We start from the raw sequence: 72,089 nt of genomic DNA, 5'->3' as shown, positions 1-72,089 counted from the left end.
TAACTGTGTGTTTGCTGTCCTTTCACTGTTCATATTTTTCATCTTCTTTTTCTTATATAAGTCCCTTTAGCATTTCATATAATAAGGGCTTGGTGATGATGAACTCCTTGAACTTGACCTTATCTGAGAAGCACTTTATCTGTCCTTCCATTCTAAATGAAAGTTTTGCTGGATAAAGCAATCTTGGCTGTAGGTCTTTGGATTTCATGACTTGGAATACTTCTTTCCAGCCCCTTCTTGCCTGTAAGGTCTCTTTTGAGAAATCCGCTGACAGTCTGATGGGTACTCCTTTGTAGGTGACTGTCCCCTTATCCCTTGATGCTTCTAGGATTCTCTCCTTCATTTTGGTCTTGGCTAATGTAATTATGATGTGCCTTGGTGTGTTCCTTCTTGGGTCCAACTTCTTTGGCACTCTCTGAGCTTCCTGGATTTCCTGGAAGTCTATTTCCTTTGCCAGACTGGGGAAGTTCTCCTTTATTATTTGTTCAAATATGTTTTCCACTCGTGGCTGTTTCTTTCCCCCTTCTGGTACCCCTATAATTCGGATGTTGGAACGTTTAAAGATGTCCTGGAGGTTCCTAAGCCTCTCCTCATTTTTTTGAATTCTCATTTCTTCATTCCTTTCTGGTGGGATGTTTTGTTCTTCCTTCTGGTCCATTCCATTGATTTGAGTCCCCGTTTCCTTTCCATCACTATTGGTTTCCTGTGCATCTCCCTTCATTTCAATTAGTTTAGCCTTCATATATTCCTCTAATTTGTGACTTTGTTCCTCTAATTTGTGACTATAATCTACCAGTTCTGTGAGCATCCTGATAAATAGTGTCCTGAATTGTGCTTCTGAGAGGCTGGCAATTTCTTGGTCGCTGAGAGTTATTGGCTCTTGGACTTTGAGTTCTTCTTGCGCCATCTTTCGGGTTGTTCGTGCCTGTTCCATAGCAGGATCAGAGCCCTAAAATGTTCACTAGAACAGGGCAACTAAGTCACTGGGTTGTGACGTTGTATGTGGGGGCGGGGTCAAAGAGGGACTATGGCGTCCTGTCTGCTGCCTGCCGCCTCGGCCCTCACCGGTGCCGCAGTTGCTGCCATCACCTGGCCCACGCATTTCGTCACACTGCACGCGAGTGTGCCACCGCCGTCAGCCCTCACCCCCTGGGGCCTGCGTGGTCTGTCTCACTGTGTGCGAATATGCGCCCACGGTCTGCCCCGCACCCCAGCTGGTTCCCGTCTGCCTGCGAGCCTGGGTCGGAGGCCCTGTCCTGCCCGACCCTGCTTGCTGCTGGCTCCGCCCCTCTTACCGTCCCCGTTGAACGGTTAGATGTAGTCGGACTTCCGTATAATTCAATTTTCTGTCCTTTGGATGGAGGCATAGGTGGAAACACTGTGCCTTCTCCCACAACCAAGTTTGAATAGATGACTTTTCTAATACTCTAGGTTCTCAGTTCCTTGGAGTTATGAATTACAGAGGTCTTTACTTTCTCTACCCTCTAGCTTCTACACCCACGGCCACATTATAGACATGTTTTAAACCAGAACCCTTCTGCACCTGACACCTTAAACTCTAATCCCCATTCTGATCTATCTTTTGAATTTTTTCACATTCACTGATGCCTTTAAATCTACATTTGGTGTTCTACGTTTCTTTCAAGTCCCTTAATTACTCTGTTTTCTCCCTGATAACTCCATTTTCACCCAACTTATCATTTTTCCCTACACTCATTTATTTTTCTACTCAGTCTGTGAGGCATGGTTAATGACCTTAATTCCTCACCAGCAGCCAAAGTCCTAGGTATTTTTCGTACTACACTGTATGTTCCTCTTAAGGTCCAGATACCACATCACATCCAAAATCTATGCTCTATTCCTCTATGGCTAGAATGTTTAGCATCACAAAGAAAACATTCTGAACAATAAAACTGATATCACTACAGATTTATAGTCTTCAGCTAAATTCTCAATACAACTCAACAAATCTCTTTGCTTGTCCACTGGAACATACTGCTTTCTCTCCCATTCTCTGCAACTGTGCTAAACATTCACCATGCTGCATGGTGTCCCTGCCCATACCATACTGTCACCGCCTCCACTTTAAATCAGCAAATACAAGTTGAAGAGATCACTCAGATAGCAGTGAAGAGGATGTTAGGGGAGCCAGACTCTAAGATGATCCAGAATTTAGATCTTACAAACCCTGTAGACCAGGAATTTGAAGGAGAGTTCTATCATAATGTTGTAGTGAAGATGTTGGCTGGGACTGTAGTTGTCTGAGGCCTTGACTGAGGCTGGAGGACCCACTTCCCACGTGGCTCCCACGCATCCTTTGTATGTGCCGCGGTTGGGGGTGGGAGGCCTCATTTCCTCCTTGGCCGTCGTGGCCAACAGTTTGGCCTCAATCCCTTGCAGGAGTGTCCAACTATTCGGCATCTCTAGGCCATGCTGGAAGAGGAAGATTTGTATTTAATGTTGGTATTTAACACACATTAAATGCAGAAACATTAATGGAAACTGACAAGAAAAAGAAAGGTTTAAGGTAAATTTACAATTGTGTGTTGGGCCACATTCACAGCCATCCTGGGCTGCACGCAGCCCGCAGGCCACAGATTGGACAGCCTTGATAGATGATGTGAATCTTCTATTATGACTTTATTAAATTAGCATTTGTTAAGTAGACCACAGGGTGCTAGATAGTGAGCCAAGTTTCAACAACAGATAATAAGAGAAATTGAAACAGAGAAGTTTATTACCCACAGGACCCCAGAGGAAGTCCATGGCATACTTCAAAAGGCCACACAGGAAGGTCAAGGCAGAGTTCAGACAGAGAAAGGCAGCACCTGCAGCAAATGCCTTTTTTAGGGTTCATGTCTGAGTGCTTTGGGGCTTCCTAGCTGGATATGGATTGGTTAATTTAAATGAAAAGAATGAAGCTTTATAAGCCCTGCACGGGTCTCACCTAAGGAGATAAGAAGTGCTGGAAGGCAAGGAAGAATACTGGGGAAGTCATATCAGAAAATTTGCTTGCGACACTGTGGGCTGTTACAATATCTAGGGCACTTGCTTGAGGGGGCCAGTGTCAGTGGAAGGACCCTGCATGCACCTTGGACAAACAAAATGGAGGCTGAGGCCCCAATACCATACAGCAGCTTAGCTAAACTCTCAACACCTCTGGTATTCATTTCCTTTTGTGATCACCTCTCTCCAAATAGACTTTATATACTATATAATCAACAAAGCATGGTACAGGTGACTTCTGAGGCTAGGTCATAGAAGAAAATGTAGCCTCTGCCATGACATGTCAGATCACTTATTCTTGTGAAGCTAAGCTACCAGGCCATGAGGTGATCCATGCCACTCTGTGGGGACAACTGACATAGAGAAACCGAGGCCCCCCACTACCAGCTGTGGGATACAGGGGCCCTGCGTGGGAGCCACCTGGGAAGTGGGTCCTCCAGCCTCAGTCAAGGCCTCAGACAACTTCAGTCCCAGCCAACATCCTAACTACAACTTTATGGTAGAACTTTCTCTTGAATTCCTGATCTACAGGACCTGTGAGAGATAATAAGTATTAGTATTTTACGTTATAAGATTTTTAAACAATTTGTTATGCAGACATAGACAACCTATACAGATTCACAGACAGAAGTCCAGAGGCAAGGAGAGTAGTTAAGAGGTTATAAAATAGTCCAGGAAGCCGTGGATGGTGTGGCTCAGTGGATTGAGCGCAGGCCTGCGAACCACACGATCACGGTTCAATTCCTAGTCGGGGCACATGCCTGGGTTGCAGGCCAGTTCCCAAAAAGGGGACTCACGAGAGGCAACCATGCAGTGACATTTCTCTCCTTCTCTCCTTCCCTTCCTCTCTAAAGATAAATAAAATCTTTAAAATAGTCCAGGCAAATGCTAATGAGGGCTCAAATTAGGGCTGTGGGGCACAGATGGATAGGAGAGTGGGATCTGAGAGATATTCAGGAATAGAAATTTGCATGACATTGAGTAGATGTGGGTGTTCTGGGAGCATATAATTATTCTCAGCTTTCTAGCTTTGTGGCTGGATGCCAAAAAATTAAAATAGCAAATGTCGGAGGAAGAGTGTGATTAGAAAGAAGGATGATGGCTTTAGAACTGAGTTTGGGTTTGGGGTGCATTGAGGTGCTCTGTGGATGAGACACCAAAGACCTCCCTCAGCACCTTCTGCAACTGCCCCCTTTTAGCCCTTAGCTTCCTGGAGTGCTCTGCTGCCCTTGACCCTGTTGATGACTCCCTATTTCCACAAATTTTCTGCTTCCTTGGCTCAAAAATACTCCAGCTCTTCTGGAACTCTCACATTTTCTCCTCAATTTTTCTCATTGCCTACTTTGCTCATCCAAACATTGGTGTTCCAGAGAATTCTACCTCCACCTGCTACTCATCTTCCTCCAAATACTCTGCAGTGGGTGCTCCAGAATCTCAGATTTAACTCCTTGGATTCAGTAGAATGAGGTTTTAAACAAGTAACCTGACATAGTTTTCCCTTTTTATGGCTATATATTCAAATTTCTAATTGACATAGTTATATCTCTGTCACATCAGTTCTAATTTTCTGTCATTGTTTGGGATATCATATATGATAATAAGGAATACATATTTGGTTTCATCCCTGTCCCTGGTTCATAGTTTCCCAAACTCTTGTAATCTCCTAAGTAATTAGAGCCGCAGGGGTAGTACATGTTAGAAAATTTAGTTTTTGTCCTCAGTTCCAAAAATAGCTGCAGAGCAATAAAGGTGAAACAGGTGTTTTCTTTGTTATTCACAAAAAGAGTCTCTTTCAATCACGTCTAAGTTTATGTTAATAGAGTAACTTTCCAGGAAAAAAGCCCCTAAGGATGGGTGCTGGTTGCCAGAAATACCAACCATGAGATTAGAGGTTTGGAACCCCCATTCTCTCCCCTTTGCTTTCATGGAGGAGAAAGGGGCTGGAGGATGCATCGAGCACTAATGGCCAATGATTTAATCCACTTTTCTGACATATGAAGCCTCCACGGGGTCTGGGAGCTTCCAGATTAGGAGACAGGTTGGAGGTGCTGGAACAGTAGTCGGCCCAGAGAGAGCATGGCGACTCTGTACCCCATCCCACACGCTCAGCCATGTGCATTCCCTCCACCTGGTTATCCCTGAGTTATATCTCTTAAAAAACAGTAGTCTAGTAAGTAAAATGTTTTCCTGAGTTTTGTGAACCTCTTAAGCAAATTAAACCCCAGGAGGGGGTCATGGGCACCTCTGATGGAGAGCTGATTGGTCAGAAATACCAGTGATAACTTGGACTAGCAAAGGACATCTGAAGGGGGTTGGGGTAATTCAGTCTTCTGAGAATGAAGCCTTAGCCTGTGGGATCTGGCCCCGTCTGAAGGTAGACAATAACAAAATGGAGTTTAAGTGTAGGACACCCAACTGCTCTATGGAAAATCAGAGATTGTTTGGTGTAGGAAAAACTCCACACATTTGGTGTATAAGTAATGCTGTGAGTGTATTTGAGGGTAGAGAATGAAAATAAGAGGGTTTTTCTCAAACACTGTTGTAATGTCATATATGAACTTTTGCAAATATTCCTGTTGCCTTTCTGGACACATAGTGAAATTAAACTTGATACCTCTTTATTCTTTAAACTAAAAAATGGTCATGTTTATTGTTTTAGCTAATGAAATGTGAAGATTAGTGACACATAACTTTTCCATAAAAGCATTAACAGTAATTGTACCTTATCAAGTTCTGTTCCCTTTAACTTAGTTCTAGGCTCCTGAATAAGTATAAGGCATAGAACTCTCTGTTGATATGCATTATACATAGATATGGGAAAAAATTAATTCAATGAATTTTTGTTGTTGTTCTCAAATCATTACCTAGCCCATCCTAACGGATACAACTGCAATAAAATTCCAGGTAATGTAAGTGTGTCTCCTCAAGTTCTGAGGCTCCTATGTCCTGTGAGTAATACCTGGAAGTTAACAATCTAAAACAGCTAAGTTAACTAAATATGCCTGATGTATATACTTTCCTAGGATTTATATACAAACCTCAGAAGTGGAAACTTCTCTTGTCACACTCAAGATAAAGGATGTCATTAGTTGGTTTTAAATGATTTCTTCACATTTCATTTTAAAATGTAGGCCAAATACAGGATGGGGCAAAAGTAGGTCTACATAAAATTTTCAGGATATCATTTGTGCAAGATTGCTTGAAAAATATAGTGAAACATTTGCTTCTTTGGTGGTGGTAAGACTAAGGTATTAGAATAGTTATAAGAAAATAATTTAAATATATTTCTTCTACTATCTCTATATATTCATCAACTATCCTCTTTTACGACAAGTTACTGTTGTCAATTGTCTATTAACCTAAGGAATTTTGAGCAATATTGACCCTGAAAAATTTGTAATGATAGTAATTCATGTTAAAATGGGTTTTCCTGAGAGTTTCCATATAATGTTAAATGTATATTCTTTTAAATAAAAGCCCTATAAGACATATCTCAATTTTTATCATTTCAGCACTTCACCTTATGATCTATTGCCATATAAGTAAATTATGTATCTGGGCAAAAATGATAAATAATGGAACATGCTGGCGAATAAAATTTTCTTCAATTACTGATTAGATCTTCAGTATGCTCATATCATTCCTCAAATAGCTACATTAGGTATCTTTTCCAGCAATATGTAAGAACTCATTAGATAGAATTTTTCATCATTCTGATAAAACATGTGTCTTAGTCATCTCAGACTACCATAGCAAAATACCACAGACTAGGTAGCTTAAAGAGCGGACATTTGTTTCTCACACTTCTGGAAGCTGGGATGCCTAAGATCGAGGTGCTGGTATGGTTGGATTATGTCGTCAATCCTCTTCCTGGCTTGTAGACAGACAGTTTTTGGCTGTGTGCTCATACCGCCTTTCTTCTGTGAGTGTGAGTAACAAAAGAGGTTTCTTGTCTTATAAGGGCACCAATACCATCCTGGAGGCCCTACTCCCATGACCTCATCCAAACCTAATTACCTCCCAAAGGGCCCACCTCCAACTGCCATCACATTGGGGTTTAGGCCTTCAACATATGAACTGAGGGGGGTCACGAACAATAACTATAAGCTCATAACAATATTACATAATACTCTTTTGAACAGTCATACTATAAGTCACCATATGCATTATTAAGTGAAGCATTGAATATGTAGAGACTGAGGCAACTAAATGCAATGTGGTATTCTGGGTGAGGCTCTGGAACAGGAAAAGGACGTTAATGAAAAACTGGAGAAATCCCAGCGAAGGCTGGAGTTTAGCTGATTGTAACATAACGACATCAGTGTATTAGTTCTGACAATCATAGCAGAGCAATGTGAGATGGTAACATTAGGGAAAACTGCAACTGGGTGAGGGGTGTACAAGACTCTCAGTACTATCCTTACAAGTTTTCTGTAAATCTATATCACCTCCAAATAAAACAATTTATTAAATAATTCATATGCAATATCTATAACAGAAATATGCAATATAGGGATAAACACAACAAAAATATTCATGAATATTATGAGCAAATATGAAACTTTATCAAACAACATTAAAGGGGGCCTAATTAAACAGAAATAAATACTAGTTTATGCATAGGAACTTTCATTGTAATACAGATAGCAGGTCTCTATAAGTTAATAAATATATCCAATGTAACTTCAATGAAAATGCTGACAGAATTTTTCATGGATCTCAAGAAACGGATTCTAAAATGTGTATGATTTAGTAAATGGACAAGAAAAACTAATTCCAATGTCAAAGAAGAACAGAATTACCATAAAAATGCAGTAATTACAGCCGTATGGCGTTTTCACAGATACTGACAAACAAAATCAGTGGAACATAAGAAAAGCTGATAAACAAATAAATATGTACACACACAGAAAGAGAGAGAGTCATGGTTAAATTTATGTGTCAACTTGACTAGACTAAGGAATGCCCAGAAAGCTGGTAAACATTATTTCTGGTTGTGTCTCTGAGGACGTTTCTGGAAGAGATTAGCATTTGAATGTGTGACTGAGTAAAAGATCAGCCTCATCAGTGCAGATTGGCATCGTCCAGTCTTTTGAGGGCCTGCAGAGAACAAAAAGACAGAGTAAGGGAAAATTTATTTTCTCTTTGCTTGAGCGGAGACATCCATCTTCTCCTGCCCGGAGTGAGATGTTGCCAGTCATGGCTCTAAGGAACTGTAGATTCATACTGGGGCTTACCCCGCTGACTGCCCCGGGTCTCGGGTCTTCAGGTTCGGACTAGACCTACGCCACTTGCTTTCCTGGGCCTCTGGGGCAGATGGCAAAGCGAGGGACTTAGTTGCACTCTGTGAGCCAATCCTCATAATAAACCTCTCTCTGTCATTTATATTATATTATATTATATTATATTATATTATATTATATTATATATATCTTATTGGTTCTGTTTCTCTGGAGAACCCTCATTAATAGAGAGAAAGAGAAAATGCAAGGTTTGCTAATAAACAAATGAATTAATAAATAAGAAAAAGGGGGCATGAAATGAAGGGAGAGGGCTGAGGCTGAGATTTTAGATAGCACAGTCAGGGAACACTGTATGAGAAGGTGACTTGGAGTAGAAGGAGCCACACGGATATCTGGAGGAAGAGCATTCAGGCAGAAAGAACAGAAAGTACAAAAAGGCACTGAGGCAAGGAAATGCCCGCTGGGTCTGAGGAACAGCGAGAAGGGCAAGGAGGTTCTAGAACATTAAGAGAGGAAATAGCTGAAGACTCAGAAAGGTAATCAGAAAGACAAGCCATGTGGGATCTTGTGGGTCGTACCTCAGATAAGGTAGAAATTCTGGAAGTCTTTAAACAGAAGAGTGTCATGATCTATCAAAATTTAGTCTGTCTGTCATTTTCAGAAAAGACTAGAAGAAAGAATAGAAGCAGAGTGTGTTCAAGATAATGGGAGGATGAGAAAGATTAAATTTTGACTGCATTGCCTATGTAGAGCTGACTTGATTGTTGACACTAGATATGAGAAAGAAGCAAGATGATTCCAAGGGTATTGGCTCAAGCCACAGGAGAATGGAGCTGCTATTACTGATGAGAGAAAAGAATACTGGAGACACAGATTTAGTGGGACTATCAGGAGCTCAGTTATGAACAGGTTAAGATGAGACTGACGACAAAACAACTCATGTGGAAAAGTCGATAGCTAGGTGGATAAATGAGTTTGTATTTCACTGGAGATTCTTGGCTAGAAATAGAAATTTGGGAGTCAACTCAGCAAATAAATGGCATTTAAGGCCCTGAAATTGATGAGGATCGCTTAGGAAGATCATAAATACTAATATGCAAATAGGTCACCTGGGGATCTTGTTAGAAGGCAGATTTTAATCAAACAAGCCTGGAGAGGGGCATTTCTAACACGGAGTGGTAAAGTTCTCCACACTGAGTAGGAAGAGCACAAGGGGAAACTATAGATTGTGAAGAAAAAAATGCATAGCCTGAGCCCTGGGCTTCTCCAACATTTAGAGGTTGGGAAATCAGAGCCTGAGGAGAAACAGCTAGAGGTAAATGAAAGACCAGGTGTGAGTGCCATCCTGGAAGGAGGAGGACGTGGACAACCTTGCAAATGCTTCTGATGGGTTGCGTAAGATGAAGACAGAGAATGGACCATTGGAATTGGCTGTGCTAAGTCATCAGTGACTTGACAAAAACAGCTGCAGTGGGATAGCAGGGGCTGCATCTGATTAGATGGGTTCAAAAAAGAGGGGGGGAAGAAAAGTTGGACAGCTGACATGATGAACTTCTCCGTGGTGAACTTTTAGTGTGAAGCTTTCAAGGAGCTTCACACTAAAGGGAATGAGAAAAAAATGGGGTATAACTAAAGGAGAAAAGGTCAAAATAAGATCTTTAAAGATGGGAGAAAAATATAAAATGCTTGTTCCCTAAGAGTCATGATCAGTGGAAAGAGACGCAGAAAGGGGAGAATGCTCGAGAAGATGCTTGAGAGGGCAAGAGAGAAGGGATTACTGTGCTTGAGTGAAAGGGTTGGTTTTAGCCAAGAGCACAGAAGTCCATCCATGGTTACAGGAGAGAATACAGAGTACAAAGGCTTCCAGACAAGTTGGTAAGAAGATGTGAGGATGACAGGAGCAACCTCCTCTGATTGCATCTTTTTTTCCCCACTGAAATAGAAAAAATGACTATTAGCCTAGAGTGAGAATGGGAGAGGCTTGAGGCTGGAGGAGGAAGTATGAACTACTCGCCTTAGAGAGTAAGAGGATGACTGGGTTAGAGAAACAATATGATTACTGGGCAGCGTTAAGTGCCCACTTGAGATTAATGGTCAGGAATTTAAAGTGAAACCAGTATACATAATTGTTATTCTCTAGCCACATTTAGCCCTGTAGGTCAAAGCACAGAATGAACACAGAGCTGAATAGCAGGACTGTGGTTTAGGCACAAGAAATCAATTTTTAAAACTTTTTGAGTCTCGTGTAAGTCAATAACCATGCTAGACACTGGCATCATGATAATGATAAAAATAGTAATTATAGAACTCTTTTTATATGCCAAACACCATGCTAAGCTCTCTACTCTTATTTAATCTTCCCCAGAAAACCTACAACAAAGGATGAATACTATTTTTATCACAATTTTTTAGATGTAAGAAAGAAACAGAGACTATGCAGAATCAATGATGCCCAAGCTCATAATCTCATAATGGAAGTAACTGGGAGTTGAACTCAGTGTTCTTCATCAGCTTAGTCTAGTAAGGACACACATTGGAAATAGGGTGACAGTCCTGAGCACATCATCCTACTTTGAAGGCCAGCACAGGCAGCCCAGGGGACACAGAAAAGACCACCTTTTATTTAAAAAATTGAACAAAAGTAGGTAGATCCCAATATTTTAATGTAAGTATATATTACCATATGTGTGACTATATTGTTTGTATTTCCCTGAAATGGCTGCTACCCCCAGTATGACAGGACTGATTCCTCCCCCAGCTTAGGGGGGAAGAATGACCACGATTCTCGTTCAGTGACTTCGTGAGCCCATGACTGTGGCCATCTTGCAGGCTTCCCACACATTCCCTCATTCTGAGGCACAACACATTCCAGGACTTTGAGCGTGTGCCTTTATCCAATATACTTCCCACAACTTTGATAGAAGAGCCCATAGTGGTCAAAATAAGTGAAAAAGCGTTTTATTACATTGAGTTTATTTCAAGTACTGCTATTGTGAAGGATTAGAAGGTCTTTTTTTTTTTTGACCCCCTCTTATTCCCCTATGATTTGAAGCCGTCCTTCTGGAAAGGAAACCCAGAAACTGCTTTGGGGATACCTCCTTTGGAAGAATGGCTAAACACTTACGGCTCAAAAAAAAATAGACAGGAGTCCATTTGTCCTGTTTCAGCTGACTATGTGCCAGACCGGGTGGGTCCGTTTACAAATGGGTTCTCATTTAGACCACTCACCAATCCTGCGAAGAAGCTTTACTGAGCTTGACTAAACTACCCCAGGATTGGGGGTAAGGGCTCTCAACTAGAGAGAGACTGAGCTGGAATTCTGACCCACTTCTCAAGGAATCAAGCCCTTGGCTGGTTAACGAGAAAGAACTCTGCCTCTCTTAACACCTTTTTTTGCAGGGGAGCTGGTTCTAGTAGACTCTCCTTTCAAATTTTTAGAAATGACCCAACTTTTTCAACATAATTAAAATATGCGTCAAACCTTCTTTATTCCTTTCTCACTCCCCTTGAATCAGAAAGTGAAACTTCATTCACAGGTGAGTTTTCTCCTAGGCACTTTGTGGCTCTAAATGGAGCCAAGGGTAATCATGATGAGCTCTTCCTGCACTTGGCAGATCACCGCTAGGAGGACACAGTGGCAAATCCCCACGCTGCCAGGAGATGCGCAAGTGCCCGATGAGGCCCACCACTCTTCAGAGATGCAGGTTACCCGCCCAGGCAGCAGGAAAATGAATACATACTCTCTGGTGAAATGGGGGGGCTCTTCTAGTCACATGATTAAGAGGTACCCTCAATCTAGGGTACCTCCAGCACTCGCACATAGGGCTCTGCTTGGACTGTTCTGTGGTGTTTTATAACACAAGTTCCTGCTACAGAGAAAACTTTTCCAGGTGGAAGGAATGTAATAGTGCTTTAGCTAAGATGCCACATCCCAGGCACCACAACGATGTGAAAATGTATGCTTCCCTTGGGAAAGGAAAAGAAGGCCAGGATTCCATAAAGAATTCAAAGTATGTCCCGAGGACCAAAAGAAGCCCCTGGAGCCCCGCCCTTTTGTCCGAGGCTGCTTTCTTGGAGCAGGTCTTTCATGGTCCACTAGTGGCACATTCCTGTGGATCTGGGATTGCTGACTGGCGTGGGAGTGCCTGCAGTCCCTTCTGGCAACAAACGAGTTCTCAAGTTCTTATACACCTCTGAGTCAAGCCTGAGGCCACTGTCCAGGTGCCAAGAACATTGAGTCTCCATAGTGTGGAAATTGCACCCATTAACATAACAAGATTAGCCAGGAGGACAGGTGAGGTAACCTGTACCTTTGTGCCAACCTGGCAACCCAGTCTGATGCTTGTGTATTAAAATGCCCTGCCTAGCAATAGCTCCAATGCCCTGTTAAACTGGCTGGAGCTGCATGCATGCTTGCTTGCTTGCTTGCTTGCTTGCTTGCTTGCTTAAATAATTTTCAGCGTCAAACGGGAAGTCTTTAGTGACTCAAATCAGAGGGAACACTGAGGCAAGATCAGAGGGAAAGGTTTTTGGTTCCTGAACCTTTCTTTAGGGGATCAAATAGCTGAAGTCATAGAGTATTAATAAAGCCCTTTGGGAAGTCACAAGAGAGCAGAATAAACAAACAGGTGAGCCAGAGTGGATTTTTCCCTTGCTGGTGTGCTTCAGTGTAATTGAAAAAATCAGAGCCACCTCTCTAGACACCAAGAATTAAAGAGTGACCCCTATTAACCCACAGCTCTGAAATTTGCACAGTGGCCAGCTTGCCATTTAATTTGAGCATCCTGCCACCCTGGGCACTTCTGTGTCTGCCTGGCTGACCTTCCTCAGAGCCTTTCAGAATGCAGAGCCCTCATGGCGATTGCTCCTGCTCGGGTTCCTGGACAGTTCCTTGGTCTGATCCTCCTCGACAAACCCAAGGGACAGAGGGAGCCTACCAGCTCATTTATTTCCACAGTAGGATAGAGAAGTACTGAAGACTCAGCATATTGTTTGGGATCTTAACTTTCAATTCTTAAGGAGAAATGGTAAATGGTGTCTTGCATCAAAAGAAGGGCAACGAGTGAGGTGAGGGACCTAGTGGTGAATAAAACCTTTGAAACACGGACAAGTAACTCCATTATGGAAAGCGGGGCATGAGCCCAAGAAGAGAACATCTGAAGAAACTGGATTTAACAGCTGTCATTCAGCTAAGTGTATTGCTGAGTAGTTCCAAGCATACTCTGCAGCCTAGTATCCTCTTGCGGAGTCTTCACTGATATCTCCTTAATGAACTGCAGCAGGTGCTCATCTTCCTCAACCTGAGATGATTTAAAAAAATAGCATCACAACCAGAGAAAGTTGGGAGAATTCTCTCTGCCCTGGCCTCTACCTGAGAACTGTTCCCTCAACTTCACCTTCTTTTGTGTATTTCTTCATTCTAGTTTAACATTTTCTGATTTTTCAGGAACAGAGAGTCTATGAAATAAGTTCTTCATAAAGGCAGGGAAAGGGAGAAGGAGGGTTGTTTAAAATATAGACCCCCCCTTTAAGCACAGCAAGGTCATGTGCAGACTGGAGCTGGGACCCCTAAGTCCTCGGGAAGTTCATCACTGTCTGCCCTTTCTCCGTGCACTGCCGCGTCTCGCGGCTCTGCTTCTCCTTCACAGTGTTCCCACCCTCTTCGCAGCAGCTGTATCCTGGGCTTCCTCGAGGCACCAGGGCACTTGCAGAGATCGTGTGCACTGGTTTGAGAAGTGCCATACCTGGGTTGCCTCCCAGCTATGTCACTTGCTAGCCAAGTAACCTTGAGGAAAGTCATCACATCCAAGTCATGGCTTCCTCAGTGCTTGGCACACATAAGCATTTCATAGGTGTTGGCTATTGCTATTATTTATTATTGTGGTTGGTGCTATTGTTGTTACTACCATAGTTACTACTTCCCACTAATTCTAATTTGCCTGCGGCTTTGGCTTCCCATGGCACAATGGCACCACACTTCCTCTGTGACCTTGAATTCTGGGTCCCCCAGAGAACCATCTTGGCGTTATTATATTCAGTGTTTCCCATCAACCTGACGTCGGTGCCTTCCACAGTTCCAGCAGCTGCCGCTGAGGATGATGGCTACATTACAGGAATGCAGTCACCTAAACCCTCAACCTCAGAAGAATGGGGAATGTTCCTCAGACACAGCTCGCAATATACCTTCCATGAGCTTTAAACAAAGCTGAGTATTTTCCACATCCCGTTTTCCTATCAGAAGTCCAATATATGGTGAATGCTGTCAGTAAACACTTTTAACTATGAGGGTCTTGTATATCTTCTTTAATGCTAGGGTGGGATCCTTTCAGAGGTGAATGCTAAATCGAAAACATCTGTCAGCCTCAAGGATGCATTTCTTCTTCCTTAAAGTCCACAGAGTTCAAATCAGTGAGCCTGTGTCTGCTGGGAAATTTCACGTGGTTGGTGTCAGACTCATCAAAAGAATTATTTTTTAATGCAAAAAATTAACAGCTTTTTATTACTATGCAGTCCTAACTTAGTTCAACATCCTGTATCTTTACACTGGTTTCTAATATGTGATCAGTGCTTGGCTGCTTCCACACTTTCTGCTCATTGATCATAAAGGATGCTCTGGTTCAGTGTTACACTCAGAACCTAGCCACATACCCCATGTGATTTAAGGGGTCTGTTCAGACACACCGTAGCTGTAGGCACCCACACTGCTCTCTGCCCCCCAGGCTACTCCTGACTTCACAGACACAGCTGATGAACATCAGAACCTGGATGCCGCCAACTTAGAGAAGCTGAGTCAGTTCCCACTAGATTCACACGTACAGAGAGGGCGGAGAGGCTGGACACCTTTCACTAGGTAGCTGGATCTAGGTGGGGCCCAAGCATTGTTTTCAATATAATAATATTCAAAAATTTTTAATTATTTTTAATTTTTAAATGTTAAATCAAGATCATTTATATACACTAAAATTCACTTTTTTTAGTGTACAGTTCTCAGGTTTTAACAAACATATATAGTCATGTAACTGCCATCATAATCAAGATACAGAACATTTTCATCGCCCCCAAAAGTTCCACCACGCGTTACAGCAAGCATCTCATTTTGAAACCCCCCCTAAGTGAATGTGACAGGCAGCTATGCTTTGGTCATCACTAACACAGCCCCAGACTTTTTGCAAATGGAAAAGTTATGACTCATCCAAGGCCACGCTGCCTGACAACCAGGACTATGGTCCACATCACTGTTTCTCTCTGTCACTGATTCTCAGCTTTATCTTTTTTAAACACACATCCCTTATTCTAAATCATCTTCTGTGTCACGGCGGTCCCTCTAAGTAAAAACAAACCTATGAAACAAACAATAAAACGAAATAACCACAGACTAAAACAAATAAATGCCAAATTAAAGCAGAATGAAATAAAGCAACCACAATACATAATCCAGAAAATTCTTAAGTTAGCCTGAATATACTCAGAAGTGACCTCAAAATTGGGAGGGTTGACTACACCTGATTCCCAGCACAAAGCCCTACTCTTTTCTTCCTTTTGCTCTTTGGCAAATACTCTGTGTGTCCTACCCAGTGCTAACATATGTCGTGCTGACTTACCTCTAAACAAGACCCTGCAGCATAACTAACCGCTGTCTCCTCTTACTTTCCCCCTGATCTAGTCAATGGAAAGGGGCGGACTTGGAGAAAGCACGTGCCATAAATATCTCAGTGTGACTGAGGTATAGACCTGGTCCAATTATGGCCTTGGTGATTAGCATATAAATAAAGTAGCTTTGCCTATTTTAAATGAACTTCTCAAAGATAGAAGACATTTTGAGAAGCAAACAACCCCACCTAAGGAGTGGACCAAGCAAGGCCAAGGAATTGTGAAATGCTGCATGTTTTTATTTTTTACTTTAAAGATTTTATTTATCTTTTAGAGAGAGAAAGGGAGGGAGAAAGAAAGGAAGAAAAATGTTGATGTGTGAGAAAAACTTCTACAGGTTGCCTCTCACACACCCCCAACCAAGGACCTGTCCTGCAACCCAGGCATGTGCCCAGACTGGGAATGGAACCAGTGACCTTCTGGTTCGCAGGCCGGTGGTCAACCACTGAGCTATACCAGCCAGTGCCTGTGTGTTTTTAAAGAGAAAAGCACTGGAATTCCATGTAGGTATGTCCGTAATGTAGCATGATGTGTGAGAAAGGTCTGCGCTGGGGCGTAGAGAGCATTTGCTGCTTGGTTCTGCAAATGCCAGAGGCCAAAGTCAAAACTCATTTAAAACCCTAGGCATGAACTCAAAAGAAAGAACAGTAAACAACAGTCATCCTTTCTAACAATATGAACCTTTCATGAAGTCTAAAGTAATTTTCCACTGAGACTTTTTTTTCCCACCTAATCCCTTGGTTCTGGGCAGGAAATGATGCCTTCTGCATGCCTCTCGGTCCCGTGGGCCCTTAAGAGTTTCACAGGTCCTTAGGCCCGAATCCTAAACAGTGTCCTTCCTTTTCTTTTTTTGATGTATTGTGCTAAGGGCATGTTGCTGAATGAAGGTTATGCTGATCTTATAATGCCCTGGTTGGAGCCCTTTCTGTAACTTTGAGCACAGAATAGTATTCACTGAAGAATTAACTTCCCAACCAGTATAGCTTGGTTGTCTCTGAGTTGCATAGCCTGGCATTTGAGTCCCAGGAGGCTGGCACCAAACCACCTGGGGTGAGTCCTGACTTCACTGTTTCCCCATCCTGTTAGTGCCCACGGTACTTAATCTCCTCTGGATCTAAGTTTCCTCATATGACTGTTGGGTGCAATAATTTGACCTGTCTCAAAGGGGCTTTGCATGAAAATGAAAGTGCTTAGCTCTATATCCAGCTCAGAGTAAAACCATTGTCTCGGGTTAAGTTGGAATATTCTAGTCGTCCTGACTTCCTTAAGAAATACTTTGTCTGAAGTATCTCTTGTAAGGGATAGATAACTGAGAGTCAGGAGTTACAAAGAATGTATGACTGATATTAAATATTTAACTTTAAAATAGCCTTGGTAATGCTTCATCAAATGACTTTAAAATATGTATAAATGGCTCTGGCTCGTGTACCTCAGTGGATTGAGCACAGGCCTGAGAACCAAAGGGTCACCAGTTTGATTCCCAGTTGGGGCACATGCCTGGGTTGTGGGCCAGGTCCCTAGTAGGGGGTGTGTGAGAGGCAACCACACATTGATGTTTCTTTCCCTCTCTTTCACCTTCCCTTCCCTCTCTCTAAAAATAAATAAATAAATAATCTAAAAATAATTATGTATATACCACATATGTGTGTATATATACATGTATATACACACACACACATATATATGAGTAATTTGCTCAGAATTGTAAAGAAACCAGTGGCTAAAGCAATATTCTTCTGAACACCCATGTGTTTTTGCCATTGTTCAATGCACGCTGCCACATCACCATTTCCCACATCCTAACAAGCCCCGGGTAGATTTTAGAGTGTCTGAATATAAACAGACCATTTTTCTTCAGCATTCTTGTTACCCTTAACTGTGCCACACAGACAAATGTGTTTTCCATGTGTGCCGACGAGGCGCATGCATGCGAGTGTATGAGTGTTTGTGCTACTTTTTATTTCCCTGCAGTTTCGCAGTGTCCTACACATTGTATCTTAGGGTTACTGAAAAGGGTGCCTGTGTGGAATGAAAAACAGAATTTCTCCACATTTAAGCTCTGCTCCGTCTTCAAGGTTGGTTTGAGAAGGTGAGAGTCAGTTGTGCTAAAAGGCTGACATTGGGGGGCAAGGATGTGTTTCCAGAAGCACATTTGAGATAACCGTGGATGGGGTCTGCGTTTCCTCCTTTACCTGAGATTTCTGCCACTGTATTTTGCAAACCAAGGACATAAACAGTTGCATGAAAAGATCCCGCACTGCCCTGCAATAGAAAGGACATGACTCTGGAGTGAAAGGGAGCTGGGTTTGAACACCCCAACTGCTACCTGCTCGCTCTTTGATCTTGAGTAAGAGACTCCGCTACTTAAAGCCTGTTTTACCATGTGTCAAATAGCTTGCAGAACTGTCATGAAAACTAAATAGCAAATGTAACAAAGGATTGGTACATAGTAGGTGTTTGAAAACCTGGAGTGTTTATTGTAATGAAATTCTAACTCAGTTTACCAGCATCCAGCACCACGGCACAGCTATCAAGGTTTTTAACTGAGTGGGGGGGGGGGGAGCAAGTTCTGTGGAATTAGGTTCTTGTCGAACACAATGGTGTGGCTAAACGTGAGCGATTCCCAAGCCAGGCCCTCCGTAAGGAGTTCAAAGAAGGGTGATCATAGCAGAGATTGCAGCAGGGACAGTGGCAAACACAAGTTGAAATTCAAATGTTCATTTATAATCCCATAGAGAATAATATCCCTTTCAGAGAGAGAGGTAGCACTTTATTAACTAGATTGAGATGCTTATAAAAAATCATTTTTGCCTCTCACAGGATTAGTTTCTTGGCTTTTTCCGTGTTCACTTGACCTGCTCTCTGTATGTGATCAGACTACAAGCTAGTTAGAGCTAGTTTGCTGAGAACTAATAAAACTTCCTGCATCAGTATGGAAAAGTTAATTAATCATAACAGCTGTTCAGGACATTCTGTACCTTATCAAATGAGAGAATTATTTTCTTATTATGATGCCAAAGGCCTAAATGTTTATAATAAGCTGGTGGCTGGTACACTTGTATGACTATATTCCCAATATAAATATCACCTGCAGTTTTTTAACCTGGCCAAGACATGAAGAAGAGAGAGGACCAAGACATGAAATGGTAATGTGTTTAGATGCACAGGCATCCAGCTGATGGATGGATATAAGATCAATATCTTTAAGGTAAACACACATGTTTAAAATTATTACTGATGAATCCTCAGTACATAATGCAAAAAACATAATTCTCTATGCTATGTTTCATCAATTTTGTCTAAAGAAAAGCACAACATTATGCTATAGAATAATCAAATTATTTGGAAGAGAAATTTCATCTTTGATTAATCAGAGAATATTCCAGCCTGATACTGGGCTTCGCCAAGAACGATAATTAATTCATTTGACACACGTGGCATCGTCTAACATTTAATACAGATTATATATAGTAAGCCAAGTAGTCATCATGACTCTACAAATGCTTATTTTGAGGAAGTTTCAGAAGTAGGAGTTCAGCAGGGTGAAGAAGATGAACTCATGTTTCCAGCTTCTAAAAGAGCCCCAATCGTGTGCTGGGCGGCAGGGTCACCACAGGAAGGGCAAAGAAACAGAGGGGGAAGTGAGACTTTTTCAGAGTGTATCAGAATCTCTCTAAAATGTGTACTCTTTAGCCAGCAATTCCATGTGTATAAAAATTTACAGTAAGAGTGGCTATAAACATATATCCAGGCACAAAAGTAATTTTACACATTTTTCAATGCAAAGACAAATTAGAAACAAATAGAATTTCGAACCATAGGGTATCAGTTAAATAAATTCTGTTACCTCCTGGGAAGGAATCGTACACATGCTAGAAAATTATGCTCCAGGAAGATATCTACTGACTTGGGGGAAATAGTTATGAAACGTATTTAAAGAAATAATGAGATGTAGCATATAGATGCTACATAATAACAATTGTGTAGCATCTACATATAAACATGGATATAATAGGAAAATGTGACTATACCATCTATGCCTCTGAGGTAGACAGTTGGTTTGACTAAACAGAATGAAGATGATGTTAATGATGAGCCATTAAAGGGACCCCATTTTTCTCTTTTAAGTCTGTGAATTCTGAAAACCATGAGCATAAATATCAGGAAGACTATATATTTTTTACAAATACCAAATAAACACCTCAGTAAATGTCACCTTCTTAGCTCCCAGAGTAAATTGGGAAATTAAAGTTTATAAAACGTTGGCATAAAAGAACCCAATGTACTTCTGACATCATCCCCTCATCAAAATTATTTTTGTACCACAGGAACAATGTTAACTATTGTGAAGTTTAACTGAAAAATAAACAAGTCATTACACCCAGGACATTTGCTAGGAATACAAATAAAAAGCAACCAGGCTAAAAGGAATGCCAAGACTGTGCCCAGCTCTTGTCAGAGAGGTCTGTCGCCTCTATGCACAAAACTCAAGTTCCCACCGCATGTCGGTGCAATAAAACATATACTGTACATCATGAGACGAATCACCACAAACACTGTGTATGGACTGTCATCCCGTGGCAGTGTGGAAGGCCACCTGTTCCTTGTGCAAACGGCACAGACCGGGCTGGGACCTGAAACTGAGAAGAGGAAGGGAACTAAATGAGGACACCCTCCCAGACAAGTGTTGAGTCAGCCAGTGCAGTCTCTGACATCGCAGCCCTTTTATTGCTCAACCTGGGAGAGCCATGTGCTCCAAATTAGACATTACAGTCACATAAGGGGGCACCACGAGGTGAATGACTATTACCCCAGGCCCTCCAAGTCACAGTGGTCTTCAGAGGAGAACTGCTAGAGAGTGGTGGGGAGATTTCCACACTCTTGTCACTGGCAAGATGAAAACTTCAAGCTTTTAAGACAGAAAGACATCAGTCCTGGGCCAGCTCAGTTATTTATTAGTTGTTTGAGTTCGTGCAAGTCTCTTATCCTTTCTGAATAAGCCCCCTGATACAGAAAATGGTGTTAATAATATCTACTTGGCAAGGGGGCTGTAAACATTAAAAGAAATATTATGTTTAAAATGCCTAGAGTAATGCCTGGCATTTTATAGATGTTTAATAATAGATGTTCAATAATAAGTCCTTTTTGCTTGCCTGCTTTTACTGCCTTCTCTAGATATAGTTCTACTCATTAGTCGCTTTAAAATAGTGGGAAAATAGAAGAGGGGAACAAAGAATTATTTTAGTGAGTTCAGACATTATAAAAATTTCCCAGTGAAATGACAGGTTCTTGCAGACCCTGGAGGTTTGCTGTTCATGTCTGGGTGCCAGTTACTGTGGTGTGCCCACTCATTTTTACAGGCATTAGGCTGCTAGCGAACTTAACTGCAAACATTTGTCTGCATGTGTGTCATGTTGATTTGGTGTATTCCTTTTTATTCTGTTCATAGAGTTAAAGGGATGAAACCTGGAGACAAAATGGGTAGGCATTTTTCTAAACATCAAGGAAAACTCAAGACCTGTCTTCAGTGGAACTGTATGAAAAAACAAGTAAAGAGATGGCTGGATTTCAGTTAATTTGCATGAAGCAAATGGGCTCAGGGAACTTGAGAGAAACTCTGTCCTATCTCTGGACATCTATGAAACAAATGTGTTCGCTTAACAGATTTTTGTTAGGAACATTCCACGTGCCAGGAGTGTGCTAGGGACATAGAGGTTTCCCAAGCCGCCGACTGACTGCACAAAGCCTCCTGAGCAAGAGCTGCAAAAACCCAGTCATTTTCTAGCTGCTTTCCTTTCACTTCCAGTTCAGGGCCACCCCTTGGAGCTAATCTGACAGTTCGTGCCAGAACAGAAGTTCCAGGATACGATACTTTGCAGCGTGTGATGATCAGGAACAAGAAGGAACAAAAAGTTTAGTTACTTTTACAAGCACGGAGACCATGAAGCGAAACAGCAAACTGGCAGCGGGTCTCAGGAAAACCACTTAAAATAAAGTGCACTCTCCTGGTTTGAGATGTGTCGTCTCCCATTGCTGCAAAATGTGTTTCCATGTTGCCTGTTCCTGATCTGAAAGCTCATGCAAGGCCCAGCCACTCCCAATGCCAATGGGAGGTTTCTAAGCAAAGTAAGATATTTCTACACAAAACTTGTCAGTGTTGTGAGGAAAACCACCGTACAGTTATCAAAAAGTCTTATAATTACACCTAATTTCCTGCAAATAGAACTTGTCAGCATAATAGCGAGGTAAATCACAGTTCTCAACACTTTCAAGGAGGAAAAATAGACCTGGCCCACTTTTCCAGACCCTGTGGTAATGGGAGTCTCGCTTGTTAGCTCTCTGGCTTTGGGAACACATCTCACCCCTCCCCGCATCTCCCCTTCTGAGGCATTATGTTGTAGGAAGAGTTTTAGCTAAAGGAAAACAACTGCTACGATATGCTCAGATGGCAAGTAATGTGCATAAAAACAGTTCTTGCCATCTCGTTGCTCTTTCAGAAATCTTTTGACTGAAAAATAGTAAAGAGAAGAAACCTTTAAACAGTTCACTCATAATCGCTATTACCAAGAATGTGTAAGCTTTATATTTACTGCTTTGGCAAGCTGTAGAGGATAATACTATTTTTTGCTTTAAAAATAAGAGGAATACTGTTTATTGGTCCATATGCTTGAATGTGCTTGTATGAGCATGAAAATAGGTGTGGAAGACTAAACAATATGGATGATTTTGGAGAGAGAGAATGGGGCTGAGATGGGGGGGGATTAATCTCTATACCACATCTTTTGACAATCAGTGGGTATCAGCTTGGTAATTTTTTTTTTAAACTGGGAAAAACGTTGTAAGGTAGCCAGGGCTGAAAACATAGCCTTGAAGCCGCTTCACCATTATACTAGCATTTGCTCATGGGGTACTTACTGTTTGCAAGGATGAGTTTACAACCTCAGACTTACTACCTACTAAAGGACCAATAATCTAATTGGGGAGATAAGACCCATTCACATATGACGATAAGCAGTTTTATGCTGAGAATAGAATCAGCTACTTTATATTTATTTTTTGAAGCAAGTGGAATGGGAGTGAAGTGATGAGTACAGCTGGTGTTCGGCATTCGTCTCCAGCTCTGCTACTCACTAGCCTTTGAACTTGGACAAGTTCCCTAACGAGTACAACACCCTTGCTCAGGTCCCTCACTTCTGGCATTCAGAAAGAAAACATCTGGCTGCAAAGCTACTAAGTTCCCATCCACTGGCTTGAGAAGTGTGTCCTTCTTCCTCTCCGCAGACTTGGGAATCTGAAGCTGCTCCTCCAGGCCTTCTTCTTTGAAGTAGAACCCTTGGCTCCACAGTCTCTGGAGACCTCCGGGAACCAGACCGTCCCCAACTGCCAATTCAGGATTCTTGGCTCAACTCAAACCCTTACATTCAATGGTCAAAACATAAGACCAGACAGCTTTTGCTCACGGTACTAAGTTCCAACCATCTGTCTCTAGTCTCTAGTGAGTGCTGTTGGGAAGCATCAGAATAAAAGTTAGCTTCTAAAAATTCTTATTCTAGGCTTCTCTTGGTCTTGGCTTAAAAGCCAGGCAATTCTGTACAGGTGGCACGCCCATGCCATCTGACTGCCAGTATTTCTTATGCGGTGGTTGAGGAAAGAGGCTGAGGAAGAGCCAGAATAGCCTAAGAATTATACATTAATTCAAAAATAATCAAGGAAGGAGGAAAAGAATACAAAGATAAGCACTTGCCACAGTCCGTGTTCCTGACAGCATCAGCAAAACACAACCATTGGCTCCCACCCAGGGAGTTCCCCATCTGAGTGCTGCATGCGTGTCCCAGGTCCAAAGAGCACACGCAGCCTGTACCTGGTCAGTCCAAGTCTCCATCCATCCTGCAGTGGGTGACAGACTGCACTCCATGGGCCTTGCATTTTAGAGTACATGCTAAGGAGAAAGAAAATGACATGTATTCCTTCTATGTAAGAGTGTTACACTTTTTTTAATGTTGTTCAAGTGCGGTTGTCTCCATTTTCACCCCACCACTCTCCCCCCCGCTCTACCCACCCCCACCTCCCATGCTCAGTCCTACTCCTGTTGGCTTTGTCCTTGGGTCCTTTATACACATTCCTTGATGACCCTTATACTTTTTTTAAAATGAAAAGATTGAAGCTTAGGCTGTGTTATTGGCTTCCATCCTGCTAGTTTTCCTTCATCCTCAGCTTTTGTTGTTACTGTGCTAGACGCTGTGCAAGGAGAAGAACTAAGGCACAGGCCTCAGGGAACTGACAAAGCTACTCTGATATGAGTGAGCGATGAAAAATAAGATATATCGAACGCAAGGGCTGAGCGCATTTTAGGGATAGAGGTGGGAGCTCCACACACTGCTTGGAAAGCTTGAACCAAGCTGTCAATCAAAATCTCAAGATCATTTAGCAGGAGGAGGGAAAGAGAGGAAGCGATCACTTAGTTGAGTAAGAGGGGAATGCCTTGCGGTTGTAGAGAATGTTAAGAGGTGGGGGGTGAGTGGGCACCCACCCATCACACTATCTCCTTGTCTGATAAAATTTTGTTATTAAACCCATCAAGTATTCATGCTTCAAATTAAGCAAACTTAAAATGCATCTGAGTCCACACAACTGGATTACATTCATTAGGCAGATACCTTTGCCAAAGAACAGTTTTTAGGGAACTAAAACTTGAGGAAAATTGATCATCTAATCAGACTACTGATGTTTTTGTAAGCTAGCCCGTACTTTGTGTTTAAAGAGTGCCCAGGGGAAAAATATATTGTTGTAGAAAGAGCAATCCCCTGAGAATCTAGAGGCTAGTACCCTAGTTCCCAGTTTGTGTCTTAGCTACTCTGAGAGCCTTGGAGAATGTCTTCCAATGTATTTGTCCCTCGGGGCCCCCACTGAGATTTTAAAAATGAACTAGGTCACCTCTAAGCTCCCTTTCTAGAATTCTGTGTTTTGCTAAATATTATTAGAGGAGGACTAATAGTTTGATAGGTTGGCTCCAATGAAACAGCCCATATATATTAAGTATCTCCTAATGAACCCTCTGGGCTTAAAAAAATTCCAGGTGGTTGGTGAAAGTGCTTTGCATCCTTGGAAGCGTGCAACGCCCTGGGAGAATGACCACAATTTTATAAACATGCTGGGACTGCTGTTACTCCATCCACATGCCAGGAAGCCCCCCAGGGAGGTAACTCAGTGCGGTGGTGGCTTTAGAATGACATAGGCTTCTCACAGCAAACTGACTTGGTTATTGTCTATGCGAACTGTGGCAAGGCACTGAACTTCTCTTGGTCTTAATATTCTTATCTGTGACGTGGCGGCAATGAAGCCCCCCTTGCAGGGTGGCAGCGAGGAGGACCCTGGCTGCCCATAGAACAGTGGAGAAGATTTGCCTGCAGGGACAGGGACTGGCTCCATGGCTTCTTAGATATGTTACTGTGTGAAAGTTACCCACGCCCCAGCTTCTTCATGTGTGGAGTGGGCGACCACACACTGACCACACACAGTTACTGTGTGTGAAGAGTTCAGCTTAGTTCATGGCACTGGTAGGAGAAATACTATATATTACCCGCAAATTCAGAATTGGCCTAATCTGCCCACAGTAGCTAGAGTTTACTTTTGTATTACAGAGGGAAGGCGTCTTATCAGAAAACAAATGGTAACATGAGAGGAACTTTCTAAACTCCCTAGAACACGAGCTATGGTTACACAGATATAACACATTTCATACAGCGAATTCATGCACCAATAACAACTGCAGTGAAAATTAAAATCACCATTGCTTTGATTTGCAAATGATTCTATTTCTAATAAGGACTTCTGCCTAATCTCTTATTTGTAAAGTGATTTCAGTATTTAAAATACAGATTAAAATATTGCATTCTCTTGACACAACCGGGACTTGGAGGAATGGAAAGGACATTGCCTTTGAGGCATAATGAGGCTCTGTAACGTTACGAGCAACAAATGCGACTCTGGTTCGATTTACCAGCAGGATGTCGGTAGTGAACACAGCATACCAAACTGACAGAGGCTGCGAAAGCAGGCCCAGCAGTGGAACAGAAACCCAGACGGGGCTCCCAATGGGGTAGTTTCTCCTCTCCTTGCACAGAATTAAAGAGAGAAAATTCAGTTGACCAGGCTGAGATCCTAGAAGGCCATCCCTTAAGATCTTTCCCACAGGAAAAGTCTGGCCAAAGGCACCCTCTTTACCAAACTTGAGGAAGAACAAATGTCTACATTCTCTGCCCTACTAAGAATATCCACAACAGAGGAGAAGCAAGTCCCCTAAGTGAAGCGGAAATGCGGGCAGGAAGAGGGGATGGATGCTGAAGAGCTGATGCCAACACAAGTCCACTCCAGAGTCAGGCAGACCTGTCTTCGCCCCCCCCCCCACTATTTGCTGTACACACTCCTCGGTTCCCCCAAGTTGTGGGATGGGGGTGATAATAAACCCAATTCTGCAGGGTTGCTTTGAAGTACACCTATGGTAATGTTTATGAAGTGCCTGGCACAGTGCCTCTCTCAAGTTCCGTAAGTCATACCATCCTATGTTATTTTTAACTGGGCTCGTGTTAAGCTTTTCTAGATTGGCTCGATGTATATTTACTTCTCGTAGCTCCTTACAGCCATGCATATTAGTATTCTATTAGCAAGGTACGTGCTTCCAGAGAAAAAAGATCATGCCATTTGCTTTTAAACAATGACTGACAACACCAATAACAGGGACGCATACCCTGGTGATTAGTTATAAGTACTGTTCTGAGATTTTTTATATCTACATAATACGGTATTTATCAACAGTCTATGTTCCTAGTTACGCTTAAGCTATAGGCTCCCGTTTTCTTTTTCAGGGTCGCGCTGAGGGACCTTGATGACCCACAGACCACATCGTCTGTACAAGGCCTGTGATGACAGAATGGCTGGCACAACCTCACCTTCCTAACTAGTTTGCTGATTCACTTGTTCCATTTTTAAACATCAGCAGATTGCCATTGGTGACAGCTGCTCTTTATTTGATTTGACTTGTGGCTGGCGTGAGGCTTCCATCTACAGCCACCAGGAAGACATGATCGGCGTGAGGGGAAGGCTACACAGTCCGTGACCAATTTGTAATAATGAGGAGCCTTGTCTATTGTTTTTTGTTTGTTTTCCCCGAAGGTATCATTATGTATCATGTGTGGGAAACATAGCTGCCAGAAGCTTAGCATAAACCTGGGGAGAATGCCTGTAACTTCATTCAAGTGGAAACTGCATGGTCTCTATACTAACAGCCCATCAACTCCTAAATTGCACGGGCAGAGTATTCAGTACATTGTATATTTGAAGACCTTCCACCTTTCTCCTGCGTTCTCCTCCAACCCCCACTCCAGTATGAACGCACTCTTGAAGGAGCTGAAAACTGTCCTTTCTCACTGCCTGGGACCAATTTTTGAGAAGTCCCCTCAAAGGACATTTTTTAAAAATCATTATTATGTGACTGCCACAGCTTTATGAAAACGTGTTAGTTGTGCTTTCTGGTTTAATCCACCGTGAATTAAATCATCCCAGACAAATTCAGTAAGAGTTTTGTTCGCCTGTCTCAGGGCCACTCTGCTGCGATTAGGCGGCAGTGGCCTCCGACCCTGGTAGTGGCTGTGTCTGCTAAGTCCCCACGCAGCCCTTCAGGTCACAATTCGGGTACCTTTCCACTTGTGGTCTACAGAAGCAGACACAGGAAATCACTTTCTGCCCCCTGGTGCTTCTTGACTTTAACTGCAGCAGACGGCTCAGAAAAGGGATCTCCGGGTCAGGAACACAGGGACAGATCTACTGCTGGTGGCACAGGGGGAAGCCACAGATGTGAGGAGTTCCCAGATGGCATAGGAGCTAAATACTTAAGCAGGTATCGTAAGTATCCGGTAAACAAATGGAGAAGAATCGTCAGCCCAGGTGCAGCCGGCCCTGCTGAGGGAATGGCAGAGACTCTGGGCCCTGGGTCTTGTTGCCCCCCTTTGCCCCATATGGAGGAGCCCCCTGGGAGCTGCCTGGGCCACCCTGGCCACTGCTCATTCTCTGAACTATGCCAGCTTCTTCCGCTCTCAGTACATGGACATCTGCCGCTCCCTCTGCCCGAAAAGCTCTCCAGCCCCCTTTGCCCACTAAACCTGACCCCTCCCTGAAAACGTAGCTCAAAGGACACCTTCGAAGGGAAGAACAAAACAGGACTCCATTAAATCTTCTCACACCACCTGGTTTTTCTCCTCCAGGGCACTATGCATGACTAATTCCAGGAACTGTCATTTAATAAGTGTGTCATCTGCCAAAATGCAGCCCTTCCAAGAATCCTGTTTATCGTATGTTTGCATTTTAAATGTCTTATGGATAGTAGGTGCAAAAGATTTTTTTTTAAATAAAGGAACGGATTCTGCATTGAAAACTCAACATTCTTAAATTTGATAACTCTTCTTTTAGGTCTTGCAGGTAAACCAGAGCTAGGTTCGTTAAGAAGTACAGATTCGAAGATACCGGGGGGGGGGGGGGGGGGGGGGGGGGGNTGCCCCGCCCCCCCCCGCCCCCCCCGGAGAGGAGAACGCCGGACTGGCTAGACCGAATCAGGTCAATTTTCTCTTCACTCCGTTTCACCTAGGAGCGGTGCTATGCTGGTGTCATGAAAGGCCAAAACAAGCTTGCAGAAACTTTCCTTTCCACAAACTTCTCTAAGTGTAGAAAGGGTAGAATTCTTTTCAAACCCCATTTACATTTTACCATCTGCCTGCCCTACTCACCTCCCTCCAAGAATCTGACAATTTTTATTGTGGTATCTGCATTTTCTAACCTTCATTTGAAGATATTTTTTTTTGATTTTAGAGAGAAAGGAAGGAAAAGGAAGGAGGGAAGGAGGGAGGGAGGGAGGGAGGGAGGGAGAGAGAGAAGAAGGGAGGGAGGGAGGGAGGGAGGGAGAGAGAGAGATGTGAGAAAGAAACTGACTGCCTCCCACAGATGCCCTGGGACCAGGGGTCAAACCTGTAACCCAGGCAGGTGCCCCAACCAGGAGTCAAACCCACAACTTTTTGGCGCACTGGATAACACTCCAACCAACTGAGCCACCTGGCCAAGGCTGTGGTAGCTGTGTTTAGAACAGAATCTAGGTACTGAGTCAATGCTCATTGCTTTGTAGGTCAGCAACAATGCTTCTCACTGCTGGGCATAAGTCACTCTGCAGTTATTTCCCTATGGTCTTAAACTGGAAGTAAGCAATAATTGTTATTTTCCTTTTGCAGATGGAGGAAATAAGTGCAGGCAAATCTGGGACCTTGACCACTGTCACACAGAGCCTCGGGGGCAGGCAAGACTGGCTACCTCTAAAGCAACAAAGAAGGGAAATCCCAGGACTCCGGGCCCCAGGGCAATTTCCAAGGCCTGCCAAGGATTAAGATCCTGGTGTTCTTCCCGTTGGCTAAAAGTATAATGGATGCAGGTTACAGCCTGACTGCCTCTGAGATAATCCTGTAATGCTTAGTAGGGGGAAGGAGAGAACTTCCAGAAGTCTGCCCTCCTTCTTTCCTCCTGTTTAGCACAACCTGAATGCTAACTTGAAAGGAGCTTCAAGGGTACACTGGAAAGTGCCACCTCTTCGAGAGGTAGCCCCTCATCAGAACACCAGTAGGACCCAGACAACATAGGTCAGTGACTGCAGGATGTGCATGGAGAAGGGGAAGGGGCACAAAACACGGGCAGTTGTTGTCCTACCTCCCTGATACATAGCATGAGGGAGGGTGGACTCCAGAAGCAACACTCATGCACAGATCCATCGTCTTAAGAGAACACTGATTTCCTATCCGTTTCACTCTCAACAAGTATATACTGAAAACTGGCAATACACTGAGCTTTGTGGCTATAACAAAGGACAAACTGAAGTCCCTAGCCTTTTAAACTTTTCATTTCAGGGCAGAGGTAGATAGGGGATGGAGAGGGAGATAATATACAAATAAATACACTAACAAGGTAACTTCAAACACCAATGAGTGTTACTGTTATGATAAGTCATGGTAATATAATAGCAAGTGACTGGGGGGTGGAAGTTTAATTTAGGTCTGTGCTGTCTGGTACAGTAGCCACGAGTCACAGGTGGCTCGTCAGCATTTTGAGCCCAAATTTAGATGTCCTGTCAGAGATGGGCTCAATTTCCAAGACTAGTATGAGATGAAGAATGTCAAATAGCTCCTTAATATTTTAATACTAATGGTAGGTTGAAATGATAATATTTTAGATACAATGGCTTAAATAAAATATCATTAAAATCAATCTCACCTCTTTAAAAAGTTTTAATGTGGCTATTTAAAAATTTAGAATCACACGTATGCCTCACATCTGTCTCCCCTAATACGTCTCCTGAGCAGTACTGTGTTGGACAGAATGGGCAGGTACAGCCGCCTGGGGAGGTGACAGCACACTTAGGACGGGAGCGGCCACGTGAAGGTCTGGGACAAAGTGCGCAGGAGAGGGGACGGTTAAAGCTGGGTAAGAAGGGCAGAAAGCCAGTGCGGCTGAAGAGAAGGCCAGGAGAGGCAGTGGTGCGAGGGAGCCCGCCCTTGTGGGCTAGAGGAAGAAGTTAAAATTGTATAGAAATACAAATTGTCTGTAAATTATTGTAGATTTGTTTCTATGCAGTTTTCCAGGCACCGTTCCAAAAATATTGAGTAGGAAACCCTGGCTAAAGAAAAAAAATGCAAAGAATCTCACTCCGTGGAGAATATCTCCCTGCTAAGTAGGCTTACACTGAGATAGGGGTTTATTAAACTCATTTATTTTCCTACAGTGATTACAGTGTTTATACATGGGTACTTTTTAGGAGCAGGGAGAACACAGGTGGACAGAATGTACTCCAGCAAATCCAGGGCGTATCTCAGTCCCGTCTCCCTCTACTGCGCCCGGTCTCAAGCTCAAATCCTGCGTGTGCGTCAGAGAGGAAGGCGGGCAGACCCAAGTCCACCCCGAAAACCCGGAGTGCAGTTTGAGAAATAAATACTGAAGTTTTCCCTTCTTTACACATCAGTGCGTGTCCACTACACATATTTTTCTCTCCTGGTCAACTCCCAGGAAGAGGAAAGTAAATGGAACACGTTGGCCCTTCCTACCCTGCAGGAGTAGTTATAAAAAAGTAGTGCATCATTTAATAGACAGATATGTCTGATGTATTTTGCAGTTTATATAATAAATGTATTGCCAGAAAAGCAAAATTTTCAGTTTCACCAGGGAAGTGGAACCATTTTTGTTCCAAACTATGAAAGGGAAACTGACATCCACAATGATCAGGTGACTCACACACACTAACCAGCAAAGCAGACCGAGCCCTGAACAGGGACACGTGGTCACTAAATGAAAAAAGAATGAGTCCAGGTGTTCAGATTACCCAGGAGACTGTCAAGATGGGAGCAGAGATGAAACACGTTAAAGCCCATCAGTCACTGGGGCCATGACCATCAGAAGCAGGGCAGGGCGTTTCTGTCCCTGGTCCCTGGCAACCAGCGTCTGGGCGACACAGCCTTGTTACAAACCACAAGTGGGACCCAAGTGACTCGGCCAGATGTAGTCCTTTGATTGACATCCGAACCTCAGATGTTATGGATGGATAGGGTCATAGCACTTTTTCTTAGTCTACTAGTTACTAAAATTCTACATTCGTAAGTTTGTAGACCTAGAACCTAGATTTAGGTTTCTTGTTAGTCCACCAACAAGAGATAACTTCTGAATGCTGATAGGTTAAATGGGTGCTCAGCGCACCAACCACTTACTTTGTCAAAACAAAAGCCTCTTATTTAAACAAATCTCAAAGAATTTCTGCTGGGACAAATCAGGGCTTGGCACATAGCACATATTCCATATATATTTGTCAAATATTAGGATGTACAAACGTCAGTTAAGATTTGGGGAGCCTCAACATGAGCTTAGTTAATACAGCAGGGAGGGCCCGGTCCTCTGTGAGCCTGATCACCTCCTACCACCGTGGTTCTGGCTGGAGCCATGCATCTGAAGAACAAGCACAAGTGAAAAATAGAAATACAGCGGTACCTCATTTCTGGTCGCTAATCCGTTCCTCAGTGCGTGAGGAGTGTCAGAACCAACGAGTCCTGAGGAAGCACCAAGTGCTGAAACTACTTGTTTTTTCTCATCAGAATTCGACTAGTACAGGGTTTGATGAGTTCGGAAGCCAGCAAGTGCTGAGGTGGGACCGTACATATTTAATATTAAAATCAAGTGTCTCCAGTACCCCAAGGACGGCCTCGCTGGCAGGCTGAACTGGCACCCTTGTAGACTCAAGCCTGCCATGGGCCTATCTACACATAGAAATCACAGTCTTTACAAGAGTTACCAGCAAAGTCTGAAGACATGAGTTCTCCAGAGCTCAGAAAGTTCATTCTGAAATAAGAGAGAAAGAAAAAAGCTGGGCCTGGACTTTTGACACAGTGACTCTGCCAGACAGTTGGCTTGGCTTCTTTCATGGCCTGGAGCTCGACGGATTTGCAACTCCTCCTTCCTGGGGCCTGAGGGTTCTTGAAATAGCATTGACCTTGGTAGGGGGGAAACACAAATGGAAATCAAGGACAGGTAGTCATAATCTGTAACTGACAATTTTGAGAACTTCAGGGATAAAGGTCAAAGCAATTTTGAAAATGTAGGTGCATATAGTAATTATCATAACTAAACACAAGCCCTGCAGAAAAAGTTTTATGAAACTCATTTAAAATTTAATCAAATTGAAGTTCATGGTGATTAAGGCCCTTCGCCAGGGCCAAATGGTGAACGAGTGAGGAGCAGATATTTGAGCCCAGGTCAGGCTGCACACAGGCACATTTTGGGGGATTGAAGCAAGAGCAGAACACTTTCACCAGCCTTAATACTGTGAAAGTGCTCATGGAATTTGCAAAATAAAAAATTATCTGTTACATTGTACTATTCATTATTGCTATTGATATAAATTGCATCAATTATACTTATGAAGACATAAATAATTAATAGTAGAAAATGCAGTAAGGAGAAAGCATTCATAAGATAAGAATTCCTTCAAGCTTACAGCAAGGAAAAAAACTGTGCGTGCCTTTGGTTTCATTTCCAAAATGTCAGGCTTAAAGTGTATGTGTGGACGGACATCTTCGCTCACACAAAATACGAACATGTAAAATCTGACTTACTAACTTCTTTTTCAAACTGCATCATTTTTTAAGATGCCTGAAGAGAAAGCAGTTGTGGGATGGTTTAAATCAGTGGCTCAATAATGTCATCAAAGAATCAGGAAATGTGGATATTTGCTTAGTCCACAGACAAGCTCTCTTCTCATAGCAAAGTGGTGGCATGTTAGTTCCAAGTGTCACATAGAGAAGAGATTGCCTCTTCCCATGTTTCCCTTTCTCAGAAGCAAAAGACCTTTCGAGAAGGTCCTTAGAGGACTTCCTTCACAACCCATTGGCTACAAATGGAGTCATCCTGGAGCAGATTCATCCTCCTTCGTTGCTTCCAAAGGGAGCGGGCCTCCTCTTCTGCGGATGGCGGCCCGAAAGAAGAGGGTGGATGATGGAACAAACCAGGATCTCATTAGGATGGAAGAAGCAGAGAAAGAGCTCATGATGGAGTGACCACTAGTGGTGTGTCCTGAATTTCTGGCCTGAACTGTCACTGTGGACTGTAACCTGTGTCTGAGGACATAGGGTATTTCTGCAATAATCTTTCATAGACCCTTTCTAGCCCAGTAAAGTATAGCATTGCTGGTCTTATTGTCCCAGAACTCAATGCCAGCTTCTCAGTCTAATCTTCAAGGCTTCCTACAATTCACTCCAAATTTTCCTACTCCTGGGCCATATTCCTACGCAAGCTTGTTTCTCTTCTGCATGTCTTTTCCTGAACTTTCCAGCACCACGGCCCATGTATCACCTCTAGCCTGTCACCTAAGTGATAGCCCTGAAAACAAAGATATGCACTGTAGTGTTGTACTTCAAATAATGTCTTATAGGATGAAGTTTAAATACCATAGCATGGAATCTATCAGCTTCCACAAATTAGTCACTACGTATCTTTCCAGGTATTTTCTCTTTTAATCAGCATTTCCATTTGGCCCCTTCCCCTACACTTCAACCACACAGAAAGTTCTCACCGTCTGCAAATACATTTTGCTATTTTACTTCTTCACGCCTTATCATATGTTGTGCTCACTGCCTGGAATATATTTCTCACTTTTTTCCATCTAGTAAAATTCCAGTCATCACTCAAAGCACAGAGCAAAGTTCATTTCCTTCGTAAACGTTTTCTCAATTCCCCAGGTAGAATTAATTTGTTACTTTCTAATTGCTCCCAAAGAGTTCTATTACATCAATAATGCATTATACAGTAACAATTTGTTTGCATCCATGTCTTCCAGCAAGATAACAGGCCATTATTTATTATTATTGTTATCATTATTACATTAATCTTTGTGCCCTTGGCTCCTGGTGAAGGACATGTTCTGAGTATAAGTTAGAGGGTGATCTATCTCAAATACCCACTCTGTCTAAATTCCCCTCACTCTTCAATGCCCATGTCAGATGCCATCTCTTTTAGGACTTTGTCATTACTCCTCTGCCTCGAGACGGTTTCCTCACTTAAATCCCCGTAACTTTGATTGTGCAGTTGAGGTCTTCAGCCACACCCTGTCTTGTCCTTGGCTGCCCTCCCTTTCGGTCTCTGTCCCACTCACCTGTGAGCTCCTTCGTGAGGCCTTGGGCCTTTCTGTAGCTTGGTTCCACTGCGCCAGTGGTCCGGCCCACTCATGGCAGTACCGATATGCAGTGTGGTTGGTTAGTACGTGTGTAGATGCAGTTCGGGGAGAACAGTCGTTTTTCTTTGATTTCAGCTTTAGGGTCAATCTTATCTGGGGATTCTTAGTCTTAGAAAGTAGGGGACTAGGACAAAAGTAGGTCAGCAAACAGGTTAGAGAAGCCAAATGTTCCCAAACATCTTGTGTGTATTTTGTGGTAAGTTCTAGAAGTTCTCTAAGAATTTTTTAGGTTAATATTTTTACTTAGACAATACATCTTTAAAATATATAGGCCTTCTGGGTGTATCTGATTTTATTTTAAAGTCTCGACAGAAGGCTTCTTGCTCTCAATGACCCAATGTTTGCCATCTGGTTGACATCAAAAGGTGCATTTTCAGGAACTTCCCTCAAGTTTAAAGATAGGAGGGGTTACCAGTGGAGGTTTGTCTATTTCAGGGGAATTGAAAGACTCTATCTTGTTCAAAAACCACCATTCAATCTAAATGTCTCAAGACCAGTAGCATTTTATTAATGTGTGGCAAGTTTCTAACTACTAGTAATTCTGTCTATCTTCCATCGAACAGCCAATCGTCTTGGTTGATTCGGTGAAGACAATCAAGCTTAAGAAACTCAAACATAGCGCATTGCAGAAACTGATGTTTCCTAAGTTGTGATTGTTCACAGACCAGACGCCCAACATGTACTGTGTCTGTGAACCACCTACGTGGCGGAAAACTCAATAATTCTTGGAATAAAACAATCAAATTAAATAGCAACATCTTTTGTCATAAGTAAGAGGCAATTATTTTTAAAGAAACAATAAAACCTAGTAATGTGATTGTAATTCCAACTAGAATGTAAGAAGGCCTCAGTGCCTGTGGCCTGCTTTCTTTATTTAAGAAGGAGGATTGACAAAAGTTTAAACAGTTGGGGAAAATGCTAGCACTAAAAAGAACCGACAAATGTTTAAAAAGGACATGTCTTTTTCTGTATGTGATTTATTTAATGTTAATCCTTGTTATTATGCCCTTTTGAAAATCACTGCCCCACCACGAGGGGCACCACTTTGCATTTGAGAAATACAACCATAATCAAAATAATCCACTGGTAGATTAAAATTACAGTTTTTAAATCAGTGCTCTGATTTAAGATTATATTTTGCATCATGAAAACGTGTTTTGCTGAAGACAGTACTTCACCATTTTTTAAGGACTTACAATGTTTGACTAAGTAGGCAATGATCAGGAGTTAAAATATAAACTTGATTTTATGAGAAAACAAGTTACACTTAAATAAGACTTCTGAAGAGAGAACAATGAAGAGAGGCAGGCAGATTCAGAATCTTTCCTTATTTCAGCCGACACCTTAATAGCATTTCTCTTATTATTGGACACTTACTGGCTCACCCAGTAGAATGCTCACTTCTGAAAGATAAGTTCAAACAAAACTAAGTAATGTTTTTTTAATCTCCTTTATTTCTTCCAGAACATACAAAAAAAATAAAGACTATTACTTGAATGTATCTCTTGAGAGTATTGTATGTATCAGCCTTTCCGTGTACCACTCTGAGGTTTTGGGGATTTAAAGATTAACCTTCAAAGAAATGCTTTGTTTAGAGGCATTCAGCGCCGCAGCAACTCAGCTGTGGAGCCCTGGGAGCAGCGACCCCCCTGGAGACTGCGCTCAGCATCCAGGCTGGAAGAAGGCAGCAGCAGGCGCTCAGGCCTGTGTTGTCAGCGCCCCAGCTGCGGAACTGGGCTAGCAGAGCACAGTTTACCTAGTGCGGACGGATAGTAAGGGCAGTTTTCTGTCACTGCTGTCCTATGTCACTGAGTGACCCAGCAAGCAGGATTTCAACTTCCAGGAGGGGGATTCGGGACCATAGAGGTTCTTTCTTCCTTTAACCAAAATGTAGTGCTCTTTTAATGGGCAACTTTGGACCCAGTTATTTCCTGGGCTGGAGGTAGTACGTGACTTTTAAGTGCCTGAACCAGTTGGCACTTAGTACCCAGTGAAGAATTCATTAGGATGGCTCAACCTTAGGGGCACCAGGAATTGAAAAGAACACAGGTCCATCTAAGCGGATTAAGTTCTTAGGGAGCAGATGCAGTTACAGGCAATGGGAGACCAGTGGTGTCTTAAAGGTTGGAGATTGGCAAGAGGGTATGGTATAGGCAGCTAGTAGATACCAATAAGGCCAGCAGAATTTGACTGTTAACAGCAGGCGGGTAGAACAAAGCAATAGGAAGTCTAAGCTCTCCCAAGTAGATAGGCAACTGAGCTGGTCAGAGAAGACTGGGCAGGGAACAAGGCCAATGCCCAAGTCTAAGTTTCTGAGGCAAGAGTTGGGAGAATTGCCTGACTGTGCCGCCTAATAGGAAAGAGCTTAGAAGTGGAAAGAAGTGAGTGCTGTGTCAAAGCACAGTCTTGGGCACAGGAAACCAAGACGCCTGTACCCCAGAAGAGGTACAAGAGGAAAGCTCCGTCATTTTCCTGGAAAAGAGTTCAAAAATCTATTTACTAGAAAATGGGGCAGGGCCAGCAGGTAGAGGGACTCAGTCAGTGGCAAAAAGTGGAAAATGAAGCCATTCCCTAATAATCTGGATTTCTAAGGTTTCTTCTTCTCTGTTTCTGTATTTGACTTCTCTTCTGTGTTGGACACTTTCTTGGAATATATCTGGTGATCCTTGGCCACCAACAAACAATGAAAAACAAGCCACTGAAAAAAGCTTTGCATATGCCCTGGCTGGTGTAGCTCAGTGGATTGAGTGTGGACCTGCACTCAGTCCACATGATTGCCGTTCGATTCCCAGTCAGGGCACATGCCTGGGTTGCAGGCCAGTTCCCAGCAGGAGACTCATGAGAGGCAACCGTACATTGTTATTTCTCTCCTTCTCTCCTTCCCTTCCCCTCTAAAAATAAATAAATAAATGAAAATTTTTTTTAAAAAAAGCTTTGCATGTAGGTCCAGAGTTTATCAACTAATGGGACTCATTATAAAGTAATTGACATCAGAGTTAGATTCTTTAGATAAGACCCCCCACACCCCCAAATATCGGGATGTAGAAATAATTTCCCAGGTGGCATTCAAGTTCTTCAAAGAGAAATCCTCTGTATTCTGCTTTAAAAAGTAAGTATCTGGTAGATAAAACAGAGCAGAAAATGGAGGAGATGCCTACCGTTCCCACCCAAGTGTCTCCCGTCTTCTTGGTGCCTGCAAAGTCTCTCCCATTTAATGGTGCTTGAGAACAAACTTCATTTCCTTCCCCTGCTGGGGGATGTAGGTTAACCCCAGGTGAGCTTTGGTACAGAAAGGTACCTAGTCACTCAACAGCATGACTCACAACCTATCCCTTTGTTTAAAATTTCCACCCTCTGCATAACCTGGTCTCTCCAGTTTCCTAGTGAATCTTAGTGGTTTGTGATGAGAATCAGCTCGGTCTTTGTTAGTAGTTTATGTCGCGGACCCTGTAAGTTGTAGCTTCCTCTCTTTTGAGTTAGTTACTAATTTTCCATCCTCTTTCCATCTCACAAAGGGGTTGAGCTCTTTCATCTCCTGATTTTTCTTCTGCTTTTCTCTGTCTTTGAGACTTTGTAATTTTTTTCTTTACCAGCATATGAGGTTGCTGAGAAAGATTCGAGTCTCATCTTTAATGAAAACTCCCTGCAGTGACAGAGTATTGACAACGTGAAAAATGAGGTGACGATTTGATCCTTAGAATTCCATGAAGGGAGTAGCCTTCATGTTTACTGTAAAGTTAATAGGTAGACATAGAGATGAAGTTATTATAACAGATCTTGCTGGAAGGAAAGAAAATGACTCATAATTACTCTGGTGGTTCATAGAGAGTAGGAAAGAGGACACCAGAGTGTAATTCATTTCTCCGTCAGGTATGAATGGGGCTGCGCTGGGTAGGCAGAGCTGACCCAGATTTTCCTCAGAAGATTGACTTTGCCTGAATGATCAACTCATCTCATCTCTGATTGATTTACGTGGAATGATAGCTTAAGGTTGCTGTTGCCTGGTGCCTAGCTGGCTCTATTTATGAATAACCTGAAAAGTCTGTTAAAAATCATAGATGTGCAGATCTCACACCCACACCCAGAGGAACTTATTCAATAGGTGGAGCAAGCAGGGAGGTAATTCCCTGCTCATGAAGGGAACTCTGAGTTACTATTATCAGTAATCATTGCACTGATTCGTTCATACTTATCTGTACCTCTCTGCATCTGTTTGTCTGTATCTATAGTATTTGCTTGTGGATAATGAGTACACTAGGCAAACAGTGCAAAGATGAATAGACCATCTTAATCTTTGAAGACTTTTTATTATTAGGTGATCTAGACTTAACAAAAATCACTTTAATTAAAGTTGATGTGTACTCATGAGGGCAACATGAATTACCTAAAAATTATGGAAATTTGAAGGAGGACTGAAGAAGGTCTTGGGAGAAGATGGTCATGACGTTGGGCCTTTAAGAACAGGTGAGGTTTCTATGGGTAGGAATGGGGAGCATTTGAACTGATTTTTTTCAGACATTTTTCTGAAATAAAGTGCTCAAAGTAAAAATTCTGTTACACTACATTCACATTAATTTTTATATATTCTGTGTTGATGAGCATAAATAAATTTCTTAACTTAAGTATCTAAGTTTGTTGATATGGGCACCATAACATTTTTCAACAGCCTTAGTTATACTAATTATCCTATTCACACATTAACTAAACATCCATTGTGTATTGAAATCTGTTAATAGATATTGGACAAATTGCAACAATGGCATAAAACTTGTCTTACTAAGAAATTATGTCATATTAACTAAAAAATACCCAATATTTCCTATTAAATATGTTGATGATATTCCATTTTGACTTGATTTACCTCTAAGTAATATGTAGTCTAAATATCAGTATAGGTCACCTTTTGGGCAAAGATGAAATTTTTAAAGCTCCTATTTTAGTATCATAAATTCTTAGGTAGTAATGGGAAAAATTTTATATTCTCTTTTCCTTATTCCACTTATAGTTAGAAACAATTTTAAACTTCTCCTTTCCCCTCAAACATTCCACTGTATCTCTTGCATTGCTTTTCCAATTTTAGGTTGCTATGACTTTGCTATTTCTGAATAATCTTCACTTTCTTTATTAGTTTCAAAAAACAATATGCCCTTTATATTAGCCTCAAGCTCTTCTTTCAGTTAAAGTGCAAAATTAGGTTGGAATTTTTCCAGATCTTTTTCAAAGAAAAATGCTAACAATAGTAGTGTGATACACTCTGTATGTCATCATTAAAATGATTAAAATGGTTATAAAGCACCTATTTGTGCTCTATGCTGTACAAAGAGATGGAAATTATTGCTCTTTTCCAGGGAATCTAAAAGTAAGGAGGAGGCATAGGTAAGAGACATAAACTGTGAGCAACGAGTCCATAAAGCAACAAGATAATGTAGTTATTACAAAAGATAAGCTCTAGGCATTACTGAAGAGAAAGTGTTACAGGGTACATTTAGTTTCAGAAATGATATACACAGAAGAGAGGCATTATTATAGGATATACATGCTTATCTTCTTTCCCTTTGACTCACTCACCTGCCACGGTCCCTCTCTACATCCCACCCTCTTTTCTCCTCTGTTCTTCCTCATTTCTCTTATCCTTTCCTCAATCTCTTCTCTACTCAACGAAAGAAAGAACAGTTCCCCAGCTTTTCTCAGTGCTAAAAAGAGCATTTATTTTTCTCTCGAGTTGCTCCTTGCCCAGTGACACCACAAACGAAGAGTCTTTGATCCCAAATGGCTGCTCTGAGGGCTCCTGGACAGTCTCACTGTCACCTGGCTGAGGCCCTGCCTTCGAGAGCACCACCAATTCTTCAGAAGAAGCACGAAAGATGGGCCGGTGGTACAGTGGAGAGAAAACCGGGAGTCAGGGACAATGAGTGGCAGCCCCGCTCTGTCACTAGCTACTTGTCTGGCCTTAGACCGTGCTGGACCTGATGGCTCCTATCTGCCCCATGTGGAGGTCTGTTGCAGGTTAAATAATGTGCCCACCCCCGATCGGTGTCTCTCTGAATCCCCGAAAGCTACAAATATTACCTTATGTAGCAAAAGGACTTTGCAGATGTGATGAAGTAAAGGAAGGTGAGATGGGGAGATTATCCTGCATAATCTAGGTGGGCCTGAGGCATTCAAAACTGTTCTCATAAAAGAGACCCAGAAAGTTTCCTTTGGAGGAGAAGGCAAGGTGATGACAGAAGCCCTGATGGCAGTGATGCGATTTGAACCTGGGGGAAGTGGCCACAAGACCAAGTTCCTCCTGCAGGGGTCCACCAGGAGGAACCAGTCCTCCGACCACGCTGGCTGTAGCCCAGTTCAATTGATTTTGAACATCTGAGCTGTAGGACTTTAACATAGTAAATTTGTGTTATTTTAAGCCACGCAATGTGTGGTGATTTGTTACAGCAGCAATGACGAACTAAACGAGTTTGTACTAGGCGACTTCTGTAGCTGTTTCTGATTACGCATAATTGCTACTTTATAGCAATTACCCATTGCTAAATGGCCTAGCCTGTGCATGTGCAATACTTGAGTGCTTTAATGGACTTTGTTCAAAGAACATTTTTGATGAAACTGTTGCTTATTCTAAAGGGCAAGTGCATCTTATTCATCTGCTGTTTTGCTCCAAAAAGAATTAGCAGTCAGAGAAGAGCATCAATCTTTCCCCATAATCTGACCCCAATGCACCTTTCCTTCTTTGTCTCCCACTACACCCTCCTCCATGTCAGTCATCCCTTCCCAAACAGACCTTCTGGGTCTCAGTTGCTTTGTCAATGTTCAACATCGAATACCCTCTCCCCAAACCTGCCCAGAGCTCCTGCCAAGGGCAAAATCTTCTCGAAAGCTCTTCATGACCACCCAGATCACATTTAATCTTTTTTCCTCTATTTTCTCCATGTATATTACATGTCCTACTTCTATTCGAACTCTTAAATCTACCTGCAGTTCAGCACTTACACCTTGGTCTCCTCCATTAGACATGAGAAACATTGTGGGCAGCATCTGTGGCCGGTCGGTCTGGTGTTTCCTGAGCATATGACCGGCATCTGCACATAGCAGGTGTTCAGTGTGTCTCGATTAAAGCCACAGGGGACTAGAACCAAAGAACCAATGATTGCTTGTTCTCATAAATACCTATCTTAGCACAGAATTCCTCCCAGGAGAAGTTGCACAGAAACATACAGTTATCAGGGGTTCCTACTCTTTCTCCTTGTTTTCCACAGTGTTTTCCCATAGTGTAAATTTCCCAAGATTACCTCTCCTCTGACATACCATGGACACATAGAAATAAATTCAAACAAATCATACTTGCACAATTTGTTCCAGCAAAAAAGATCAAAGGTTAGCTCAGGAGACAAGAACGAGTAAAAGGTTTTGTTGAAACACCATATGTTACAAGTTACAGGGAGAACATAATCCCTTCTGATTTACTTTCACACCAGAATTCTTTTTATTCCTTTAAATTTAGGATTAGGGGAATTTTAAGACCTTACAAGCTGTTTTAAAGTCTCAGGAGTAATCACTGATAACATCTCTTCACCCCCCTGTTCCAAACCACATCCTAATTAAGTCAAGCTCTTCAGTGCCTGAGCGGTACAGGCAATTCATTCTACCTGGTTAACATCAGACAGGACCCCTGGATAGACTTGATGGTGGAAAATCAAGAGGGAAATTAGTTCACTGCAAAAATACCTTCTAGTGGTAGAATGCCCATCATTTTGCTCATTTCTTTAGTCATAGCTGGTGCTTATGCCAAGCTATTCATTTAGATAACTGAGGGAGCTTAACTCTTAAGTCCTTAGTACACCAAAATAGGAGATAAGTAGGTAGTACCAACGTGCTTATTACTGTTGTATTTCAGACAGTCAAAAGGTGCAAAGGTCAAATCCACATAGTCTGTCTGTGAAAGAACGAACAGAAAGAGAATGAAGCTCATGGATGCCCCCTCTGGTTCCATCGCCACCTGCCCAGTCTAACAGGGTCAACTGCACGCCTCCAACTGGTTTGAACGGAGGTGTCTGAGTTAACGAAGACCGCGTTCAGCTGGCAGTGGTCCTCTCGGGGATCCTACACGGCAGCTGCTTACATTTAGCAATGCCGTGAATAATTTTATCTTTATAAACAGCCAACGGATACTGATTCTTCAAACAAGAAAAATCTGCTAATTCCTCTGACCATAAGAGAACATCTGTGGTATGCTACTACCTACAAGTAAACACACAAACCTCTCAGACTAAACCCAGGGCGCCCCCACACACTAACATCTTCTTTTGTTATTGATTCTCTGGACACGGTGGAGTTCTATACTGCTTTCCAATCCAGAGCCGGAATAGAAAATCCCCAGGCTAGAAGTGGTTCTTGGCGGAATTCCCTCTGACTATCAACTCATTTCTAAAATTAATTGTTCCTTGCTTCTATGCCTAACTATTCGGATGAATCAAGTTTGGGAGAAAACAAGCATGTCATCTCAGACTGCATAATACTATGTATAATCAGACATGTAATTTCCAACAGGAAGTACATCTCAAACTTTCGTAAAAAGCAGAAGCTGAGGTCAGGCCAATGCAAGTTACAATTTTGATTGAGCCACTTGGTCTCTGGGCCCGGGGACAAGGAACTGAAACTCTCTGTTTCTTAGTCTCCTTATTCACACAACAGGAGCAGTAGTACTTCTTTGTCATGCTCAATAAGATGAAATATGTCACCAACATGACAATCTGTAGACATTCTCAAAGTAGCAGCTATTATTAGGAGTCGTGGGAAAAGCAGTCTTATTTCTGTAATGGATGTGTACGATACTCTGTAGAGTATTTTAAACTTCTCGAGGTTGGGCTCTATTATATTTCCTGTGTATCCCTTGCAGTCTGTCAGACTTGAAGTCTAAGTAGATGTTAAAGAAATACTTGTCAATTTGCCTTGATTACATTTGTCTTTCAAACAATCAAGTTATGCCAGCTTTCCCACAACTTCCATTGCTGTTGTTTTGCTTGTTAATTTCATGGATATCTTTTCAGATAGTTTGCCACTAAGTGGCAGGGATCTGAATGGATGACATATAACAAAGCAAAATAAAACAAACAAACAAAAAAGCCCTACTCTGACAATAGAACAACATGCAAGCCTCATCAGAATATAAAAGAAGGGCTGATGGCAGGCCAGGCTGTCCCAGGAAGGTTGGCCACCATCGTCTGTAACACTGTGTTGAGACAAAATGTCAGATAATGGGAGGAGGGCACAAGAATGATTACATTTGCAGTGGAGACTGGTGCACAAAGTAAGGTCATTTCAAGCTCAGCTCTAAGGGAGTCATAGCTATTTTGTACCAGAGCGAGGAGAACAAAAGTCATCAAATGTGCTCAGCATCGGTCAAGACAATGGGTCATCAGCCATAAGGCGCCAAGCTCTCTACCATACTGCCGCTAGCTGGGATCTTTGGCAAGTTTCTTCACCCCTCCTGATCTGTTTCCTCATCTGCACACTGGGAGGGTTGAGCTAGATGAACTCCCCAGTCCCTTCCAGTACTAATAGTTTATGCACAGATGCTTCCCCAAAGCACCACCTGGTTCCCTAGATGGTAAGACCGCACGTGCTTCACAGTGCTTTTAAGCTGACCAAAAGCTTCTGCAGTTACCCTTCCATTTGACCTTCACAACTGCTTTGTAGGTCACGCATTCTCATTCTCCACATTTACAGACGAGGGAATTGAGTCTTCAGAGATCAAGCAAGTCAGCCAAGTGCACAAGATTTGCTAGCGATGGAATTGTGCTGACAACCAGGCCTGACAAGAAGCCTTTTGGGGAGATTAGTATTAAAAGAACAAGTACTTAATATGCAAGGGGGGAAAGTGCCAGTAAGTAAGATGAAAGGAGAAAGGGTAGGAAAAATATGGCGCGGGCTGCAATAAAAGGCAAAGGGCAGAAGCACTTTTGCAAATTGCCGAGGACAAGAAAAAGCTTTTTAAAAAACATGGATGGCCCCACTTCTTAACAGATGGCATAAAATTAACAGACAGGAGACTCCAGAAATACTTCTTTCCTATTTTGTTTCTGCCTTAGAAAGAGAGTATCTTCAAACTGGAAAATGCAGAACAAATACAGTAAGATTCTGAGACCAAAATAGGGGAGGAAGGAATCATTGCATTTTGAACATATGCCCTATTTACCAGGGTCAAGTTTCTAGACTCAGAAGAACTATTTCACACTTCTGAGAAAGTCTACATGTTGACTAAAAGGTCAATTTAAAAAATTTCTTTATTTATAGAAATAAATGAGATGTTGGAAACCTAGAGATAGACAAATGTTCCAACTTTTTTTTAAAGGGCAGTTTCCAGAAATTACAGATGAATGAATTTGACATCAATTTTTGTTCAAGTTCTACAGAGGTAAGTTGGTCAAACAGATGTATAGAACTTAGAAAGGAAAGTACCCCCCAAATGGAGCTCCCCTGAGTGACCAAGAATAAGTTGTGGCCAACTAGCCTCATGTCCTTATGTGATGAAATTATTGCAGTATCAGTTCAGAACATTTTAAGTGTGATACATATTCATTTTCAAAGGATATTCTGTTTTTGAGAAACTCAATGCAAATAAGAATTCCCAGTACAGTACTCTGAGTCCTCCTAAAAATCTTTGCTGCTGGTGTTCATTCCTCGTTGTCGTCTTTTCCGAGGAAAGGTCACTCCCGCTGATGCTGGGTGCAGAGCACCAGAGGCCCAGGGTGGCAGGGCAAGAGGGGGCTGGTGTCTCAGGTCTGTAACCCTCACTGCGAAGAGAGGTGTGAGTGAGCCCGTAGGTCCCCAGGGGGAAAGTACAGGGTGACAAACATTTGGAATTCATGACCATCTACCTACAAAAGCAAATAATATGTTTTATTTCCCTATAGAGTAGCAACTAGGCTTTTTCCCCCCAGTTGAGAAATTTGACCAGAAGATCCCTAGGGAAATATTCATTCAGGGAAATGCACATTTACTTAGGTGAGGTTTCATCCTCATGTAGATGAGAACTGAACGTGTTTACCCAGTTCATTTCCAAGACCAGTCTCTGTGTGGCTGTGTCCCAGACCGTGGGGCTGCGACACAGCCCCCGAGGACAGGATGACAGCTCACTGCCAGCTCTAGGTACACACCCACAGAAATACCCACATGTACACATACTCTGCGTGTAACTATCCACAGAGTTGGTTTACTTCTAGGTGTCCTATCATAATCTAATTTCATGATCCCAAATATTTAAATTTCAGGGCATAATCAACAATGCTGCTTAATACACATAGCCACAATAAATAAACATGTAGTTTAAACAATAAGCACTAAGGAAAAGCTGGAATCGTGTTCATTTTGGTAAAAAGACCATTTTATTGCAATTCAGCAAAGATTTCTCCAGCACCTGTGTTGGAGTTGCGCTTGCAGCCTCTACCAAACATCCGAAGAAGAAGAGCAGGGCAGAGTCTGAGCTCCAGAGGAAATGAAAGCGGGCAAAGCAGGTGCAGCCGGGGTGTCCACCACAACTGATGGCAGGTGCGCCCCTGGAGCAACCCCGGGTGCCTGACCCTCACCATTTAATTTCATTCTCATCACAGCCCTGCAAACCAGGTCCTATTGTGTCCATTTTAAAGATGAGGACACTGAGGGGCAGTGAGGGAGGTGACCTATCTGAGTCACAAAATCCAAAACGCCTGTCTTCAGAGTCCTCTTTCCCTTTGGAGTGATGTGAGCCCCCAGTAACTACCATACTGACTAGGACACTAAAATGAAATTATGATTAAAGTAAGAACTAAGACCTGAAAAGAATAGAAAGAGAACGAGGCATCTGGACAGCAGAGCGTCAGGAAGCGTGGAGTGTCAGCAAGAAGAGATGGAGCCAGTGGGATAGAAGCTCCAGAGCACGGCCTGAAATGCGCTGTAGGCCCCCAGTTACATTCTTCCCTCTGACTTCAGGTAGATAGAAATCAGAACTGTTCTTCAGCCGACAACACGTGACTCTAAGTCTGTGAACTTTTCATCTTAACCGATAGCCATGTAAAGAAAATGCACTAGAGTTGCAAGGAAGGTATTAAATTCATGTCACGTGCTTTATAATTTAAGAATGGCTTGGAAACTGACACCAAGAACCAGAAAGAGGAGGAATCTCAATAGCTTGAGAATTTAATTAAGCTTTTTCTTTTTTAGGGCCAGGCTGTCCGTGAGCAGGAGATCAGCATAAAGACCCTTCCAGGTCTCAGTCTTTGCATATACTCATAACGATCCCTTGCAAGTAAAGACCAGAAAGTACTGGCTTACAATTTCCTCCTATTTTACTGAATGCTGTGCAGTCAGGGAATAAAATACGGTCCATGTTCTTTTAGTTATGAATACTAATTACACAAAGACACTACTCCCAACAAACAAAAAAACACAGACTATGATTCATGCCTTTTTGACTGTGAATACTAATGCCATAAAGATGTTACTCCAAACAAACACAAAACTGAGCCACAGACAATTTGTGTTCATTAGCCTTGTTTTTCAAGATTCCTTATGAACAAATACACAAATAGACTTTGAACCTTTTCCTTGGTTGTTAAAACAAAATAAAATTTAATTTAAAGGCCCGCACATCTATTCCCTGTGTTTTTTAGTGACCAACACCAAGCCAACGTCGTCGTACAGTGAAACATGCGGGACTGCAAAGAAGTGGTCTAGATCGGAGGGGTGATGCTCACAGAAATGAATAGAGGAGGGAGGGGGAGTATGGACTTTGACAGACAGGGAGAGAGAAGGTCTAGACCAGCTAGTGCGAGGGAACTTGAACTTGCCAAATTATACCAAGGCTCACACAAGAATACAAATTTTGGAAGAGATGCTAAAACAAGGAACCAGGTTAAGGTGAAGTGAACTTCCTGTGGAATCCTCAAGCCTCCAGTTGTTAAGATAAGTTTATCATCGCTATTGCTGTGATCTGACTGTGCCCCTCACCATGCCAACGTTGGATTTCGAACGCCCGATGCAGTAATATTAGGAAGTGGGCCTTTAGGAGGTAATTAGGTCATGAGGATGGAGGTTTTGTGAATGGAACTGTGCTCTTATAAAACCCTGAAGAGCTCCCTGGCCCCTTCCACAGTGTGGGGATGGAGGAGAAGACATTTGTCTGCAACCCACAGAGGGCCTGCCACTTTGATCTCAGACTTCCAGCCTCCAGAATAATAAGACATGCATTTCTGGTGTTCATAAGCTCCCCAGTCTGTGGTATTTAATTATAGCAGCCTGAATGGACTAAGACAGTTATAAAATATCTTAATTAAGATCTATATCTCAAAACTCAAAAGTTAAAGTAAAATAAATCTTCATGTCCACTTGAAAAAGATACAATAATTAGTCAGTGTCTCGGTTAATCCTGGAGCCCAGAACAGAGAAATAACTTGTGCCTAGAGCCCACCCTGCTGCCGCCCACTCAGTCAGATGGACAAGAAGCGAACCAGTCATTAGTCCCTTGCTGATCTCTCCCAAGATGGAAGATAGCCTGTCAAGTTACTTTGCCTGGGGATATCTTGCTTGCAGTGACCCGGGATTTCCTGGAGCGTGTCGTCAATAGTCCCTAATATCTGCAAAGTTCTCCTTCTGCCTATGGTACCATGGGGAGTGTGTCAGGAGTCGTATGCCATGGCTCTCAGACCCATGTTTTCAACTGGTCCCGAGAGAGCAGTTGAGAGGCAGCAGTTAGTCCTTCTCCACACATCACAGCTGGCCATGGAGGAGAGAACGTGGCTCCTCTACCTGTACCCAGAAAGCACTGGAAAGGGAGGCTTAGTGCCTTCTCTGCACCCCCTTACCTGCTCGCCTCTGCAGGAGTCCAGGCTCATCTGATTGTTGGGGTGAGATGTTTATTGGGACAGGCTTCCTCATGGGAAGTGAATTGGACATAAATGTGTCCCCTTGCTCATTTACTTTCTGGGATCAGCAGGCCCTCATGTGTGACAAGAACAGCTGAAGAGTCGGCTGCAGATACAGATGATGGCCATTCTCGGCTTCTTTTCCAGCTCTGCTCTTGTGCCTGGGTGGATGCGGTTGCATCTGCCTTTCGGTTTTTAACTCTCAGAGGATGGCGTAGAAAGCCTACACAGAATAGCAGAAGCCTTGAATTTTAGGGATGATAGTACAGTTTTCCAGGTTAATAAAGAGAAACCTGGATTTTTGCTTAACTAGAGATAGGAATACTAGGTTATTACAAATGTCTGTGTGGAGGTGGTGAGAGACTAAATTCAGAGTGACCATGGGAATAAAGTGGAGTAACCAAATTTGGGATTCATTTTAAGGCAAAATTTCTAGGATCTGGCAATGAAAAAAATTGAGATAGGAAATGAGAGAAAAGGAAACATGAAGATGTTTCAAAGATTCTGAACTGAGGAGACCAGGTCAGTAGACACCATTACCAATAAAGAAATATCAAGATATTTATTTATTTCTTCTTCTTTTTACACCTAGATTGAACATCCCTTCAATCTCAGAAAGGGTGCACAGATCCTGGGCCTAGTCTAACTTTGATGGTAAGAAGAGAATAAATCACTTACCCTTTTAGATACTTATAATTCCTAGTCCACAAATAAATCACTTGTAGTAGTTGAAAAGGAGATTTAATAAATCCTGTTTCTGGATTCAAAGTAGAAATTCACTACCGACTGATGATCCTACTGTTTAACTCTGTCACTCATTATCTCATTAGTCTTCACAACGTCTCTTATAGGTCTCTACTTCTCAAGTGGAAGATAATACAGATTGGCTTATCTGACTCCATTTTAATCCATTCAGATTTCATAATGTCCTAGAGGCTGACGAGCTCAAAGACCTTACATCATTTCCCAAATTTCCTTACAGCTCTCGTTTCTTCCAAAGCCTGGCTTCCATAGGAGAGACCTACCTAGGCAAGATTGGAAGACAGAGGTAAACCTCACAACACCAAGTCCATTCCACCACTTCCGAGATTTCCAGTAGCATCATCAGAGTGGTGGCATGTGGTTTTGTTGTGCGTCCTACCACAGTGGTTGCAGGGGTCCTGTTATTGTTTGAACGGTGTCTGCCCAAAATATTGAAATATAAACCCCCAGTATCTGTGAGTGTGACTTTATTTGGAAATAGGGTTTTTGAAGATAATCAAGTTAAGTGGAAGCCATTAGAGTGGGTCCAATTGGATACACTATGTCCTTGTAAGATGGGGACATTGAGGACACTGAGACAGATGTTCACACAGGGAGCACATCATGTGAACATGGAAATAGAGATCTGAGTCATGCATCTACAAGCCAAGGAAAACCAAAGATGGTAAACACCAGAAGTTAGGAGAGTGCATGGGACAGATTCTCCTTCATAGTCTTCACAGGGAACCAGACCTCCTGACACCTTGCTCTCAGAGTACTGGTCTCCAGAACCATAAGACAACAAATTTATGTTGCTTAAGTCATTTTTTTCTCTGGCAAAATAATGTAGGTCCCAATGTTTTGTCCCTAGCTTGAGTGGTAGGGCATGGGGAGAGGGTAACAACCACTTTGACGATGCACATGATGGCGTAGCGAAGTGTGCCTAGAGCCAGCAGTTATAGTTTCAGCTTTTAATTTCCTAGATTCCTTATTGTCTTGAAGGCAGTAGCTACCTTGGTAACAGTTCAGTGGTAGTTCTTGAAGTCTCAACCTAGGACCTGCTCCGTCCTTTCCCATTCTCTGAGTTAAGGCCATTCTCTTAAGCTAGGTTCAGTGGACTCTGCAAACTGAAATGCGTGCCCTGTATCCTGTCTGAAGGACACAACGAGGCTCCAAAATGCGCCAGTAATTCTCACTCTTAGAAAACAAAAGTTCTGTGTTTTTCTTTGCACAATACAGCATGCAGAGCCATAACAAGTATGAATAAACCAAAACAGAGTAAAATTATGGAGTAGATTTAATTGAAAATAGGTCACAAATCTCCACAAAAAAAGTTTATTCCCTTTAGAGTTTCCTGAATTTCTGATTTTGCTGCAGTAGTAAGCTAGTTGTTTTCCCCCTAACTAGGTAAAATGGGGGAAAGTAGAAAGACAGAAGTATGAGTACATGGATGAGAATGAACTTTTACACATGGGCATAGACATTAGTAAATGAGTGAAGAAGGTATAAGGGCAGCCAGGACTGGATGGCAAGACCACGTTCATGGTAAACACTTGGGGCAGCGCTGGGGCTGGAGAAAAACCATCCCTTCTCTTTGGTCATTTCATTGTGGAGTGCTCCCTGCGTGGCAGTGTGGCACTGTGTGCTATGATCTGCTAAAACGGACGAATTGTAGGGAAAGCACCAACTGCAGGAAGTGAGCTAATTCTTGATGAAACTCTGAAGTAGAAATGCAACGTTGCTGCTCCTTTTCTCCCCTTTCTGTTGTCTTTCTTCTCAATATGAGTGGCTTCCACTCGAAGTGTCCTGGGCTAGGTTTGCTCTGTTTGGAGAGGTCACCACTGGGCCTCCAGCAAGAGAACAGTCTGACCAAAGCATTAGAATAATTATGTTAAGGATCTACAGGCACACGCCATAAAATATATGTTCACTCAGATGTATGATTCAGGCACTCAAATGTTCCCTGTAGTTTAGATTTGTACATTTGATTAACCCTTCCCTCATAATCATCATAAAATTGCCAGGGTGAGTGACTCACTTTCCTTCACTTACTCACATTTCAGTGACGGTAATTAACCTTGTCTAATAGTTCTCTCCACTAGACTGACTCAAGGATTGTTAAAAGCCACCAGCACTGGAGGGTGGGGGGTGGGTTGGGATGGGAGTAAAAGACAGAAAACTGTACTTGAACAATTAACTAAAAAATTTTAAAAAGACCTGTTATGTACTAGATGCCTATGACACCTCAAATAAAAGCCAAGCACTTCAAAAAAAAAGCAACAGGCTTATAGATGGTAGAAGATGGTAGAGGTGACGGCAGTTTAAAACCAGTAACTAGGATAGAAGAGCTAGAAAAAAATGGAAGTATTTTCTTGCTATTATTATATTTTATAATAAAATAGTCTGTATAAGCACCTGTTTGTCTTAAAATTCTATGTCTTGTTTCTTGAAAAGTTAAACATAGAATTACCACATGACCCAGTAAGTTTACTTTTAAGTGGATAATGTAGTCCCCCTCCCCTTATCCACAGAGGGGACATTCCAAGACCCCCAGTGAATGCCTGAAACGATGGATAGTACCAAACTCTACATATGAGATATATTTATAGATATATTCATGCTTTCAGCTAAAGCACTTTATGGCTTCTCTTTGGCATATCCAAATTGCCAGCATCACTACTCTTGAACGTTGGGACTATCAGTGAGTGAAATAGGGTTGTGTGAACACAAGCCCTGTGGTACTGCAACTGCAGCTGACCTGGCCATCGAGGGGGCTACTCAGTGATGAACAGGTGTGGGGTGCAGATAGCACGGATGTGCTGGGCAAAGGGGACAGTTCGCGTTCCGGGTGAGACAGAGTGGGACAGCTTGAGATTTCACCCCACCACTCAAAACAGCATAGAATTCATAACTTGTGAATCCTGGATTTCTGGAATTTCCCATTTCATCATTCAGACCAGGGTTGACAGTGGGTAACCAAAATCATGGAAAGTGAAACCATGGTTAATTGGTGACTACCATATCCAGAAGAGTTGAAAACAGGCATTGAAGCTGTGGAACAAACTCAAAAAGAGTTTGGAGGTTTGGGCTAGAAATACGTGGTAAGATTTATTCAAGGATCTTCAAGTTTGAAAACTGAAAACACAGCTGTGCAAAAACCTAGAAGTATTCCAAAGAAGAAAGAAAAATTAAGAATTTTTATGGTAAAAGTGCATTCTTGGCAATAAATCAGTCCTGCATTCTTAGCCCTAGGATTGGTTCAAGATGGTCGTTAGTTAGATTCAGGTGGTCAGGATGATGCAGGCCAGGTGGTCTTGAGGAGGGGTGCCAGGAGATCTGCTCATCTACAGCCATCTGGATAATGGATGCCAGGTGGTCTGGGTACAGGAGTCCTTCATGTGGGGGTCAGATAACCTCATCAGGAGGTTATCTGATGGCTGGGGTATGTCCAGACGTACATCCAGACATTGACACCGGACTGCCAAGTTCAAAAAGTTCGAGTTCCCAGTCTAGTTAGAGTAAGAATAGTCTTTCCTCAGGCCCAAACCTTCATCATGTTAATAATTTTAGCAACTTGGTTAAAGTGACTCCATTTTATTTATTCTCTATCTTTACTTCTTCATCAAAACAAATACATGTACATGCATGTTCACAGAGGCATTGTGCACAGCAGCCAAAGATGAAAGAAGCTCATGTCCACTGATAGATAAATGGGTAAACAAATTGTGGCATAGACATAGTTAGCCATTAAAAAAGAAATTAGTACTGATAGATGCTACAGCACAAGGAACCTTGAAAACATCATGCTGAGTGAAAGAAGCCACACGCAGAGGCCACATATTGTGTGATTCCAGTCCTGTAAAATAGTCAGAATTGGCAAATCCATAGAGGCGGAGAGCACATTCATGGTAGGCAGAGAAAGAACAAATGGGGCAGTGACTACTAAATGGGTATGGGGATTCCTTTTAAAATAATGAAAATATTTTGGACTTAAATGAAGGTGATGGTTGTACATTGTGAATGTACTGAATGCCACTGAATTGTTCACTTTAAAATAGTTTGTTTTGTATTGTGTGAATCTCACCTGAATTTAAATTTTTTCATGTGTTCCCACTGAGACACTATTAATACATTAAGTTAAATTATAAAGTTATCATTGTTTTTGCAAATCAGTATAGTACACATGCCACCACACAAGAGTGATGTTCGCAATATTTACTAAAGGCAAGAAACAGGTGCCCCTGGTCAGAAATGACACTCCCCTTAAAATTAGAGCAAGCCAGTGGAAAACCAGTCCTGCCAGCCATCAGACAGAAAACCACCAAAGAATCATTTTCCTTGTGGGCCAAGCCACACAGTGCCAATTACCAGGCAGAGTTTCACTGAGTCCTAACCAAACTATCCATGTGCATTAATGAAGAAATATTTCTTCAATTTTGCAGAAGTTACTGATGTTCATTGAGCTAGGTGATTTGACTCAAGGCCACATAAAAATTAAATGTCAGAAGAGACTCACATTTAAGCATTCTTAGTTCAAACAAAGATTTATTTATTGTGCACAAGTCATTTTTAAGACAACTTGCATCAAAACAACTGAACTGCTACAGATTTTTGGAAAAGATACTGGCCCATCTAAGTGCTCTCCCAGATTTTTAAACTGTTGAAAGAAGAGGGCAGAAAACAGCAAATAAAGAAACAGACCAGTCTTCCTGGAATAGGCTTACCGGTGCTGATAAAAGCTAGTATTTGACAGGTTAGGAATTTGCAGAAATGTGCACCCTGGAAATAAATGCAGTAAGAAATGACACCCCTCCGCATGAAACCTGATGACATTATATCATCCGGGGCCCGCCTGCAAGAGCACACCTCCTGCCCAGGCACGCAGGGTCTCCACACTCGGAGACCTAGTCCTGTAACACGCCGCTGTTGACCTCTTGAAATTCTTGATCATTGTCTGAACGAGGGGCCCTGCTTTCTCATTTCGTTTCCTACTGAGCATTGCAAATCATGTAGCCAGACTCACCAGTATCCCACGAATGTTAATCCTTACCTGGCCTACTGAGAAATAAAGACCAAAGAGGTAAATATCACATTCTTTCCAATTTATAAAGTACTTTCACCTAAAGCTGTTAGTCTTCAGTTAACTTGTTTGTAATTATTTAAATTCACAGACAGGTAGCTCCTTGAGGAACTATTGCTCCTTTGGCAGGTGAGGAAACTGTGACCAGAATCGGTGGGGGACCTGCAGAAACAGAGGCGACCTGCAGAAACAGAGGCGACCTGCCAGGCAGGGCAAAGCCCACTGAGAACCCGGGTCTCCGGACATGGGTTCTTCCTGTGGCTTTCACTGCTGCCTTATCGTCCTTCAGCACTAAGGTCCCAGAGAGTCCCTATTTGCCCCCTAAACCCCCTGCTCACTCTCATTCCCACTGACTCTCTGCCAGGTCGCCCTGCCCATGATCTTCACAGTTCTGTCACAGTGTGTAATTGTTTCACTTTTGTGTGTTCATTACTTTTGTGTGTTCACCAGCCCCTACACCCTACAAGGGCAGGAAGTTCTCTGTTTTCACCACCGTGTTTCCAGCACTGTGCCTGGCACAGAGAAGGCACTGGGTAAGTCATTTTTTTCAGTGAGTGAAGAAATGAATGAATAAGTGAGTGAGTATTCTTTTGCAGTAGCCTGGAGCGGGCTACTCTGTGAGCTGACTCGAAAGCACAGTACTGTTCTTTGGTCATGTGGCCAGCGGGTGGCTTTTGTCAGAATGTACTGGTTAACAAATGTTTAACCATCAGCTTACTTATCTACCTTCTCTGAAAATGAGATTCTAAGTGATAATAAAAATGGCTTTGGAGTTTGTACTAAGCCAGCTATGCACATGGTACAGAATGTTCTCAGAAGCATCAGCACTCATGAGTAATAACGCAGCCACTTCCCGGACTCTCCAGCCCCGTCTGCCTGGTGTCCTCCCTTGCCCACAAACCTTTTGCCTCCTGACCTGAATCTGGACCCTCTCCCCTCCCATGAGAGATAACAGATGAAATCCAAGGAAGTCACCTTTATCCTGAATCTTGGCTGCCTCGTGTGCTCCACTGTTCCCACCCAGCTCCACACTTGCAGCACTGCTATTTTATGGAAAGAATGTCATTAACACCACATACCCCACGCTGCTACCAGCAGAGCCCCTGACCCAAGCAGCATTATTCCGTTCAAACTGTTAATGCTAGATTGCTCCAGATGGCAAAGCTGAATCAACAGACCCCAGCAGGAAGGTTGGGTTTATTTCCCAGCAGGTAGGAATGTGCAGTTGCAGCACAAACAGAAAGTTTCTTTGGCCTTCCCTGAATTATGTGTTTCTCATACTTAATAAAATCAGGATCTGTCAGGCTATTTGCTCCATACACAAATTTTTTTGGACTAACAGATTTACACTAGCATTACCCATATAATCTGCTGTCACTTATACACTATCAAAATGCATGCTCATTGTAAAAAATTCAAACAATATAAAAGTATACAGGATAAAAATATATAAGGTTCTTTATCTACCTCATCCTTCTTCTCTCCCAGAGCTATCTTGTTAACATTTTAAAGTAAAATATTTCTCCCTTAACATTTTAGAGTTATGTTGTTCTGACACTCTTTATGTATTTAAAAGCATCTATTTAAAAGCAACTATAAAGAGCACTTATAAAAACTAAATTTATTTTTAAATGCATGTTTTTTCACATATTAGCTTTTCTGAAATTATGTTGTCTTGCATTTTGATAGCTTCCTAAATTCAATGAAATGCCAAATTTTTAAGTTTTTAATGAAATGGTTTATGTTTAATATATTGTTTTGAAACTTGCTTTTCAGGAGAATCTAAATAAGTTCTTCACACAATACCTACCATTCTCACTGCATTTACATCCACATTACTGTTTGGTATTTTTAAGCTGTGAAGTATATGGTTATAACTCTCATATCTTTCAAGTGCTTCTAAATTTATTTCTGACCCCTCACAAATGCCATTAGGATAAAAGGTCCAAGTCCTTTATAAAACATTTTTGGGGGTAAGATGAGGAATTTCAATCATACTCTTAGAAGCACTCTCATAACCTGTAGCTAATACGCAACAAAACACGAAGAGCTTTCCTAGTGCTAATGGTGGTAGTAGGTGTGTCTTTTGACTTACACACTGGTTCCTTGGTATTTTCTTTAAGGCTGGGTAAGTAGGAATGTTCCAGCATGTCACACACACACATCCACCTCGTAACACACACATCATCAACACACATGAGAGTTGTGTGTTGTACGACATCTCGTTGTCTTCTAATAGGAAGTGGTGAAGGGAGGCTAACTCCATTCCCAATTTCCCCACCACAACTGTCCCAGCCTTTAACTTGCACACCCTCCCCGTGCCCTTCCCCCAGTTACTGAGCAGCTGGCCCAGCAACTGAGCAGGACTGGGGTAAACTCGAAAAGATTACAGCCACGTGGAATAGGAGTGTAGGGAAAGGGAGGACTCTGCCCTGGACTCAGATTGGCTTCGTAAAAGTCCCCATGAAGCAGCGAAGCTCTGGCCCTCACCAGAGAGAGGTCCCCAAGGTTCAGGTGAGGTCAGGACTTCTCAGTGCTTTTTCGGAACTAAGTCACAGATGCCCCATCCACTCTGGATCCTGCCCCACATCCAGAGCAGACCTCTTGGGACTGGTGAAGTCTAGACTTGCTCTACCTCTGACATAGGAGATAGTCACGTGAGTCCTAAGTGTACCCCAGAACATGGAGTTTAGCAGCTGAAAATGACCCCTGGGCATAAACAGCATCTCGCCCTATCAGGCAGTAGGGTATTTATGATAGCCGTAGTATAACTACTCCAAGGGTTTAGAAGGACAAATGGGGACTTGGACTTTGGACCTGTGAGATTAGTCAGCGTTCTCACCACTTACCTTCACAGGAGGGAGTCACTGCAGCGGCCTTTGACCCGATGGCCTGATCTACATCTGTCACATAGCCGATCAGAACCCATGAGTCTGCCACAAATATCTTTGCTGCCTCCACCTCCAAAGAGACCTTAACTTAGTCACCTCTCACCATCTCGTCCGCTACCCCAAGTCCAAGCTGCCATCACCTCTCACCTGGCGATAGTTTCTCTGGTGTTTCCTCGCTTCTGCTGTTATTTCCCAGCACCACTCTTCAAGCAGAAATCAGAGTCATCTTCGAAAACATCGGTTTCCGATACAACCTCCCCCCAGCCCCATTTCAAAGCCTCTGTAGTTTTCTTCTGCCCTTGGACAAGTCCCTATGCGTCTACCTTTCCAGCGTCTTCTTCCTGCCACTCTGTCTCTTACACGTGGTACTGCAGACATGCTAAGCTTTACGGGGCCCAGCTCTTCCCAAAGCAGAACGTGGGCTGTTGCCTCTGCCTGGACAACATTCATTTCTATTCTAAGCATGACTGTCCCTCTCATCTCAAAGTCTCCATCGTGGTATCACCTGCTTAGCAGAGCTGTCCCTGTGCACCTGTCTGAAGGCTCCTCCCACATTACTGTCAAAGCGCTCTATTTATTTCCTCTTTTCACAGCACTTAGAGTCTTAGATTATCTTATATGTTTGTTAATCTTCCTAAATGGAAACTGAAACTTCTGAGTACGAGGAATATTGTTAGTTTCTCCTCTGTGTCTTCTTTGTCTAATCTAGAGCATTTCCTGAACAATTCAGCCAATAGGCTTTTTTGAGTGAATGAGGGGGTATAACCTATGTATTTAAAATGAATGGGGAACTTCTGCCTGTCTTTAACATCCACCAGCTCAGGGCTGCCTATGTCAGGACAGGAGAAGGGGATGAGTGAAAACGGAGGAAAGCAGCTGTTCACGATCCAGGCGCTCAGCAGCATCGCCAGCCTGTGGGCCCCACTCTGACCTGCCCAATCACCGTCTGCAGCGGCAGGATCTGAACGTCCTCGGTTAGGAAGTTCCATGAGTTTTTCTGATGCCTCTTTGTCTCAGTGGGATCAGAAAAAGCCCTTCCTTTGCCTCTGGAGTCATCATCGCCCACAGCAAGGCTGCTACAGGGTGAAATCTGTGAGTAGAGTCGGGACGTCAACTGCCTGGCAGCACGCGTGGGAGTCCTCTGGGGCTGACAGCAGAGCTCACAGGAGAGAGGCAATGTCCCGCCACACCCCAGCCTTCCAGAGAAGGGAATGAGCCCCCTCAGATCAAAGGGCTTCGGCTTTTGTGGGGTGCATGTGAACTCTATATATGTCAGGGGATGTTTAAAACAGCTGCTTTTATAAAAGCAAAATATGGTAAAAATTTGTTTTGAAAATACAGCAAAAATGTTAAGAACTTGAAAACCATCCATGAGTCTTCTGCTCAGAGATTTTCATGTTAACACCTTGTACCACCCCCAACACCCCGCCACAAAAAAAATCACCAGAGCCACTAATATTTCTTGAGTGCTTACAATCTGCTAGGCATTTTCTTGTATGTGTCACATGCATTTACTCACTTTATACTCACAAGAACCCAATGAGGTATTTTCCTTACCCGCTTTACAGATGAGAAAACTGAAGCCCAGGGAAGGTAGGAAATTGGCCCCAAATCAAACAATTTCAGGTTTTTAATTTAGTAATCTTCCTCCAGAGCTCATGTTCTTCACTACTATATAATAAAGTTCTGTGTGGTTGTATATGTTTATATTTTTACAAACACACACATATTTGTATATGTAATGGGGGAGTGCTGTAACTATTAATAATCTTTCCTCACCCTCCTATTGAGGAAGAAATTTCATTTTTGGCTAATTGCCAGATCTCTGAAAAGTAAATATTTTAGGTTCATTTTTATTGGTTTAAAGTAGTAATCATTTTTCTGTTGTAGGCAGTTTTCTTTGCTTATTTGTTAAGTTATGAATGGGCATGTAATTTTATCAAATTTTTTCTACTATTATAGAAATGATCATTGTCCTTGCCCATCTCCCACACCCCCTTAACCTGTTAATCATGCTGGCTTTCTGTTTATTATATTGCCTGTAATGTTTGTCTACGCAATAACTAAATTTTGCTTGCTGGTATTTTGTTTCAGAATTTTGCCTCTGTGTTTAACAATTTTTAAAATAAGTGTGGCTCCTCATACTGTCCTCGTCTGTTTTTGGTTTCCAAACTGTGAGAGATGTATAAAGTGAGCTGCTATCTTCTCCTCTTCTCCAGAAGAGTTCAAGTTTGGAATCTCCAATACCTTGAACTCCTCTATAAAAATAGTCTGGGCCAAGGATTTTTGTAATGTGCAGACTTTTAATTTTTAATGGTTATAGCACAAATCAAGTTTTGTCTTAATTTTTCAGGCCATTCTGAACATTTTTATTTTCCTAGAAACATATCTTTTTCTCATAAGTTTTTAGTTAATTGCCATAGACTTCTTTTCTCTCATTTATCTAATCTCTTAATGCTATATTGCAGTAATATTCTCCCTTTAAATTGCTAATATTGCTGATTTATGACTTCTCTACTTTTTCCTGATAAATCCTGACAAACCACCATTTTTATTTATTTAATAAATGTTTAAATATTTTTATTTGTATTTTTAATTTCTTTTTCAGTCAATTCTCCCTCTTCAACTCTCTTTGGATTACTCAGTAAGTTAGTTTTTCCACCTGATTTCTTAAATTAAATCCTTAGCTCATATTTTGCCCTTTTTTCCTTTTTAATGTAAGAATTAAATTTATTCCTAATTCTTAAATTTATTCTTAATGAATTTAAATTTTTAAATTTATTAAATGTAAGGCTATAAATTTATCTCTCAGTAGTTTTATACATCCCACCAGTTTTGATATATAGTGTTTTGGTTATTCTTTATTTCTAAGAATTTTCTAATTTCTATTAATTCTTTTTTATTGATTTTAAAATGTATTCCAAATGTTATAAATGTGTAGAACATTTTCAATCATTTGCAAAATCTGTCTGGAAAAAGCCCAGCCATTCTTAATATCTTGAGAATGGTTTGCTCAACATCAGTGTAACCTGGCAGCTAAGGAGAGTGGACTGGAATGCCCATGTGTGAACAATGAGGACTTCACTGTACTAGTCAGTGGGGGCAGTAGACACAATTGAGTGAACATGTGTACTGTGTGGCCATCACATTCAAAATGACTGAGGGAGTAGAGCAACAAATCTGCATCAAATTTTATGTTAAGCTTGAACATTCCACTGCAGAAACTATTCGGATGATTCAGAAGACTTTCAGGGATGGTGCAGTGAGTGCAGCAGAGATAAAAGTGTGGCACAAATGCTTCAAAGATGGTCAAGAATCTGTTGAAAGTGATTCCTATTCTGGAAGGCCTGCAACAAGCAGAACATTTGAGAATGTTCTACGTGTATGGGCTGCAATCAACAAAGATCAGCCACTGACAGTGGGAGAACTAGAAGCTGATCTGGGGATTCCAAAAACCACTATGTCTGAGGTATCGACTCAGGATCTTGGCATGAAAGATGTTGTAGCAACAGTCATTCAGCGACTTGTGCTACCAGAGCAGAAGGAACAATGGGCTGCAGTTGCTGATGATTTGATTCAAATCACTACTGATGAGCTGGGTTTGGCACCCTGTGACTTCTAGCTTTTCCCAAAACTAAACTCACCTTTGAAAAAGAAGAGATTTCGGACCATCGGCGAGATTCAGAAAAATAGAATGGGGCAGATGACGGCTATTCCAACGAAGGATTTTGCAGATTGTTTTGAACATTGGAAGAGATGCTCGGAGAACCATGTGAGGTCCCAAGGTGACTACTTTAAAGGGGGCTGAGGCATCATTGTCCTATGTACCATGTTTCTTGTATCTTTTATCTTCTTCAATAAATGTCTCTATTTTTCATATTGCATGGTTGGATACTTTCTGGACAGACCTCCTATTTATGGCATTATAGTAAGAAAATGTGATGAGTATGTTACCAATCTTTCCAAAATTTGTGAGATCTTCCTTAAAGCCAAATATATACAATCGCTCTGCAGAAATGTCCCATGTGTATTTAAAAAAATGGAAGATTATGCCATTAACCTTACAAAATGTAGTTTCTATACTGTCTATAGATGTTTTACCTGGCCTTCAAGGAATTCCCATATTTTCTCACAAGTGAAAATTCATTAAAAGACAATTTATTTTATTTTTTTCAATTGACTGTTGTTCAGTCACAGTTGTCCCACCTTTTCCCCCATTGCTCACCCCTACCCTGTCTGTTGCCCCTCCCACAGTCAATCCCACCGCACTGTCTGTGCCCATGAGTCCTCTATTCATGTTCCTTGGCTTGCCCCTTCCCCTTCTTTACCCATTATCTTCCTACCCCCACTCCTCTGGTCACTGTCAGTTTGTTCTTTATTTCCAAGACTCTGATTCTATTTTTCTCATTTGTTTGTTTTGTTGATTAGGTTCCACTTACAGGTGAGCTCATATGGTATTTGTCTTTCACTTCCTGGCTTATTTCAACTAGCTAATGCTCTCCAGTTCCATTATGCTGCTGCAAAGGGTAGGAGTTCCTTCTTGCTTTCTGCTGTGTAGTATCCTATTGTGTAAATGTATCACAGTTATTTGATCCACTCATTTACTGATGGGCACTTTGCCAATTTTTAAAAAATACATTTTATCTGAAAATTTTACATGTGCTGGACTAGGAAAGAATTTTGCTCTTGGAAATAGAAAATCCTTATAATTTAAGATGAATTATTTTCTCTCTCCTTCCAGCAACTTGACCTGAATTGTGGTATGGATTATAATGTATTATGAATATAGTCAGAAAATTTTCTCTCTCTTTTTATATTAAACATCCTGGGGAGAATGCCTATGTCATATTCACTTTATGAAACTTTACTTGCCTGGAACATAGTATTTTATTAAATGATTTATCATAACTTGATAAAATTATTTAATGGTAACTCTGACAAATATGTAAGCTCAAGAACAGAGACGTTCTTACCCATCTTTGTAACCTTGAACCCAACTTGGTACCTGTCAAGGAAGGGCTCAAGAGTTCCATTGATCAAATGAGGAAGGCCACTTTTCAAATATGCAGAGAGGAAATGTATGAGGGGGGACCCCTCAATATCAAAATTGTTTATTAAAAATTGTGTATTTATATAAAATTGTGTATTTATTCTTACATGTTTAAACTTCAGTCACCTTCAAAGTACTCTCCATCTGATATAATGTACCTATCGAGATGTTTTTCCCACTGCTCAAAACAGTTTCTGAACTCATGGATTGTGATGCCTCTTAGTGCTTCTGCTGTTTTTTGTTTCACCTCTTCCACATTGGCAAAACATTTCCCTTCGAGGACTTTTTTATCTAGGGAAACAAACATAATGCCACTCAGAGCAAGATCAGGTGAAGAGAGAAGGTAAGGTACAGGGGTCATGCCATGCTTGGTCAAAAACTGCTGAACACTCAGTGCAGTGTGGGCTCATAAATCACCCATCCCCATCAGAAAACAGGTAAATACATTGAAAGAGTCTTCAAAAAAATTTCACTGAAGCTGAACACAGCTTCTCACAACAACAGCTGCTGGTCCACTAATAAAGATGGGTTCCTAGAACACTCACCTAGTGGGGAAAATCTATACTACATGGGTCCCACCCTCCAGAAAATAATTCTGGGTTTTAGGGGGGCCTCCCTTGGTATATTACAAACACCTGTAAGTCAGCCTTTGAAACATTGAATTCTGTTGTTTGCTCATTAATCTAAAAAGTTTGACTTTACTTCCTGAAAGAATTTTAATTGGGTTCAACTGTTTAACTCTTCCTGCTTCTCCAAAGACTTTCATTTGAAATACATTAAATAATTCACTTCTGTATTTCTAGAAATAATTCTTATAAAATAGCCACATGGAATCAAACTTCTGATCCATGGCACACCATGTAACAGTATATAATTTATAGACTTCCTTTCCCCAAGAGTCTGACCAGGCACATCAGAATCTAACACAACTCAATCCCTGGAGCAGGTTTCCGGAATCCTGTCCAGTGAGATGTCACCAGCAGTCAGAGCAGGTGGCCACTGCTCTTTGCTGCAGAAATGATGTTGTCCCCCAGAACTGGTTCCCAGAAAGAGAAATTTGACTTCTCTTGCAGCCTTACTGAGCCTAGTGCAATTGAGTGCACACCCTAATAAGACTCAAATCCCCAAACTCTTCCCATTTATTCGGCACATATTGAGCTCTTACTGTATGTATAGTGCTGTGTGTCTTCAAGCAGCCACTGGTCTGTCCGTGTGTCGTTCTATCTTCTTGTTTGAGTTTCCATTACTCTTCTTTCATCAATAATATGAGAATGCTGAGGAGCACATGTGACGCAGGTCAGAGCTAAAGATTTATAACTCAACAGCCAGGAGAAACACAGTGGGTATTTTCGACATTTAAATGTGCTATGCTTTTAAGTTTTATTAAACAATTATACGGAGCAAGAGCCTGCAAATCTGATAATGAAAGCCATGAAAGAGAACATTCATGTCTATTATAAAAGAGGTTTTAATGCTGAATAAAATGCTAGTGTTTAATATCTTGCCTTGCACTCTTCGGTACTGATGAACTGAAATTACATAAGGAGAAAGGTCCAATCACTAAGTATTTTTAAAATGCCATACCTGCACTTGGTTTCAGACAAGGATATGAAAACTAGTGTTTATACAGATTAGAAATTCTTTTTTAGGGCAACTGAGATGAAGTGATTTACACCAAGGAGAGAGAGAGAGAAAGGGAGAGAGAAGAATTAAGCCCATATCTATCAGAACATTACATTTATCATATGTTCACAAATCTATGCAAAATGAACACCTCAAAACTAGTAAACTCAAAAAGTATGTGTTGGGTGGTATCAATGTATTTTATTTTGAGTCAGTGACTTCAGATTAAATTTTTTCTTTGCAGCCATTTACATAGTATGTATTATTGAATTAATTTCCAATAATCTGTATTCTGTATCTGTCTCTGTATAGAGACATACTTCTCTTCCTGATTTCAATGTCCTGTCCTCTGGCTTTGGCTGACTGCAGGCATTATTCATCCTTCCTAAATTAGCAAGGGCCCATGTCCCTGTGTGGGTGTGTGGCAGAGTCAAGTGCTTATTCGCACTGCTTATGACCACTGAATCGGCATTCCTGGCTCCTTGTTTTCCTGTCGCCATCCTCAGGGAAAGAACACCACAGAGCACCGAACAGCAGCATCCCTAAAAAGTGGAGGTCGTGGCTAGAGAACCCCTTGCTGGACTTCTGAACTCATCCGGGTAGATTTCTTGCTATATTTCAAAAGATTTTCATTACCCTAGGTTATCCTTAGCAACCACTACAGAGCAATAGCTAGTAGTAGTAGTAATAGTAGTAGTGTATGTTTAGAAAAGTCAAGATACACATGATAAATTGTACCAAGAAACTTGGCTGTCTTTTGGCTGCACCTGTTACGTTTTTTTTTCTGGGAAGTGTTTTTGGTGCACATAGGCTATTGTCAAAATGCTTACACTGGGCAATGATAACCAGCTTCAAATCCAACAGTCTGTAAGTTCCTAAGGACAGTTACTCTGTCCAAATTCACGGCTTCATTCTCTGGACTACTCACAGAAAGTAGTGAGTATTTCTTAAATGAGTAACAGCAGTTGGAACTATAAGCACAAAGATCTCAAAATCATCTAGTCATAATCGCCAGGCACTCTGGTCTGGCTCAGAAACACTTATGTTTTCATAGTGGCCTTAAAAAATAATGACTCAATGGTGGTTTTAAAATATACCCCTTTTATTTGGATGAAAGCCCTCTATTGTGTTGGTAATATTTGCTTTTTATTATAAAAGTATTAGATTTTCTCTCTCTCTTTCCATCTCTCTCTCTCTTTCTTCTGCAGTGGTACAAAAAGGAAGCCTTGCAATGTCTGCCTCCCACATTCCACTTCCAATTATTCACCCATCACTACACATGTGCACACACTGCCGCACCTTGTCCTACACCTGTACATCATGTGTAGGTATGTACTAACATACAGCCTATGTGGACTGAGTGTTTTCATCAAGATGGAATTATGAATTACATGCTGTTCTGTAATTATTCCCACTTCCTACAACATGGACATTTTTTCAAGTCAATACCTCAACTTTCCTCAATTTTTAAACACTGCATAACATTTGTTTAAATGAACACACCATTGTTTTAAGTTTATTTTAAACATTTAAACTGTGTCCAATTTTTTCCTATTGCAACCAATGCTGCGATGAGCCAAGTCATTTGTTGCCATGAATATACTTAGCTTAGGGGTACTTTCTTCAAGGTCCTGGAGTTATTATATTGATGCGAAGTGCTGGAAACCAATTTTGGACCTGCCACAGGTGCGGCCGTATTGCAAATCAAGTCAGGTCACCGCGAGAAATCACGCCACTCAGCCACTCCTCTGCCCACCCCCTGAAAACAGGAAGTCCAAACTCTGTCTATCAAGCTTGTCCCCCCATTGCTGTTATCGCTCATTTCCACTGTATTATAAAATATTTTCTCTCACAAAGGAAGTGAAAAATCAGCTTTCGGTATCATCAAACAAAAGAATTGTTACATCCATTTCCTCATTAGAACTGTATTCCCAGTGTGGTGTAAATGCAGGAAATTGAGAACCTACTCAGGTTACTGAGCGGTGGGTTAGTTGGAAATTTCCAACAATGTAATGAATTTAGTCTGACAATTTGCATGTTCTGCTTGGAGACTGCACTCAGAAAGCAAATAAACAGTGTAACCTGCCCAGCTCCTTAGAGAAAAGTTAACGTTGTTGGTAAAGAGAAGTAATAGAGTCACACCTCTTCTTTACAGGACTATTTCTAATTTTCAGAGAGGTATAAACTCCTAAAAGTTAAAGGGTGGGAGAAATTTTCTATTTCTAATTCTATATGCTATGAGGCACTAAAGAACTATGACTTTAAGCAAGCGCCTTAGTCAAACTATGACTTTACTAAGCAAGCGCCTTATGACTTTTACAAGCCGAGAAAGTGCGACTGTGGTCTGATGGGATGAATCGGTTGTCCAGTAAGTGTCGACCCTCTCGGGTTCCCAGGTCTGTGCCCAATTCCCCGTCGCTGCCACTTCCCCTGCCCTGAATGACATCACCAGGATAATGCATCCTTTCATGGCCACTGAACAAATCCAGCGCTGTCCCTACTGTCCTAAGAATGTGCTATTTTTCACTGAGCAAGCTGGCTTTTATCTTCTAAACGAGAGCTACCCTATACACCCTCCAGGGTTTTTTTCCCCTACAGTCTCTTCTCCTGGGAAATTGAAAGATTTCCCTGAAATGATATCCAGCTGATAAAATCTTGACTGCTACTTCCCCTGGAGAGGAAATAACAGCTCAGAGTCAAGCCATGGTTTTCTTTATACCTGACAATGTTTCAGATCCCAGGATGTTCTTAAAGGGTGGCTCCTGTTACACTGTGCTGGTAATGCCTAGGCGTGGGGGGTGGGAGGGCAGAGGCAGGAGCCCTGAAGCTCTGCAGAGGAGTTGAGGTTTGCTAATAAACAGATCACAGCAGCCGGATCCAGGCCAGCCCAGCACAGGCCGTGAGCACCCCAGGGACCCCAGGTGCGTCTCTGGGCCCCACCCTCTGCCTGCCAGCTCGCAGACCTGCAGGGACTAGGGATGAGTAAGACTGGGAACCCCAGCACCTGGATGGAACCTGAAAGTGGGAGGAAGACCAGGAATTCTTTGCAAAGCTCTTCTTGTCACCTCCCCACACAGTCTCTTCCTCCCCATGCCCCTCACTGCTGCCTGTAACCCCCACACACAGGTAGAGCAGGAAAAGCAGTCTACATATCCTGCATGTATTTCTTCAGGAAACACCTAATTCTGACTGGCCCCATCTTACCTCTCATTCAATCTACGCTTGCTTATCAAAGACAGGGGGTAGTATTCTTTAATCGATGCGACTGTGTAATTTAGGACCTATTGTAACATCCCGGAATACAACTTGGAGGAGAGTACGGATTGTGTTATACACACATTTTTAGTAATTAGCTCATGACCATTAAGATCACTAAATGCCAAGAGACAGCATTTCGCCGCATCTTGCTTATTGGGTTAAGTGCGCTTACAGGGACCCAATAAGGTGACCAAGACAATGGGCGGCCTTGATAAGCCACGTAGGAAGAAAAACGCACTGTCTTCTCTCTGACACGTCTCTTCTCTCCCTCCCGCAGTTCCTGCTTTTATTCAGATGCTTTGCCTCTCTCATTTGGACGATTGCAGCTGCTTCTGCACCTCCTGTCATGGTCGCTCTCAATGCAAATCAGCTGTCAGAATGATTGCTCTAGAACAAACCCTGACCACGTGACTCCCTCCAGAACTTCCTTGACTGCCCGCAGGACGATGGGGAAAGCTGATGCTCATTAAGGGGACACTCAAGCCCTCTCCCACGTGGCCCCGACCCACTCTATTCTCCTTGCACTCTGGCTTAGCGCTCTCTAACCACACCAGGCTTTTTTCCTGCCTTTGCATTAACTCCCTTCCAACGCTACCACCACCACCTTGGAAGCACTCCCCCCAGCCCCCAAGTCACCCGATGGACTCAACGATCATGATGATAGTTTCACTTTCCTGTCACACAAATCGCACCCCACGAGGAATGAGACCCCCTCCTTCGTATCTCCTTTGTACTCTGTTCACCTTTGGTCGCACACCTGTAATATCCACGTCCCCAACTCAAACGCTGAGACACGGTTTTGTTACTCCGCATGCTCAGTCCTCAGCTGGTAACTCGGCGTTCAGTGAGTGCCTGAGCGCTGAACTGCTGGCCCTCCAAAGAGCGATTCCATGCTTCTGGCCAGTGCCAGGGACAGCCAAGGATATCAGCAAGCCATCTGCCTTTCCTGGCGTTTTCCCAGCCAAGGGTGGCCCCTCTTTTATTGCTGCCGCCCCTGTTGGGGTTACTCTAGCGGCTGCTGCAGGAGCCCTGCTCAGCTGCAGTGGAGCCGCTGAGCTTTGCGCTCTTCTTCTTAATACTTCTGCATAGTGGTTCTTAACCTTAGCTCTGTTGAATCACCCGAATTGCTCTTACAAAATGCAGAAGACCGGGCCCTTACCTGCACCAATTAATCTGAACTCTTGGGATAGGGCTCAGGCATCAGTGCATGTGGCTTTAAGCTCCCCAGGAGATGCTAGTTGGGCCTGGATTCACTGTTTCACTGGTTTTACTTAGTGCCTCCAGGGGACGGCCGTTTGCGGGGCAAGGAATCAAGATGACCCATAATACTGCTCACGTGAGGAGTGGAAGTACCGAAGCACTCCACAGTGGGTTCTGACAAAAGTCAAGAAAGAGGTTGGCTCCAAGTTTTCATGCCGCTGGGCTGCACTCACTAGGGGACGACTCGCCTGATCTTGGGTGGCCTTTGTCGAGCCTCGGCTCGCAGCACACATTCCTGATTTCGGGCCACGTTGTTCAGATCGGAAACTATACCCTCACTTCAACTCACCATTGACACTTTCCTAAAACTAATGGCACAATTTCCCAAACATTGCTTTTGAAAGGCAGTTCAGTATATGAGATTTGTTTGTCTACCATGCAGCGTTTTGCCAAGCCATTTCATAAACTAGATTTCCCGGAACCATCCCCAATAGCGTTACCCAATACAGCAGGGAAATATTTGGGGTGTAAATATTAATACTTTGGCTGAATTCCTCCTTGCCTCCTTCTCCCTCTCCAGTCCCACCCCCACCTCCACGCACACTGTCTGCATCTGCAACAAATAGTATGCTGGGGTCGTGGCAGCTGCAGGGTCCAGTGACTGTGTCTCTCGAGTGTCTGTGAGATGAGCCTCTTCATGAGGTTAGAAAAGAGATGAAATGCCCCTGGGATGTGCCCTCAGCCACCTCAGTGGAAGGACTGATGCAACAATGCTCTTTAATTTACATGATGAACGTAAAATGTTTCAAAACACAGAAAGGATCCCCAGAGTGGCTCTGATGTCAGTCTCCCGAACATAGTTCTTCAGAGAGAAAGAAAACGAAATTGTCTTATCTAGCAGCTGGTTTTCTCTAAATGTCTTCCAGTGAAGCAATAACAACTGAGCATCTGTTATGTAGGCTGGCTGAGGATCCTGCGGATGGAGAGAGAAATGCAAAGCCTGGGCACAAAACTTTCCAAGGAATCACTGTTAGCAAGTGAGCTACAAAGACACGCACATGCAGAACCACATCTCAAATCTGAACGTGACGGTAAGTATAACACAGGTTTCACCAAGTGCAATAAAGAACAGGGAAGATTCATTCATTGCACTTGGGAGAGAAAGAGATTGACGTGTTTCCTGAGCAAATGAGATCATTTAAGCTGAGTGGTCTCTGTCATGTTTGTGCACCCCGTTCCCTTGCTCACACATTCACAAATTCAGATCGAATCACAGCCAGAATTTTCTCTGAAGCAGTACCATAAAGAACTTGTCGTACAGGGGATGGTGGGAGGTTGGGGAGATTCAAGCAATTTAAAAATAGTTTCAGAAGGAACTTCAGCCTCGGGGCATCTGCAGACACTGGAAGCACAGCAACCCACTCTAAGAGGGAAAGTTTACCGCTGTTTTTGCCATCCCCAAAACATGTTTTCAAAAGGTACATATTAAAATGTGCATTACCGTGTATGTGAAATAAATTGAAAATAGATCTAGCTCAGAAACCGCTTCTTGCAAGACTGTGTACATATACATTGTTTCTGAAGAATCAGAAATTGAAAATATTGTTGAGTTTCACATGAAACAACATACATGTATAACCAGCTGTCTTTCAAACAAAATTTTGGTGTAGACAAAATGGTTAGGTCACGCAGATATGTGCCTGCTGCAAGGGAACAGTCTCCCTGTCTGTGGTCCCAGGCCATAGTCACATGACCAGCATAGCACGGTACCTAAGTACCATACTTTTTGGACTATAAGATGCACTTTCCCGCCCCTCCCACCAAATTTGGGAGAAATGATGGTTTTTACTGCTGCTGTTGAGTTCTGTTTATATTTACACTGGTGAAATATTGTGTTATTTATGTTATTAAATATGTTACCACATTGTTTGCTTCAAAAATATTTTTGTTTTCCTCCTCTAAACCCTAGGTGCATCTTATGGTCTGAAAAATATGGTAAGTACAAAGTTTGGACATGTACACAGGGTCCACCAGTGTACCCGTCCAAACTTGTTGAAACCTTTCAAAGTATCAAGTTATTTAATAACAAAAAATATGCAGGTACATTCTTCCATAACAGGACAAGGATGCAAACAGGAATGCAAGGCAGAGAGAAGTCAGGCTGCTTAGAGCATAACAGGTGCAGCCTGGAGGTCTGAAACACTGCAGGCTGTTTGTTCATCAGGATGCATTACCCACGAGCTCTGAGTGAGCCCAGTGGCTCTCTTCTCTGGCTGGACTGTGTTCTTGAGAAGCCACTGAGCATCTATGTTAACACTCAGAAGAGTATGAGCTTATGTGTGTGTGTGTATGTGTGTGTTCAAGGATTTAACAAAAAGCACCCTTGCCCAATAGAAATACGTGCTAGAACTGCCTGCTCAGTTTGTAGAGAACCCACTAGTGATCTTTCCTCCATCTCTTCCCCGTAGTTACCACTCTCTTGTATTTCTCTGCTTATTAGTATATACACTGTTAAGTCTACAGCACTGTTGAAAAGATATTTGAAGATTAGCTGTTGATTTTTTCCTCATGGGCAAAGATAATTGAGTTATTCAGTTATTTTTGCCTACCTCAGTCACATTGTAAATGACTCTTAGAGATTTTGGAAGAAAGAATTATTTTGTTAATCATCATGTATTTTGTAGACTTGATATATTTTGTTTTAAAAGACTAAATTGTAAATGCCTAGTAGGCAGAAATTGCATTGCATAGAAAACACCTCTGCTTCCTGCAGTAAAATTGCACGCCGAGTACAGGTCGCTACACACAGTTTCTGAGGTCTGGTCCTGATAGGTGCGTCTTCCCACCGAGTCCCCCAGGAGTGGGTGACCCAGCAGGCCTCCAGCTCTTGCTCCAACTCTGCTGTAGGACCAACAAGATGACAACAGGGACAGAAAGGGTTCTACACCTGCAAAGGCAGGACCTGCTTCTCATCTGGCTTTGCTCAGAATAGACCTACATTTGAATGTTTAGCTTTTATGTTCATTCATTGATTGATTCACCTGGAGATTGCAGGAAAAAAAAAAACAGAAAGAGAGAGAGAGATAAGGGGAACTAAAGGCTATTTGAGAAGTCCAGTTTTAAGGTTGGGGTGTGGTTTTGGATGCTTTTGCTTACCAGAGTGAACATGAATGAGGGGGGATGGTAATCTAAGACTTCTGGAAAGTTCATACTATATTTGGAACAAGTTTTTGAAGAAAAATCACACATTTAATAATTAACCTGCCTCGTTAGAGCCAAATCAGGGCTTTTTATATAATCAGAATGAAGTGGATATTAGCCAACAGTTACAGAGCCTCAAAAATTATTTCAATATTTTAAAGGATTATATAAGTTTCAAACTGTTACATTTTTAGTTTTATGGAACCCTGGTAGACATGGGCATCATGTGATTCTGAAGTTTTAAGAAGAAAAGTAATCTCTAATTATACTTTGCTTCCAGAGGCAAATATGACCAATGAACATCATGGCCTGGGGCCTGGAAACACCTTGTGGTGGAATCAGGCCCCTTTCTGTTGCGCTCAGAAAACCCAGGGGTCCTCGAGCATTTGTCTTCCCTGGTCTTGTTTAGCACCTACTATCTTTCATACACAACTTTTTAGTTATATGTA

Source organism: Sturnira hondurensis, unplaced genomic scaffold (genome assembly GCF_014824575.4).
Source record: "Sturnira hondurensis isolate 20B ecotype Veracruz unplaced genomic scaffold, ASM1482457v3 Scaffold0004474, whole genome shotgun sequence".
Lineage (NCBI taxonomy): Eukaryota > Metazoa > Chordata > Mammalia > Chiroptera > Phyllostomidae > Sturnira > Sturnira hondurensis.
The sequence above is the reverse complement of the archived record's forward strand: the minus strand, read 5'-3'. Positions refer to the sequence as shown.